We start from the raw sequence: 68,954 nt of genomic DNA on the forward strand, positions 1-68,954 counted from the left end.
AGAGCAGAATTTTCTCCCTTGGGGGATGGAGAAATGGGAGTTTGAGAGGCACTAGGGGAAATTCTCCTGCTTTCAAGTTGAGCTCACAATGCAGAGCTGGCTCTATTCCCTCTTCACAGTTGTGACTGTGGATACAAAGACTTAACTAGGATATTGTTTATCCCATGTTTTGGCAACCTGGCACCTGAGTGCCTAGCATGGGAAGAGACTGATTCCCTAAAATCAGTGCAAGGAAAATTATGAAAAGGGATATTTAGAGAGACTTCAGGAAATCAACTATCCTCTGGTTTTAATCTACAGCACAATGCTATCACTAGTCAAGGTCACACAGATGCTCGTGACTAAGTAGCAAACAAATACCAAATTGTCTGAGTCTAAACTCAACATTTTTCCCCCTGAAACTCCTGCCCATCACCTACACACCAACACATGCCCTACCCTTTCCGGAAACACCATACAATTGCACACTCAAAATAAAGCCAATTGGGTCCTGTCTCCCTATTGTATTTGTCCCTCCCTGATGTTCTGAGTAGTAGATCAGAGTACTTTTTCCCTTTTGGGCAGTGGGGTTAGTGAAAGAAACCTGATAAAATCCTGGAGAGGAACTTGATCATTCTCTGAAGGACTTACAAATTGTTTGGCCACCCCTGAGGGGGTCGGGGGATACTGCGTACTGTGGTTGTGCTACACCCTACCTTTCCAACCTGCACAAGCAAGAAATTCTCAGGAGTGATCCCAGACCTTTCTCTCAGCTCTCCCTTTGCTTCAGTTGAGTTTCCAGAAAGTTAGCGCCCTGAGTGAGCCTGAAAGGCTGCGAGCTGCCAAGAAGACCAGCTGGGTGCTCAGAGCTCATCTACTAGGACGAATCCCTGGGCCTTAAGTGGCCTTAAGTGCCAGGGTCTGGCGACCCAGTGGGTCCACGCGCACCGAACAATTGCTCCCAGGCCTCCGATGGTTCAGGTCGGGTTGGTTGAGGACCCTAAAGGGCAAGGTTGGCCCAGGGAGGAAGAGGTGCAGAGGGCAGAGGTTAGTGCCTTGAGCACGGCTCCACTCCAGCGAGGCCCGGCGCCCTCTCCCTAGAGCGCAGATTTGGAAACCCGGCGGCCTCGCCTGGCCGCCGCCTCCCAGGCTCGGGTCCCCATATATAGTCATATCCACCGTCAACTGAGAGGCCGGCGGGAGGTAGCGAATGGGCGAGCGGCCCCCGCGGGAGGAACGGGGAGGGGGCACGGGGCGGAGGCAGGAGAAGGGGAAAGGGGGCAGGAGAAAAAAGCTTTTCCAAAAAAGTATTGGCTGTCTTGAGGAATGCGGTCGTCCCCTTGGGAAAGTACATATCTGGGAGCAGCAGGAGGCTCCGCGATCGCACTCAGGATCCGCCGGCTCACCGCGCTCCTGCTCGCCTCTCAGCTCCCGCCGCAGCCCAAGGGCCCCTAGCCACCGCCACCATGGACGCCATCAAGAAGAAGATGCAGATGCTGAAGCTCGACAAGGAGAACGCCTTGGATCGAGCAGAGCAGGCAGAGGCCGACAAGAAGGCGGCAGAAGACAGGAGCAAACAGGTCTGCGCCTCCCCGGACCGCGTCCGCTAGTCGCCCGCGCTACGCTTGCCCGCACAACCCCGGGGCCGGGGGATCAGAGCCTAGGATCCCTTCCTGCCCCCACCCCGAGGATTCTATCCCCATTCCACCCCAGGCCAAGGCGGCCGGGGCAAGCGTCTGGAAAAGAGGGAGGGCTAGCGCAAGACTGAGGCTTATTCTAACTTTTCAGTCTCGCTGGAGTGGGCTTATTTCCCTTCTTGGTTCCCATAGCTATCCGAGTCCTAAAGGCACTTAATTCTCTAGGCTGGGAATCAATATTGTTAAGATCGGAGGGCGGGGTGGGGGCGTCTTTTGAAGACGTTTGAAGAAAGGGCAGGAGAGAGGGAGCTTCAAATTCCAGAAAGTGCTTGCAGTTCTTTGGACTTTTGACTGGGGAGAAAGGAACCTCAACCTGGGATGGAGACTTTAGGGGAGGAGAACGGAGTCACGGGGATGTTTCCTAAGAACAAAGATGGGACAGAAGGTAGGATGCGGCCGGAAAGTCAGGCAAACAGGGTCATTTTTCTGCGCCCCCAAGTTGTGGACTTGAGCCAGCTGGGACCTCGGCTGGAGGCTTGTCCAGGGCGCGCGGAGTGGGGGTGGGGGTGGGGGTTGTTGAGACACCAGAGAATGGCTACAGCTTCTGGTGACAGGAGGTTACCTAGGGTCCCTTGAGCCCCAACTTGTTGGCGCCCCAAGCCCAGGGATTCCCCAGCCAATGTGGCGCCCATGTGTTGTGTGTATGTCTAACACCCGGTCCGTGCCGGTCGCCCGCGCCCGCCCGCCGCTGCCCCCTAGCTTGAGGAGGACATCGCGGCGAAGGAGAAGCTGCTGCGGGTGTCGGAGGACGAGCGGGACCGGGTGCTGGAGGAGCTGCACAAGGCGGAGGACAGCCTCCTGGCCGCCGACGAGGCCGCCGCCAAGGTACCTGGGGCGCGCGGCGCGGTGCGGCACGAATGGCTAACTCTTTCTTTCTCTTTTTCTCTCCCTCCCTGTCTTTCCCTCTTTCTTTCCCTCTGTCCCTGTCTGAACATCTGTGCACCCACCCCACCCCCCACCCCCGCCTTGCGGGATCACGCTGCCTGCTGCACCCTCCCCCACCCCCCACCCCCACCCCATACCGCGCCACCGCCAACTCCCAGCTGGAAGATGAGCTGGTGTCGCTGCAAAAGAAACTCAAGGGCACTGAAGATGAACTGGACAAATACTCTGAGGCTCTCAAAGATGCCCAGGAGAAACTGGAGCTGGCGGAGAAAAAGGCCACTGATGTAAGTGCACGCTCACACTGCTTCCCTCACCTCCTGCCGCATAGCCACTCTGGAGTCACCACAGGGGCTAAAAAGTAATGGAGGAAGGTAACCTCCTGCTGGATGCCAGTACACAGCCCTACTATAGCCCAGAGCACTGGATGCTACCTCTGACTGCTACTGCACACGTTCATTTATATTTCATCCGTTCCTCTCTTTTTCTCCTCTTCTTTACCCCTCGGGTTGGATGTGGGTGGGTGAGAAGCTGGGAGAGCAGAGCCGCTGGATTGGACTCTGGAGGTGAAACTTCGCTACTAGTGGCAGAAAACCCAAGGTGGGTGTCATCATCAGGTTTAATTTTCTTCTATTTCTTTCCTTTTGCCATCCCCAGTGTGTGGGACAATCTAATCTGTCTTTTCATGGTGGTCCCAGTCAGGGTACAGAGAGGCTGGCCTCCAAACATAGTAATACTTTGGGCTGAGCTTGATGGTGGGGCACAGGAACACTCTGAGGCTTCCTTTCTCAGTAGCAAAGTCTTAACCCTGCCTTTAAGATCTGCCTGGGAAGATGATACTTGCTTGGGTAGGCAGTCTGAGGCCACTGGAGCCAGAAAATAAGTGGGAAGTTATATATAGCTCAGTGCTTTATATGGTATAGTGAGCTAGCTGCCCCCTGCCCCTCCTGCTTGCCCCACCCCCACCTGTCAGCCCTTTGACAACCACTGCATACTTTCAGGGGTGATACACACTAGCTAAATCTTACTAGCACTTTGTCCATTGCCCTTTGGAATCTTAATTGTAGAACTTGCCTCTTCTGCCTCCAAAAGTCAAGACAAGGATTAGATTTCCAAAGAACCGACTTCTTTTCACATTGTTGAATTCTATTCTAGAAGCCAATTAAGCCTAGTGGCCCAATTAGAAAAGAATTCCTTGGGAAGTTGGTAACTATTCCAAGAATGCATGAGCACCAGGGAAAGCTATGCCCAGAAGTTAACCTCCAAGTGCAAGAGCAGAATTTTTTGTATGGGATTAAAATGTGCATTACTGAAGGGTCTCAGGTCTTGAAATCTCTACAGGCTTTTGTAGCATAAAAAGCTTGCAATACATATGTGTTCTATAAATGAGAAATCCAGATGTACAACACTTAGAATCTTACAAAAAGAAATTTTCGGTGAATATCAAGATTCCTAGATAGGGGGTTTAGGAAAGCACTGACATTTAAGCTAAAACATTTAAGTTAGAAACTACCTGGCTTAGAAAAAGAGTCATAAACAAACAAAAACAACCCACATGTAACTTCAAGCCTGTTTTTAAGGATCAAATGTCTGCTCTGTATATGGCTAAATGGAGGATGCCTGTCTCCCCCAAATTCTCCAACAGGACATTTCTTTAACTTTTTCAAAAGAGCCGCTGATAGATCAAGAAAGAGATATTCCTTATAAGGAAAAGAATGCAAAGAATTTGAAAATAGCCCAGTAAGACTGAAAGCAAGAGAAGGAGAAAAATGCTACTACAATTCTTAAGGGGAAAAAAAAGATGATAATTATTGTAACTATGTAGTGTTATCATGTCTTTATTGAAAAGTCTTGTTTAGAGGGGCTTGGAATAAGGTGGGGCAGAAATGGAAAGAGACTACTCTAAACTCAGCTGTAGGGGCAGGATCAGCAGGGGAGAAGGTTATTTAATCCTGTTTTGGTTCTTTATCCTTCAGAAAACCCTAAATATGGTGTGTGTGTGTGGGGGGGGTGTCTCCTTTTGGTGACATTTTAGGTTGTTTGGAGACTGTAGGGATGTTGAAGAAGTTTGTGAAGAAATGCTATATTTAGAATAATTCCTGAACTAGTAAAAATAGTTAAAATTTGAGGAGAAAAAGAGAATGTCACTAGAGAAAAAGAGAGCTGGGAGAGAAATCAGTGTCCTAAGGAAGTGGGATTAAAAAATTTCACTGTCATTACTTCCCCACATAAAAACAATTTTTATATTTTTCGATTACTATTACTAAAAATGTTTTTCCAGTTTACCAACATGCTTTACAAATTCAATTCCAGAAGTGGGTTTTTCCTAGATTATAAGGGTCTCATTCAGGAGGTAGCACCCCTGATGATGATTTTGTTTTGAATTTTTGATTGGCTAAGTGAGCCTAAGGGAGTGTCAGGGCTCCATTGTCTCTGGCCCAGCTTTTTCCCCAATAATTGTGATCTAATATTTCCAGTGGGTCTTTATCCCTACTTAGGTCTTTATTGATTCTCAACCTTATTTAAGTAAAGCTTTACAACCCAGGGAAGTTGTAAAAATCAAGACAGGTTGCACCTAGTCAATTAAGTCAGAATTGTTGGGGTTGGAACCCAGGAGGCAGAATCAAAAAAATTTTTTTTTAATACTCAGGTTATTCCAACTTGCAGCCAAGGCTGAGAACAATTGTCCCAAACTCTTGTATAATGACATCAGTTTGAAAATGAACTCACCTGAAACTGAATTCCTCAGGTGTTTGAAAAGCAGGATATTAAGTCATTAGTTGGCTTAGAGCATCTGCAAGTGTCCAGCAGTTTCCCTGTCTGCCCCTGAAGGTTCTTAAATGCCCTCTTTCCCCATCCCCAATATCAGAGGCCCTCAGTCTGTGTTCTTAGAGGAGGAGCTGTAACCACTGGGCCTGTCCAGTTGAACTGTGTGGAAACAAAGCCAGAGGCTCCACCTACAGGCTGAGAGGACCCAAGCTGGGATTTGTGAGCATCTCAGTAAATACTGAGGAACTCCACAGGAAGTGTTAGGAAAGCAAAGGAAGCTCACTGTTAGGACTTTGGAGGATGAGGATGTTGACAGGCATGTTTTCTTTTTCTTACTGTCTCTTCCTATCCTCCCCATCCCGGGCACTTTATCATTCTTTTTTTTTTAAGAGAGAGAGAAATTTTTTTTTAATATTTATTTTTTAGTTTTCGGGGGACACAACATCTTTATTTTATGTGGTGCTGAGGATCGAACCCAGCTCCCCGCGCATTCCAGGCGAGCGCGTTACCCCTTGAGCCACATCCCCAGCCCCAACACTTTATCATTCTTAAAACATGTCAGAAATTGACTTCAATGGCCCTGTGACAAAGGTGAAGGGAAAAAGCCAAAAATGCAGCCCAAGAGGGGAACCTACAAAAGTCAGTCCCCAGAAATTGTGTTCCAGAATGGTTTTCTAGGTGGTAGACAGAGGTTCTTTCCTAGGGTTCTGTGACCTTCTTTGGGGTGCCTTTTAAAGGCATCCTAGTCCAGCCCAGAATCCATCTAATTCCAGCAGATTTCAGACCCTGGCTGGTCTAAAACTAGGGACGGTTGAAATTAGAAGCGACTCTTGGGTTGTCTGAGATTGCACAGCTAGTTATGGGTCCCAACCTGACTCTCAAAGCAGTGCTTGCATATTTATTAATTATAGCTATCATTCGAGTTTTTAACTACATATATGGTATTGTGAAAAGTGTTTTAATTATATCATAATTCTCATAACAACCCTATGAATACTATTACCTTTATTTTTACAGCTGAAGACCAGACAAGTCAAGAGAAATAGGAGCCAGATTCAAATATAGGAATACTGCATTTAGAACAGGAGGGCCAACCACACTATGCTTTATTAGTGGGTTTCGCTCGAGACTGGGGGTGAGATTGTGATTAGGAGGTTGTGTGTCTAGGGTTCTAAACATTTTCTTTAGGCCCCATTCAGGCTCAACCCTCGCTCTCAGCGTCTCTTCCTTCTAGACGTGGTAATCTGGATTCCATCGCCCTTAGCGGCCTGGTCCGTTACCCTAGTTACCACCTCCCGGGTGCTAGAGAGGGGCACTGCCAGTCCAAGTAAAATACTTAGCGCTGTGGCCTCCTTCCCGCCTCCTTCTAGATCTCAGTGGGCTGCTAGCCACAAGCCGAGTCTCTGCGGCCGCGAGCATGCGCAATGCCTCCGGCGGGCCCCAAGTTCCCGGGGTCCGCGGCGCGCACCCAGCCCCGCCCTGCTCGTTGGTGGTGCCCGCCCCCGGCGCTCGCGCACCCGCCCGCGGTTCGTCGGCGCCGCCGGGGAGGCCGTGACTTCCGGGCTGCTCCTGGGCGGCTGGGGGCGCCGCCGTCGCGCGGGGCGGCCTGGGCGGGGCGGTCGGGCGCTTGGCTGCAGCTACACCCGCGGTGGCCTTAGCGCAGCAGCCGGCCTCTCCACCGCAACCCGCCGGCCGCCGCCGCCCTTGCGATGGCGGCGAGCAGCTCGCTGGAGGCGGTGCGTAGAAAGATCCGGAGCCTACAGGAGCAGGCGGACGCAGCGGAGGAGCGGGCGGGCAGCCTGCAGCACGAGCTGGACCTTGAAAGGAAGCTGAGGGAGACCGTAAGGCACCCACCATCACCCCGCAATCCCCTAGAGGCGCTACCTCTCCAGTCGATCCCGCAGCGCCCCCCAGGTCCCTCCGGGAGCTGGCGGACGCACGCCTCCGCTGCGCACCTGGCGCACCTGGGCCAGCTGGCGTCCGGCTCCGGGGAGGAGTCCTGCCCTTTCTCCTCAGCCCTTTCTATTTCGCTGGTTTAAAAGCCCACAGGGCAAGCCTAAACGGTGTTGTGAACGTTCTGGAAGCAGCACTTTCTCAGGAAGGGGTTCCATTTCTGGGGTGGTCGCGCTGTGTCCGGGTCTTTCGGGAGCCCGGGAACGTGCACTTTGCATTGCTGGCATTATTTACTCTTAACAATGGGGAAGAGGGAGATCCCTCCTTTGGAGAAGGGGTTAAGTTCTTGAAGCTCTGTCAGACGTTGGGGCCTGGATGCTAAACTCTGCTGTCCCCATCGATCCTGTGGTTTTTCTGGAGGCGGTTTCTATGTGGTGGTTAAGACATTGACAGCTCTGGATTCTGATGGAAGAACCAACTTAGATAGTATGCAGCCCTTTTATCTTTCCCTTAACCATCGCTCCTCCCAAGTTGTCTATACAAATAGATATTCCTTTGTTATCAAGTCTTGAAAGGGTTGGGTAAATGTCAAGGGTTGTTGGATGTATATTCTTTTGGCTGGCTTCCCCTCTTGTTGAATGTAATACCTGGCTTCCTTTCTTCTCCTAAGGCAAATGTATCAAACAGGAGCAGGATTTCATAGGGAGTTTAGTTTGGGGTATTTGTCCATTTTGAGAGTATGTTTTAAATCAAAATATTCAAAACACCTTGGGAATTTTATGACAAGAGATAATATGGTGACCAGCTGTTCGTCATATACTCGGGGACTTTTCTGAACTGAATAAATCCTTTAGGTTAAATGTTTGTATTGACTGTAGCTTACAACAGAAACTTGAAGACACGTTTTGCAGAAAGTACAGAAAAAAAAAAAAAAAAAACAAGTCCTTTTCAAGTCCTAATTAGAGAAGTTTCCAGATGAAATACAGAAATAAGGAAATCAATAGGCAAGAGATAATTTTCAGTATTTGCTTTGAGGACAAGTCAACAGGGTGCCCCCACCCCACGAATGCCTCTGAACTTGGCTGGGTGATAGATTAATTCCAGCTCCCTCTCTGTTTTGCAGCTGTCCTTGAACCATTAGACCTAATAGAACATGATGAATAAGAACAAGAACTCTGGACCTAGATTGCAAGAATTGAATCCTGACTTTACTACATACTAACTGAAGACAGTTAATCTTTTAGTTTTTGGGTTTCCTAAGTGTAAAATGTGGGTAACAATAACACCTGCTGGTTAAAGGGGTTGGTATGTAAAGAGATCACAGTGGGACTCAGCATAACAGAGGTTGTGCTATTTCCCCTGTTATTAACTCTGCACAATACTGCCTAACCCAGTGTTCCTTACCTGCATTTCACCACCTTGCAAGGGCTATTACAAATGGCCTGCTCATTTCACTACATCGTAAAACTTTTCATTTAATGCTTTTAATCAAACCTCAACCCCACCCCTGCCTTTTGGAATTTGAATAGAGAGGGGAAGTGAGCAGACTGGAATGAATTTTGGTGTGTTAATATATTGGTGATGTGAGTTGAACTACTCTCATCCTAACAAGAAAGGGAATATGTGATCATATGCAAGAGAGCCTTGATCAACTCCAGGCCTAGTGACTGGTATTAGACACCAAAAAACCACCAGATCTTATGAAGGCTATGTTATGATTTTTATATTCACCTTCTGTTTTATGCATCATTTTTATAGCAGCATTCCTCCTTTGCTAGTTGACTGAGGACAAGGCTTTCTTTTTAAGACTTTATGTCAAAAGTGGCATAAATTGTTTTGAAAGATTTTTAAGACTTTTTTTCAAAAAACAGTCTATCTGGATGAGTAGACACAACACCTTATAAAACAGTAACTTAAACACTGGTTGAGGATTGTTCCTAACAGTTGGAGAATTTCCGATAGAGAGTTGTTCCTAACTTCTAAAACTAGAACTTCAGTGTAGCTAATTTAGGTATCCATGAATCAAGCTAGCAGCAAGAGTTTCTCTTGGCAGCAAAGATAAAGGTTTAGCGACAAAATCATGAACCACTGCAAAAAATATTTGACTGGAGAGTTGGCTGAAGTTCAGATACTCAGAGGTTCAGACAGGCTCTCATTAATTGGCCCTACTAAACCAACACTTACCTTGGAAAAAGCAGCCATCCCTTATTTCCTCCTAGTTTGTTTTTCCAAGGTGTGTGGGCCCTTCAAAATGTTGGAATGAGGCTACTTTGCTTGATGTAATGGTTGACTGTAGGTCTTGTGATCTACAAGGGTTTTGTTTGTTATTATTATTTTTTAAAAAAAGATAACAAGAAAAAGATTTTCCTCCTTTCTGGATAGTACCCAGCAAATGAGGAGGCTTATAGTTGCAGCCAGTAAGTTCTTAGTTGGTAACTTTATTAAGTCATGGGAAATAACCAGTTTTCAAAAATGCCCGGCCCTTTCCCTCTGAAGAGTTGGTAAATAGTTCTGGGACCAGGAAACTGAGCGTGCTTTTTGTGCTTGCATTGGCACTCCCAGAGTGGCTGTAATTGGAATGTATACAGTACCCTCCATTTCCACTCTCTGTAGCACAGCAGAGGCACCACAATGCCTTGTTCAAGTCTGTTTTCCCTCATTATACAAATATGCCTCATAAATTACAGGCTTTGGCACAAATAGAAGAGGTTGTGTTTATCTGCTATCCATGGGAGTGGCCACTAATGTCATCAGTGTTTTGGGTCTCCCTCCCCCTTTTCCTTACCATATAAGGGCAGAAGTTTAACTTGGCTGTAGTCACTTGATCTTACACAGCAAGTTGGGAGAAACCTCTGTATAACTACAGTTGACATGAATAAAAAGATATGAACTTTGGTCATCCCATGCTCCACTCTGGTTCAGGCAGGACTTTGAAAATATATTCCAGAGGATTGATTTTAAGGATACAATATTATTCTCCTACCTCTATTTCTTGTGACTAGCCCTAACTGGGGCATTGTTTTTAAAGTAAAAATCATTGCAATTTTAAATTGTTGGTTTTGTATTGACGAAAACATCTGGATCTCTTCAAAATCCCAGGCCTTATAAAGATATTTTATTTTTTTGATTTTTTCAAATCCTATTTGGAATAACATTTTGCTATATTGGGTGGGCATGCACTGATTTCTGTACTTTGTTGAGGTGGGATAACGGTATGTGTGCCTTTGTTTTCTGTGTAGGTGGACACAGAAGAGTGGGAATAGTGAGCAGGCGCTTGACTTCTGTATAGGTAGTTAGTACCTGCTGGGGTGAGGGGCATGTGCAACCCTAAGGACCTCACAAGTTCAGAGTGCTAGGTGGTAGTTAAACAATAGATCTGCAAGAAGACATTGGTAGCCTTACTAATGCAGCAGTCTGTTTCTGAGAAGTTTATCACATGTTGGGACACAATAGCACTTTTGAAATAAAAGAAACTAGCAACCCAAACTGAAAGTCGTCACTTGCAGTGTGGACACATAGGCCCTTGTTGGAAGAAAGCTAACTCAGTACTCTAAGGGTAACTTACATGCCTTGGGGAAAAAAATTGTATCTAGGGTTTTGACCCTCCCCAGTGCCTTGTTATTTGACTGCTTTTAAATAGCAAATGATCATGTCTGTGAAATAGTATTAACAGGTAGCAGCAGATCCTTAAAACTACCCAGGCTATGATAAAAAGAACCTGAGAAAATATCTAGAGGAGACTCAAAATTCAGGGGAAAAAAAATACCAGAAATGAGAGAATAAGCCTTTGAACACAAAGCATAGTAAATAAGGGGAGGAAAAGTAAAAAGAAAGAAAGTACCTTGATTAAATTATGAAATTAAACTTTTCCTGAATTCCAAGGAACTGTACAAAATTTGTTGGATCAGTATTATAGAGAGTTTAGTCCTGTCTTCCACTGAGGGCTATATAGGAGCTTGCTTCAGCACTCTAGGTCAGAGGTCCCTCTCTTCTTTTAAGCTGAGAGGTAGATGAATAGTCCTATTTGATCCACTGAATTTGACAGCTTCTTGGGGTGGTGCTGGAGGAGTGGAGGGGATTGCCTATTTACAGTGCAAATTCCTGCCCTGCCCCTCTGATCTCCTAAATCAGAATCTCTAGGGATGGGGAAGGGATGGGAAACTCTCTGGAAGTTTATATTTTTAATACACATTTTCTAGTTGATTCTGGCACCTAGCCAGTTGTGGGAGCTAGATGATGCTCATGGATTCTTCCAGCTAAAGAAAAAAAAAATGAGATCCCCATTTTGTTTACTTATATCAGTTTCTCAGGAAGAGCCAGCTGTCCATAGGTAGGTTCTCTGTGTGTGCACCAGTCCCATCTTTGTGTCAAACTGGCTTCTACAGACAGGTCTCCATTCCATGCCATTGTGTGGACACCCTATGTAAGTCCCTGAAGACTAGTTTTGGAGGACATACCCTACTGTCAGAGAATCAGGGTTCTACAAAATGCTCCTGGGGCAGAAGTGTAAGTGATATTTTCAAAATAATATTCTTCTAAACAGAGTCAAGGGCTAAGGAAAAGAAAGGATAGAGCTGGTGGGGGCAGTAGGAAGTAGAGATTGATTGAGGTGAGCCTTTCATGTGGGGTAGTCTTGCATACCAGAGGCAAGCATGAACTCAGGGTGCCCGCTCCTTCCTCTCTGGGACTTCAACTGTGTGAGGAGCTGGGGCCATAGACCCAGTAGTCACCCAGAAGGTTCTTTCCCCAAAGAATAAACAGTCACCTTTTTGTGAGCACCAAGTCCTCAAGGTTTGGACCCAGATCTAAAGCAGATCAGGAAACTCAGACTTTGGTGTCTACAAAAATGTTTTTGAAAATCTTGTTGCCATTTATCTGATAAGCCACAGCATCTGTAATGGGGATATTTACCCTTATTATTTCAACATTCAGGATTGACTGCTTGTCCCTGTTCCCCACCTCTAGTCATAAAAGGAATAGAATTTTATTGGAAAAGGAAAATATAAAACAGTGAAGAAATTTAACTTGGCCCAAAATTGCACCTTTAATGTATATACATTCTTACAATTAAAAAAAAAAAAAAGGACTATGACTTTAAAAGGCAGTTCCCTGTACTTTGAAAATTCCCTACCTTATTGCCCTCACCCTTCAAAAACAAGCAGAAATCAAGGGTTACCTGCCAGTCATTCCTAGCTGTACCTAGTTGCTAGTTGAACAATGATAAGGATTGACTTTATGAGCCAGTTCAGTTGTAAATGTTCCTTTTAGGATTCATTTCACATTTGCTCTGCTCCCTGCCTCCATCTGTCAATTACCATATAGTTTTTTGTTGAGATAAAAGTATATTTAAATGTGTTTATGGTTGGAAGTGCCTTTTTCACCTCTCTTCCCAGATAAAACTTGGCATTTAAAATCTTACAAATCTAAATGAGCAAAAAGCTGAATGTTCTTTCATATTCCTTTGACTCAAGGCCATGACCACAACCTCTCTCTAACTACATGTGCATTTCAAACTCTGTCATGGGGCCATGAGCTAAGAAAATTGCTATTGTTTAAATTAGAATGGTTTTACGTATTTGATTGAGTAGACATTTGTTGAGTCTATACTCTGCAGAGAATTGCGTATTTACATATATGTGTGTGTGTGCGTGTGCGCATGTGTATTTATATATATAAATAAAATATGAGTAGCTTATAGTTCAATAAAGACAGAGATGTATATAAAGAACTACTGTGGGTCCTGAGGTGTATATTGTAATATTTAGAAATCTACATGTCCTGAAAACCCATCACCCCTTGATAGATGTATATTCAAAGTGGATAAAGATGAATAAATAGTACCTAATTAGTAAGTTCCATCTTCACTTCCATGCAGTAAAAATTTGAATGGCCACCTTTACAACATTTCTAGTATTCTCAAATATAGTAACAAATGTGTATGACAGGAGGTAGTCTCTGTATCCAGGAAGGAAATTTTTATTTAAAATATAGATTTCAGCTAGGCAGGTGGCACATGCCTATAATCCCAGCGGCTCCGGAGGCTGAGGCCGGAGGATCGAGAGTTCAAAGCCAGCCTCAGCAAATAAGTGAGAAGCTAAGCAACTCAGTGAGACCTTGTCTCTAAATAAAATACAAAATAGGGCTGGGGATGTGGCTCAGTGGTCGAGTGCCCCAGAGTTCAGTCCCCAGTACCCAAAAAGAAGCATAGATTCCAAGTAAAAACATTATCTGTATTCCTTTTCTCCATAAGAGTTTGAAACCTTTTTTGTAGCAATCTTGAATTGTAAGAATATCCAGTAGGCTTAGGACAAAAACTCTTGGGAGATTTGTCTTGGCCTCGTTCTGGTGTGACCACTTACTTTGAAGGAGTTCCTGAAAAGGCGGGGGTGAGAGGAGGAAGCTTTCTAAAATTGTGTTAGGTCTCCATGTGGTATGTATTTTTAAACTACTGGATTTTTGAGTATTTAGTTCCTTTGTAAGGCTTCTTTGAGAAAGTGGTTTCAGAAAAAAAGAGAATTTAATGAAACTGCTGGTTCCAATTTCTGTGGTACTGCTGTTGTCTTAAGTGGCTGAATCTCTGGGTAAGTCTTGTTGTCTTTATCTACACCTCAGGCCCCTAGTGAATGAGGTGGCTGTGATAAAACTCTCCTTCAATGGACAAGTAATGCTAGGGTAAGAAATGGGCCATGTGAGTCTTTGCTAATGGAACATTTTATTTGATAAAAATTGTGTGTAAATATGGATGCTCACTTTGTAATTCAACATGTGTACATTTCTGAGAACTCCAGAGTTGATGAGGGCTTGTAATGCACTTTTAATTGACCACTAGGACCACACGTCCTGTCTAAAATCAGCCACTTTCTGTAAGTGCCACCTTCACTTTCTCTCCAGCTCTGAAAGGCCTTCCACTCTCTCTGCCTAGGCTGAAGCTGATGTAGCTTCTCTGAACAGACGCATCCAGCTGGTTGAGGAAGAGTTGGATCGTGCTCAGGAGCGTCTGGCAACAGCTTTGCAGAAGCTGGAGGAGGCTGAAAAAGCAGCAGATGAAAGCGAGAGGTGAGAACGTCTCATCCAGCCATTTTAGCACAAGCCTTTCCTCCTGGCAGGATGAACAGGAAGCTCCTCTGATCTTTGAGGTTTAACAATTTTACAGCCCTCAGTGGAGTCATCTCTTCAGTTGATCACATGTGTAGTTTGATTTTGTTTCTTTAAAATAAGTAGAAAAGGGCTAGAGCTGGAGCTCAATGGTAGAGGTCTTGTCCAGCATGCAGAAGGCCCTGGGTTCAATTCCCAGCACCACCAAAAACAATAATAATAATAAAATAAATGGAATACTGAATGTGTGCAAAGCACTATTCTAAGCTCTAGAGTTATAGAGAAGAAACAGATACTGTTCTGGTCCTCACAGAGCACCACCCAACAAGGGAGACAGACTTGGAAATGAAAAGTTCCAGGGATATGCACTGGTTCTTTCATTCCAACTGACCACAGAGCAATTGTGCATTTAAAAAAAATAATAATAACTACTTTATTTTAAAATACACCAAGGAGTCTTGGGACTGGGTCAGAAACTGTGGGCTCTTAGTTGTCAAATAGGTGGAAGAAAAAAGCCCAGATAAAACAGAAATGTGATCTGCAGAAGTAAATTGTTTTGGACTAGGATTAATTGCAGACAAGACACTGCCAAACATACAAATATAATCAGGAACTTGTGTGCTCTGAGCCCACCTCCATTGTAACATGACTCTACCTGGCTTATTACTGTAAGATGCCACCTGTGGTAGGAAAGGGAAACCATGGTTCATATACAGCAACACAACTAACCTCATGCATCCCAGAAGGTTTTTTCTTCTGTGCTCAACTGTTCAAGTTAATGTATTTGCCACATTGCAAAGAAGAACTTCAGGAAAGACTCAATGAGGTAAGAGAGTTCTGCTTGAGGGATGATATGTTAGAACACTACAGGTGTGACTGCCTGTGTTGTAACCTGGGCAGGAGAATGTAGTCAGTCATTTGTCCATTTCTGCATCTTTACAGCAAGCCTCTGCTCCCTGCTACCATGTATAAAAGTGATTTCAGACTTTAGGGTTCAAGAAGGTTTTTAACTTCAGTTGTCACCTCATTATTCACTACTACTTAGTGTTTTTTCACTGGCCAAGAGTTTTGAAATTCTTCATGATGACTAATTATCTCTTACAGTGTATATATAACAGTAATGTTGTAGCTAACTTCCTCCTGAAATATACCTGTTAGTGAACTGTAAATATGGTCTAATAATGTTAGACTGTGGAGTAAAAGGAACTTAGAGATCATTTACTCCAATCCCCTGGAGGAAAAATAAGAAAACTAAGGCTCAGAGACTGTCACTGCCCAAAGGCTGATAGCATATTTGCGTCTAAGCCAAAGCTGGACCTTGGGTCTCCTCAAGTATATTCTAGTACTAGATCAAAAAATAGTGGTTTATTTATTGCCTACTTAAATTTTGTAAATGAGTCCCATTTTAACATGACTCATTATTCCATAAATCTTTAATATATCATAGATCAGTTAACATTTTCTGAAATGTAACACCATGCCATAGGACCCTAATATATACATCGATGTAGAAGCCAGTATCAATCCCTCCCAACCTCCCTATTTAGAGAGGGTTCCATTAGAAGTAAAACTTGGTTTCTTATCTAAAGAATTCAGTTGACTCTACTAAAACTGCTACTTTTATAAGTCCAAAATGCTCAAACATCAGCAGTTTCTTATGGGCTAGTCTACTGTTTTTGTTTGTGGTTGATGGGTTAAGACCCTTTTTTTGTAGAAAGAGGTACACAAAAATAAATTTGCTTTGATTGTAGCTTTTGTTCATTTTCAAACAGACTTCCCTCAGGAAAGGAAAGAAATTCCTTTATTTATTTAACAAATAAAGAATCTTGGCTTTTCTTGTTTCCATGCCTTCCAGATTCAAATGGGACCCTAATATTATTCCTTTGATTTAACACAAAGTGCCTGGACAGGTTCTGCAGTACCCAAAGTATAAGCACAATGAGCAGAGAGAAATGTGTCTTTTTTTCTGCCTTTAGCACTAGAAGGTCTTGCTTCATGGTTTTGGGGGAAAAAAAATAAAAAGTAGATCTGTGCTCTATTTTGATCTAAACCTCTCAGACCACAGCAGGACAGTATGATTCTAGGAAGGTCAAAGAAATTTGAGTCTAGGAAGGTCAACTCTAAATCTTGGGTTTTGTACTTGTCTTTCTTTCCAGAGGTATGAAAGTCATTGAAAGTAGAGCCCAAAAGGATGAAGAAAAAATGGAAATTCAGGAGATCCAACTGAAAGAGGCCAAGCACATTGCTGAAGATGCCGACCGAAAATATGAAGAGGTCAGATCCTAGCGCCCAAAGCCTCATTGATTCCTAGCAGTGGTCTTCTGGGGTTCAGGGAGCATACATAGCCTTGATTCCTGAGGGAAGCAGTCTGCTTCCTTGGTAGAAATGGGTAGTTTTGAGAAGCAAATTTCTTTGACTCCAGAAAATGGTTCTTATTTTGATCCAGCTAGGGGATCCCAGCCTTTATCAGGAAGCTAGTCAATGGCACTGGGAAGAAGAATTAAAACTCCCTTCCCTAATGACCAGGATAAAAGGTCTTTGGCCAGGAAATGGGAAAGGTGAACCCTTGGGAAAGGATGCTCAGGCTGTCCTTATGCAAGTATTTCTTTCAGTGTGATCCACCTAGCAGTCCAGTTCAGGCAACTGAGTAGCATCTACTTAATAGATTCATGAAGGCCTCTCCTCCCAGGTCTTGGAAATCCTCTGTTAGCACAGGTTCTCAGGAGAATCAGCTCCTGGTCATATTACCATGACAGAGTCAACATGACTGTCAAAGTTTTAGTTTTTTCCTCATTGTATCACATCATGACTGCCTGAAACAGCACTGACCTTTCTCCAGATTATACTGTGCTTGCTAATTTTGAATTGCTTCAGAGGATCCCTTCTCTCAGGTTCTTTCTTCCACTGAATACAGATTTGACCTTGTTAGTCATCTCACCACCTCATCTCATGTTAATTTCTTTTGCCTTCTTAAATTGCCTCCACAAAAAGGAGGCTGTGGCACAGAACTCTGTATTGGTGGAATTCCTAGGTTTATTTTCATGGTTTCTTGGCAGTCCCTACTTTTTCAGTATTAAATGGGTTTCTTAATGAGAAGTATGGTGAGCAGTATGTCTGCATACTAATAGCAGTTTGTTATTTTTTGAGACTGGATTTTATATTTCTCTCTCATTCCACACTCTGGTCTGGCTGCTATGTAATTATGTAGTTTCACCTGGGTCAGACTTCAGATTGATATTGCAAAATTGTAGCTGTCCATTCTGGGTCTTGGTGAGCAAAGACTCTGGCCTCCTGTCTGTCAGCACTCCTGAGGGAAAGTTGCTTCTCTTCAGTCTCCCCAAATGGGGAGGATCCTATACGTAGACAGGAATCTGTAGGGGCTGATGCAGCCTGATTCCCACCCAAACAACCCTTATACAAAATACACAAGCCCCACAATGTGTGTGTGTACTGTGTTTGTCCTGCTGCAGGTAGCCCGTAAGCTGGTCATCATTGAAAGTGACCTGGAACGTGCAGAGGAGCGGGCTGAGCTCTCAGAAGGGTAAGTGGGCCCAGCAACAGGAGCGTGTGGGGTGCTGCAGAGCAGTGACTAAACAGCATGACCTTCTGGCAGCTGCACATTTACCTATTTCAGCTCCGGGCTCCTTTTGTGCTCATTTGTTGTGGATGAGCCACGAGTATGGAACACGGAGGACTCGTGTGGGGTGTCTATGTATGAATGCGTGTATCACTGCATGCCTTACCTGCACACTGATTTTGTGAATGGCCTTGTGCATTTCCTGTGTCCACTAACAGCCAAGTTCGACAGCTGGAAGAACAATTAAGAATAATGGATCAGACCTTGAAAGCATTAATGGCTGCAGAGGATAAGGTACTGATGGCTCATGTGTGGTTTTTAGGTTTAACTGAAACCCAGGCGTCTTTCAGCTTCCAATGCCTACTGGTTGGTTTGATGTAACGACTGCACCTTCACTACACCCTCTGCTATTTATATCTTGCTTTAAGTGCTTTCTCTTGGTCCTTTATGCTCCTTTGTTTTTCCCTTTATAAATGCTCTTAGAGGCAGCCAAATAAGAAGCCAAATTATCACACTTCAGTTGCTCAATTTTGTGATCCTGCCTTTCCACTGTTGCAAAGTTGGGAGGCAATGTCCATGGCAAAATTGAGCATTTTCATACCTGATAGTTTGGCTACTTTAAGGCAGTCCTTCATCTCTAGGACTTGGTTTTCATTTTTTCCCATTCCTCTCCTTTTTCTCTCTTCCTTCCTTTGGCTTGTCTCCCACCCTTTCTGCCTCTGATCGAAAACATTAGCAAATGTGCCGAGCTTGAAGAAGAATTGAAAACTGTGACCAACAACTTGAAGTCACTGGAGGCTCAGGCTGAGAAGGTAGGCCAGGAGCATGGTGTGGGGAAGGCATCTTTTAAGAGCTGCTCAAAAGAGGCCCTGCTGATGAAAGCACTGGCACAGTAGACCTTTTAATAAATGGCAAATTTTTTAGATGATTTCTAGTGGTTATTGGATACAGGGGATATTTTTATAATTTTTTTCATAGAGAATATTTTATGTTGAGTATGTGAGTCATCAATTTAATTTAAACAGAGTGCCAGGTGGATAAGTTATCTTCTTCTTATCCCATGTAAAACAATAGGCTAGAAAGCAGAGAATGTATTATAGTATGCCATTTGATATTGGAGGTTCTGTTACTGCCTCAGAGATCCTTAACATCTGTTGGTTGAGCTGGCGAGTTCTTTTTGTTAGAAGGGATGAAAACAGCTACAGCTTGACATCTGGAATGCTCTTTCTAATTACAGTACTCTCAGAAGGAAGACAAATATGAGGAAGAGATCAAGGTCCTTTCTGACAAGCTGAAGGAGGTAATAATAACATGAGAATTTTGGATGAAGTCAACCGGATTTTAATCACATTTATGTCCATGAAGCTGGTCAGGAATTTTTTGCTTTTAAAGTTACTGATTCAAGCCAGAGTTATTCAGAGGTAGTCTTGGAATTAACATACTATGCTAGTTCCCATTGCTCACAGTAGTGACTAAAACTGACAGATAGTTTTAAATCCATTTCATGGGTGAGATGCCTCATGTCCATTCTCTAGTTTTCCCTGTATTTGTGGCTACTAGAACTGTGAAACTTCTTAAACTTTGACTTAGATAAATTAAATCATTACAGGCTGAGACTCGAGCTGAGTTTGCGGAGAGGTCAGTAACTAAATTGGAGAAAAGCATTGATGACTTAGAAGGTAAGATCTTAAATATTGTTTTTCATTTAATCCTCATGGTTGAATACTGACCTGGCATACAATTGTCCAATCCAGGTGCATCTACCTGGATAAACTTCTTTGCTCCTGCACTTTTTTCTAACTTCCTCTGGGATTTTCATCTGTGGCTCTTAAACTCTTGGACCTGAGTCCTTAGTTCTTCAGGTGACTGGTTAGCCACCAGGCAGCACATGTCTCTTTTTGAAATGGCAAATGCCCCCCAGCATTTTACACTCCTCAGAAGGTAGTGGGTTTAATTTTCATCGTGAGATGCTTATAGATCAGAGAGACTCTGGTATATTTTATTTCTTTAGTGAGACCTCCTAATTGTCAGAATGATGTGCATTGGTTTTAGACACAACCCATCTTCTCCCAAGTATGAATTCAGTGGAAGGGCTTGGGTATTGTCAGTCATTCATTGGTACAATAATCTGTATCCTAAAAGGAAGATAGGAACCAATAGGGCATAATATTTTGAGATTATGCTTAAGCATTTCTCACCCAAGGCATGTAGGTTTTATTTGAGTGACACTGACTCTATCTCACAGAAATCCTAAATGTTGAACTCTGAGGCTTGTGAAGAAAAAAAATGTTTATTGTGGGCAGAAGGAGTTGGAGAAGGGACTGGAGGCTGGTACAGATAATAATAACCATAGTGGAGAAAAAGAATGACATATGGTCGCAAACAGTCTGCTGGTGTACAATTGAAAGTGTGGCTTTCTTTGCTTTTCAAGGCTCCTGGACTAAGGTACAAGCAGCTCTGGAGGGAAGACCACAGGAGTAGTTTAAATGACACTAAAAAATTAATATCCCATGGTCTAGTTTGGTCAGGAAGTCAGTGGTTTGAAGGTGGAGCTAGATAAGGATTATAGGCTTTAATCGCAAGTTGTTCTTCCAAAACACTGCCTTTGGATATTTTTTCCATTGTTTATAGCGACAGGTGGCTGACTACTCTGGTATAATTAAAATATAGCTCTATAAAAAGAAAGATGTTCCATTTCCCACCAGGAGAGACAGCCTTCTGTAGTTTTGTTTAGGATTTAGCATGGTTTACTGATGTGCCTACAGTATTTATGATTTTCATATCGAGTCTTTCTCATTTTAATTTCTAATGGGTTTTGTTCTCTTTGTTTTTGTTTCAATTTATTTAAAAACAAAACGCACGCCTCCTGCGTTGGCACCTGCTGCGGCACCAACCCCTTCATGCATTGCCCTTTCCTTGCTGCTGTGTTGGGATGGCGCCTGCGCCACCCTCGCTCACCCTCCATCTCTTGATCACTCTCCATGTCCTTGCACCTCTGCCTTCCACTTCCTGGTCCTAGACGAGCTGTATGCTCAGAAACTGAAGTACAAGGCCATCAGCGAGGAGCTGGACCACGCTCTCAACGATATGACTTCCATGTAAATGCTCATGCATCCGCCTGCTCGCACCTGTGCCCTCATGCTTATGTGATAGCCTCACCACCGCTCCCTTCCTGCTCCATGACCTCCATCTTTGCACTCTTCTGTTTGCTCTCTTGTATAACCATCGTACTAATAGAAAGGCCAAGAAGATTCATTTTGTGGAAACCATTCTCCTTTTAGAATCCTTTTCTTTGGTAAACACTGAATTAGATTGTCCCCATCAAGTGATGAACTGGAATATGAATGACCTTGAATACTATCCTTTCAAGAAATTAAACTAGATTTGAGTAAAACTAGGTAATTGTGCGGGGATTTTTCAAGAAATATCAAATTTAGTTTCCTGAGATTCCATGAAGTACAATATGATCATTTTCATAAAAGAAAAGTAAATTTAAGAAAACCCCAAAATATCAGATTATTGAGGATCTGAGGAAAAGGAAATGACCCAGTATAGCCTAAGGAGTGATTCTGAAAATGATCTTCTCTTCCTCACTTATAAAAGTTCTAGAGCAATGTGATTGCTCCAATATGTGACCACACCTTTAATTTCTATGTTTATGTGAAAAGGAATTAAAATGCCCACAGTAAACATTTGCTACAAGCTGTGACCTAAAAGGGGGGAGGTGGTAAATAAAACACAGCTTACACATTATGAATTTGGGGGTTAATGGCCCAGATTTTACTCTTGAGAGGCTATAAAAGTTGGAGTAGGTAGCTTGTTCTCAGGAGAACCATAAGCATACACAACTGATTTGCATATCACTAACCAAACTTAAACATTAAACTTATCTGCCTCTTTAAATTCTAACCTGGAATGTTTCACAGAGGGCTCTTCATTCTAATATCACACTATTTTCCAGTAAAGCTGGACAAGTTGCTCTCTAGGCCCACCTGTCATTTCTTTACCCATGCAGAAAAGCAGTAACTTTAGGAGTGTGGCATGTGCCTGCTGCCTTAGAGGTATAGAATCTCCACACTGGGGTGGGGTTGGGGGGCAGGGGCACATCCCCCCCCCCCCTTATAGAATGGCTGTCACCATGGAAACTAGAAAGAAAACCTCCTCCCTCATTTGCAAATGAGGGGATGAGGCAGATCATTTTTCTCTGGGGTGCTCTCTAGTGCTAAAATGTGATTCTATGGGACAAACTTTAAATGTTAAAAATGAAGAAAAGTCCTGACAATAGGATTTAAATTCTGTTCATGGGTCTTCCCCAAAAGTTGACCCGAGATAGCCCCTAGTCTAGACTAGGGCCAGTACAGACTCCCACAGGGTGCAGCTGGCAGTGGGTTTTGCAAGCATGTCTGCCTCTTGCCTGTGATTCAAGTGCTGCTCTCCTCTGTAAGTTTTGTCTTCCTTTTTTCCATTATGCCACTTTTTTTTTCTCTTTCTCCCACCTTTTTTCTTCATGCAGATAAATTTCTTTGCTTCACTTCTCCCAAGACTCCTTCATCAAGCTGGATATCCCACCTCTCAGCTCTGCACTTATCTGTTCTCCAGCTGACCTGGTTCTTTCTCTTAGCACCTGCCTTAGGGCCAGGCACATACTGTGCTTTCTATTGTATAGAAGCTCTTCGTTCCAGTGTAAAATAAACACTGTGTAAGCTATTGCTGTTTGCTATTCTTTTTACTTCTTATTTATTGACGTTTTGGTTTCAACACTGAATAAAACTACAATTCTGCTTCATTCATAATGAGGGTTGATTTTTGGCTGCTGCTTTTCTGTTTTTTGTTTTTTGTTTTTGTTTTCTTTATTCTGAACATTTTTGTGTTAATATCAAGAGTTTCTAAACCAGTTAGTTCCTTCTGGAACTTTTATATTAAAAAAAAAAAAAAATACACGTGCCTGCATCCCTCTGAGGGTTTTGCTTTCCAGAAGTTAGAGTGAGGGCCAGGCCTCTGAGTTTTAGGAACTGAAATAGTTCTGGCATGAAGTGTGGGTTGAGAATCTCTGCACAGGGGACAGTGTTTGTTGGGAGTCAGAAGATCTGGCTTGAGCAGTGTCTTCCTCTGCCAGAGGTCTAGATTGGGCCATGGCAAGATACAGAGGACATGGCTCACTAATGAAAGGCTTATGATGAATGGCTACACAGCTGTCCCACTGAGCTAGGAATTTCCATAGTGGGAAAGTGGAAAGGAACTTGGATTCAAACAATGTAAATTGTGATTATTGTTGATTATCCTTTTATAACACAAAGACAAGTTCAAGGTTTTCTTAGTTTATTCCTTACTGAATCCTTCATTTTGATCATGAAATGACATGATAGGTTTTCTAAATATGGCAGCTGTGGTTGAGTCAAGGTTTATTTTTGTGTTCTTAAGCATATCATGTATTTCTTAGGGGATGTACTATATAATCTTCCTGTTTAGTAGCTGAGCTTTTTCTTCATTTATGAACATTTTTAAATTGTAGCCATTAGTTGATTATTATTATTCTTTTTAATCCCAAAAAAAGTAGTTGGTGGGAATTATTGAGAACACAGTTGTATTTTATTTGGGCTTCACTATTTTAATTCACAAACAGCAGTTAAGTGAATTTTTTTTTTAATTACAAAATTAGAACTTTAAACAGATGGGAGACTTTGGCTCCTAAATGTTCAACATTTCTCCTTCCTTAACAGTCTGGCTCTATTTCTTCTGTGTTTTAAACATGGGTCATCTTCATCTATTTTTTGTATACTGTTTGGTAGCATTCAAGGACTCATATACCACTGTACTTAAAAATTTTTGGAAAACTCTGAAAATGGTGTCAGTCCCTTTACAAAGTCTTCAGAGCAAAGAGAGAGTACTTTTTTTTTAAGACTCCGAATTAAAGTATTTTAGTAATGGTACAGTAGACATTTTTAAATTTAGAATCTGGACAACGTCTTTCCCTTGGGAATACAAATGCCTCTGAATTTTTTTTTCTTTTGCTAAGGCTTCTTAGACCTGTTTTTGCCATGATTCCTGCCTTGTTCTTTTTTTAAATTCAGAATAATGAAAGTGACCCATCTCTGAGTAATCCTGCTATAGACAAAATGACAAGTCTGAAAGTTCTGCTGAGCAGATGTTCACTAAAGCCTGGAGGCACAACTCTTTATTGAAAAACCTACCAGAGATTTCACCCACATTTTTCAAGTATTGTCTACAAAAGAAATAGGAAGGCAATGGATCAAGAGAGCAGATCTTGTAGCCTAAGAAGGTGAGCAGAAGAAAGTTAAACCACAAGTTGAGTTAATCAAGAAATTGTTGAGGCCAGGCTTCTAGTTCAGAGGGTTAGGCCAAAGCTGCAGCTGCTGCAAGAGCCTCTATTGGACCAAAACAAAAGCATTACTGAGTCTGGGCATTGAAGTCCTCAGACATCTGGGAGTCCAATAGACAGGAGGGAAAGTACTTCCAAATGCATATGCCCTCAGGTCAGATAGGCACAAGAGCTCCATGATAGATAAGTGGAGCAAGCCCAAAAGAGGCTGAAACAGGGACCACTGTCATTGAAACTGAATTTACATTGGCTCTCCGGAATCTTCGGGGGTTTCTCTAAAGTTCTTCATTCCTGCTGGATCAAACATTTGGTTGGGCTCAGCAGCCTGTCTGCCTGTGGCATCAGTTTCCCATAAAGATAGTGTGAACATAGTAATGGGGTTACACTTTGCAACCCCCCACTGGGTGTGGTGGCCCATCTCTGTAATCCCAGTGACTTGGGAGACTGAGGCAGAATTGCAAGTTTGAGGCTAACCTTGGCAACTTGGTGAGATTCTGTCTCAAAATATAAATAATGTCTGGGGATATAGTTCAGTGGTAGAGTGCCTCTGGGTTCAATCCCCAATACTGAGGGGGGTGCGGGGGATTGTACATTTTCGTAACTCGGAAGCACATGCTACATGCAGGACACTGGAAGGTAGTAGGGGTATGGAAAAAGATGAGCTGAAAGTGTTCTTTGCCCTCCATGAGCTAGCCATCTTGTGCAGAGATAGATGAGTGAGGTGAGTCCAATAGACTTTTTGTGTTTTGAGTCAGCAAGGAACAGTAAATGATTGTAACTGGGAGCTACCTGGAGGAGGTGACAATTAACTGTAAATATTCGGAAAATTTGAATTGGCAAAGAGAAAAAAAGCAACAGATGTTGGGCATAGCATCTCACAGTGAGCTAGTAAACAATGAGCATAACATCTTACCCATCTCCTGCTGTTTAGGAAAGAAAGTTAACAGGAAATCTGCTCAATTTCCCCATAGGCCCGGGGGCTATAGTCAGCACGTTTTCCCCAAGGAGTAAAACTATTAGCTTACAAGATGATTAAGTAGAATTTTTAGGTCCAGGTGATCGCCATCACTCTAATCATGTTTCTCAGTTTTAGACTGGTGGATACCAGTCTCTTGGTTGTCTTTGGGTATCCCTTATATCACCAGGTAACGGATTGTTATGCCACCTGAGCAGATTGCATCTCAGTATATAGAAATGGTATCACACAGGTCTCTGTGGCGATGTTTGAGGTTTTGTTCATTTTATACACGTACATTAGCACCAAACATAAATGCCATCCTCTTAAACATAACTCCTAAATCAATGTTGATTAGAGATAAATGCTTGTTATTTTGCTACTTGAATAGAGGAACACATTACCAAAGAGTTGAGAATGTGTACTCTGTATCCTGGTGATTGACCGAAAAACAGGAGCTCAGTTGTGCATTTCAAAAAGTTTCAATGCAGCAGAAGTAGTGGCACCTGCTTGCTATTACCTGAGGGAAAAGCCTGCACTGTGAGCAGAGAGGAAGGGGTCCTGGAAGAGTGGGCAGAAATGGGTAGGTCACAGTTCCGCCTAGGATCTCTGCTGAGCCCTAGCAAGGGGTGGATGACATGTGGACTTGCCTCCAGCCTGGTTTCAGTTCCCAAATCTGTTGCCAGAAGCTGCACATGGATCAGTTCATAAGATGATTTTAGTAAGGTACAAGGGGAATATAACTCTTTTCTCCTCATTTCCTGTGCCTCCCTTTCCCTTCTCCCCACAAGAGAGAAATTCTGACCCTTCTGCCAGGCCTTTTACCAACCTGGACAGATGACAATGGGGTGAGGGTAGACTGCTCAGCAAGTGACCAGTTGCTGTCCTGCCTGAGGTATCTCTGTGTTCTCTATTAACTGTCTCTCACTAAGTCTGCCTAACCTCTCTTCTGCCTCTTCTTTTCTGCTAATCTACTTGCTGACCTGTACAGACCAGCTCTACCAGCAACTTGAGCAAAACCGCCGCCTAACTAATGAACTAAAGCTGGCCCTGAATGAGGATTAAAAAGTGTGAAAAAATCTTGGGCTGAATTCTAGGAATGGAGCCCATGTGCAGGAAATCTAAGACTGTCCAACCCTCAGCTAATAGGGTGGAAAACGGTACTTTCTTCTGCAGAAATGCAAATGAAAGGAATCGGCTGAAAGGCGCTGGCTTGGCCTGTCTTTTCCTCTATATATCAGGAATAATTGAGTTCTCTTTAATCCCAAAACAATTTTTTATGGTAAAATAAAATACATATATTATATATGTGGATAAATATTTATAACAATCAAGTCGGCACTCTTTTTGCAACAGCAGGTCCTCCTCTTTCAATAATGAGGACCAAAAAATTTTTGTTTTCTATTTCACAGAGACAACTGTGAGTCCTACTTTAAGTATATATATAATTACATGTTTGTATTCCTAACTTATTCATATATGGTATAGTGTTTGAAATATAATTAAATGTACCTATGCTTGGGCAAAATAGCTTTTGAAAACAGGAGCTTATATCAGAAGTCCCTGGTTGTCTGAAAGGTATGCTTTATTCAGTTTAATAGTGTTGTTGGAATCTGATGAGAATGTCTTGCTACTACTAAATAGAATACTATAAAATATTAAGAGAATGTCCTAATGAAGTGTGCATGAAACATGTTGATAACTTTATGAGCAACAGAAATAAATCATTTTAAAAGTTGTCCAAAACCTATTATGTCATCTTTGTTTTCTGTGAGGCCGTGTTACAACACGTCTCTCAGACCTTTAACTGCCTGTAACTCAGAAGCATCTGCTGATATTAACTTCTCCAGTTTGTATAATAATGCTGCAAGCTGTATTTGGTTTTTGCCTCTCTGTGTTCCCACAGCATACAATCGGTGAACCTTCACCAAACCCACCCTGCATTTTATTCTCAGGGTGGATTGTTGGTGCTGGTATCTCTGACCACACTAAGACTCTGCTGTGCCTGTGGTTCCTTTGGGTTAAAGATGTCTTCCCCATCTTAGGTTCTTGTCTAGAAATGAGTAATGTCTTAAAAGCATGCCTAGTTCTAATCATCTCATTCTGTGTTTGTGATTGATGTTTGCCTGCCTGAATGTACAAAGCACCACTGTGTCCAAAGTGCAGCTATTCATGACTTAATTTTCTAATCCCACCACAGAGAAAGTGGCTCATGCCAAAGAAGAAAACCTTAGTATGCATCAGATGCTGGATCAGACTTTACTGGAGTTAAACAACATGTGAAAACCTCCTTAGCTGCGGCCACATTCTTTTATTTTATTTTTTGTTGTTTTGTTTCTAAACACCTGCTTACCATGATACCCCTTAAATGCATTTTTATTTACTTTTACCACCATCACAGAAACATCCACAAAACACCAGCTAGGGCAGGAGGTAGGGAGAAAACACCAAAAAAGGCAAGCCCATGTTAGGGCAATAATGGTTTAAATGTGCCATTTCCCAGGTTGACATTGCCACACTTTACGTAGAGTTTAGCCACACAGTTTGCTTAGTCAGTGGAACACTCCTCACTGAAGCAGAAAGATTTCCACTCAAAGTGCCAATGATAGGGGCAACAGGAAGATTGATGTCAGAGACAATCAGTTGTGGATTGGTGCTACTTTAAACAAAATGTCCTCTGTGGTCTTTTGTTCAATATTGTACAATTTAGAATTTTGAACAACACTATTTTGTCTTGAGTTTTACTGCAAGATAAGACTATGATCCAGTATGCCTGTGTTCACTGAAGCCAAGGGTTTGAAAGCCACACTGCTCTTCTAAGGCTTCCATTCCTTTCTGATTGGCACACTTGCAGCCCATTACAACTACTGTAGAATAGCATTCAGTGTGGATTTCCACTCTTTCCCATTGTCCATGTTAAAGTGAAAGGTTTAGGCACTACATACAATTGGTAAAGAAAATACATTTTCTTGAGAGTTATAACTATATGTAAACATTGTATAATGATATGAAATAAAATGCACATTGTAGGACATTTTCTAAATTTGGTGGTCCTGTCATTTGTATGTTCTTACTTTGTGAAGTTTAGACTTCATGATTGACCTTCAAGATTTCTTAAAATGATAAGCCAGAGGGAAGTGGGGTCTCATGTGTTATACTCTCAGAAGCAGTAAAGGCAGCATGATTTTGGTCTCTTAAAAGTTATAGCAAGCAGGCAGGGCTCTTTCCAGAAGTTGTTTTTCCATATTACTGGTATGTATCTGCATGGACATAGAGATCTTTTGCAGTGCTTTTACTGCTTTGGGAATTTCTTGCTCAAATATCAGCTAAGTCTTTAGCCCTAATATGTACACATCAACTAGTGGTGGGTTAATATACCAAACCTGCTATTGGCCCACACCCCTGTGATTCTACTTAATAGTTCTGCTTTCATGAGTCTTTATGATTTTCTGCTTTCTAGATTGAATGGGTTGCAAATTCCATTGCATCTTCCTTTCTTAGACTTGGAAACTGAAAATATCATTGGTTGTTTCCATAGCTTTTGTAGACACTAAGCCAATACACCCAGGTGATAAACAATAATACTTGGCTTAAGTTGTGCTATAGGAGAAAAAAAGAATGTTCTCACCAAAAGCAAACAGTCAAATGGAAATAAATGAAAACTCACTTGCATGTAAGTATAATATTTTCATTCAAAAGTACAAATATCTCTTTAGCGTCCTTCGTGATCTTTAATCAAGTAGCTCCTCTCTGCAGAAAGACATAGACTATAAAGCGAAAAAAAAAAGGCCTGGAGGTCTGGAGGTCTGGCTTCTAAGTCCCACTTCCAAAAAGCTATCTTCTGGTCCACAGTTTCACTCTGCCAGTCCTTAGCTACAAAAAAAAAAAAAAAAAAGCTTCTACTTTACTATAGTCATGGAAACCTCTCTTAAACCTGGCACTCTTTCACTTTGGGAGCCAGCTCAGACTTCAGATCAGGATTTACTGTTACTAGCTGTCTACCTGTCAGGGACCTCAATCTAAAGTGCTCTCTGTGTAAAATGGAGGTGACATTAACACTTAGCACACAGGTTTCTTTTGTAATGTGTAACCTAAGGAATGGTGGAGCACAGGTCTTGGCACTTAGGCAGGTTCATACTACTACTGCCCTCTACTTGCTATGTGTGCTCTAAAGACCACCTCAGGGACTTATACTACCTTTACCCTAAATGAAGGTGATAGTTAATATTCTCAGATAGCATTTATATATGCAAGAGCATATATAAATATTTAAATTATTTCATTTCATATATATTTAAATTATTTCATTTAAACTTCACATCAGTCCTTATTTTACTAACAGGGGCTCCAGGAGGCCAAGTCAACTTTCTCAGTTCCATAGCTCACAGGTTGTGAGCTACTTGGTCTTTCAGACTCTAAAGTTCTATTTGGTTTGTACCACTTGTTGGAAACATTCAGTAGAAGAAAAGCAATGACTAGATACAGGTGAAGACAGTTGAAGCAGAATAGTTAGGAGAGGAGGCTCGGAAGATGTAGATAGTCTATTGTTTAGCAGCTGTTGTGACCACAACTGGTTTAACATCAAACTTCCTCTATGGGTTTTATGTATCAGATGAGATCAATTAATTATGCATCATACCAATTCCAAGAATGATTACCTAATCTGCAAAATTAAACTTTAAAAACAGCCCTGTTTTTATATGGCACACGCCTTCACTGACTCAGTGTGATAACTTCTGAGCAGGCTGCCCTGTGCAGTCAGGTTCAGGAGATTAGGAGTCCATCATGGAAGGACCAAGGCTAACGTTGCTGATAGGGCCACCAGGTATAGAGACCCGTGAAGTATATAGAGAGATTTCAAGGTTCAACTCTGAATCTGAATTGCTGAAACTTACCAGGCCTAATTCCAGAATGAGTGGCTGTAGCAGTTGCCCTGTTCAGCGCAAAACAATAGAACCCACAGAGAAAAGGGTATAGGGGAGGATATAAACATCTTCAAAAAACATAAATTCCTTATGAGACTTCTATAATCCATTAGTAAGAGGAAATTAAAGCATTGGTGAATACATTCTGAACTTTTTTGCAATTAGCAGTGAAGAGAACAGTTCCCCTACTTTTCCTAGAGATTCATTAACAGAAACAAAATTCACCTTTTGTGTATGCTGGTATTTATACTCCATAATTTAACATTTTGGGCCTGAATTTTTTTTTCTTCTCCAGGAAAAAAAAATCATTTTTTCTTAAACAAATATTTGAGTGTATCTTAACCATTTTCTCAACTTGTCAACAATATTTATAGATGTAATTTTAAAAAGTCTACAATCAGATGTGTATACAGGAAAAGAATATTCTGAATCCTCACTTCAAAACAAAAACCATTAGTTTTTGTCATCATTTCCCAAATTAGCAGGTGTTTAGAAAGAAATCAGAAATGTCAGGCAGTATGAGAAATGTTCCCTCCACTATATATACTTTTTGACATTGAGGGTTTTCAGAGCTACATTCCTCCAACAGATGTCATAAATTTTGTGTGTCACACAATGAATGAAGCTATGTTGAGAGTTCACTAATAAGAATGTAACTTTGCCAAATTTATGACAAATGGGCATCAACCCAGAGGATAAGGCTGGTTCTGGCTGCCTGTGAGAATTTTATTTCCATCTGTTTCCAAGGCCATGGAGAACAAAGAGTTGAGTCAGGGCCTTATCAGAGCCTGCCAATGCTGATGCCCTGAATGAAATGCTGATTCAGCAAAACATTGCCCCTTCTGACCACAAAGGCCAGAGGAAAAGGAGGCCTGGAGAGATTAAGTGGCTTGCTCCAAGACATTCAGCTGGTTGAGTTCAGCTCAGCAGCAGGGCTAGCTGAGAACTAGATGTGGCAATGTGTTCCTCAGCCCTGGGCTTTCTTCCCTTCTGCATTGTGCCCTTAGCCAAGCTGAAACTACTTTTTTCTTTTGAAATGAAAATCCCCAGTACCATTGACCTGGAGGCTATTCATTGTATGGCCAGGATGCCCCATACATGAAAGATATAATGTTTGTTGATTGGAAAAATGACCCAGAAACAAGCGCCAGTAATAGCTTCAAAGTTGTTCATTTGTGCACAGGAGGTGAACGTCATAGGTTCATATTTCACTTTTAATCAAAACGCCTACCCTTGAGAATAGGTTTCTGTGACACCATTCTCAAACTATATTTGGATTTGCTGCTGATTGCAAGTAGTCAGAACACAGGATACTGCGCCAAGGTCTGGCTTTGATGTAAAGGAAGGCAGTGCAGCCTTAATTCTTTCTGGAGGAGTCATCAGGGGACCACTGTGGAATCCATGCCCCTGTTCAGAGGAAAGCTGATGGCACAAAAGGTAAGGTGTCTTTTGTATGTGTGACAGAGGAGCAGCTCTCCCTCCATTTTCCCAGGGGCCTGCTGGGCATGGGTGGGCCAGAGGAATGAAAAGCCACCTCCTCTTAGTGGATGCTGCATGGGGAAGGGTACAGAGACACCAGCATACTGCATGATGGTGAGTCTCAATCTATTTCCAACTCTAAGGATTTGGAATACTGCCTTTCCAGTGGAACTCTCTTTTACACTCAAAAATTGAAAATCCACTCCCAGGTGCCTGGGGATGATAATGCCCTTCAGTGTTCCAGTGAGCTGAGTTTCAGTGGGTTTACTAGATCCTGCACCAGAACCCACACTCCATACCCGTCTCAAGTTCAGTTCCTCCGTGAAAACCATGGTTTGCATAAAACAATTGTCAAGGAACTACTTAAAAGATCATGCTTTGGTCAAGAGCATAATGTGAACGTCTTCACTATCTATCCCCCAAAAGGACTGAGTATTGCTAAAAGCTCAGTGATCCACACAAAAATTGGAACAATGCAATGGGATTGGTGGGGGAGAGGCAGGGCAGGGGGCGGGGTTAGGGAGGTGCTGGCATATCTGCCTCTTAGGAGACCAGGCAGTTCGAAAATGAGAACTGCTAGCTTGTTCTGCTTGAAGGCTCACTGCCATGTTTTGTTTTCCTGCTGTAGTCCACCAACACTCCTTTCCAGAACAACTCAGGACTGTCCAGCCCCTTCTCAACAAATTAGGGCCAGGTACGATGGCACACACCTGCAATCCCAGTGGCTCAGGAGGTTGAGGCAGGAGGATTGTGAATTCAAAGCCAGCCTCAGCAACTTGGTGAGGCCCTAAGCAACTCAGTGAGACCCTGTCTCTAAAGTATTTAAAAGAGCTGGAGATGTGGTTCAGTGGTTAAGCACCCTTAGGTTTAAACCTCAGTGCCTCCCCTGCCCCCCAAATTAAGAAGAAACAAAGGCAGAGTAATTTGTCTAGTAATAAGAATATAATAAAGTAAAAAAAAAATGAGTCCCAATGAATTTTTTCTGGTGTCAAATCTTGGCAAAGTTGCTTACCTCTCTTGAGTTGCTAACCCCCTTCTTAAAAACTATCTGGAACATCTTCATTCCCCTACCATTTCCTGAAATTTTTTATTACTCTAACCTCTTATTCTACTCACTATCAGATGCAAAAGAGCTTCCATGTTGTCATTTATTAATTAGGGAATATATGGAAAGTAAGCTTTATAATTTGGTCTAAAAGACTAAGAATTAAATTCCATTTCTATTTTTAAAAGACATTATTTGAGGAACTGTACATTGGGAGTTGCAGGATGATACAGAAAAGGTATAAAATCCAGAGGAAGCAACTAAATATATGCACACACACTTAAAAAAATGATGACATGGCAAATTGAAAGTAGATGATACAGGAGTACAAGGGAAACGGACATACTCCCTTCTGGGAAGGTTTTTATACCCCTAAAACAAGACCCCTGGGGCATGCTGTATGATTTCCTCAAAGGCACTCCAGTCCCAGGCAAATCATGACTCACCCTGGCCTCTAAAATCTTAGAAATGAGCTCTACTGGCTTAGAAAGGCTTTGGTTTTTACTAGTTACTTTGTCCACTAGGTTTTTGTTCATTGTTGTAGCTTTCTTCTCCCATAGCCTCATTTTAACACTCCCTCTTGCCTATTTCCCATTATTTGGTCTTACCTATCAAACCTTTTCTTTTGTCCTAAGGCAACTTTTAATCTTTAGGGGAAAGAATAGAATATAAACAAACAGTTGCATAAACTGTCCGAGACCATAAAATCAGCTTTCTACACCACTAGTTAGCCTTGGGTCTCTGGAAAAACCAAAAACAGAATGTTCACTAACATCCTCTTCCATGGGATATGTCCTGGCTCTATTTCTTGGAATAATGAAGATCTGATCCTCTTGGGTTGCCTGACTTTAGAAGCCTCAGCCAAGTTCAGAGCCTCCCTAACAGGTTAGGAGTGCTGGGTGTCTCCAGATAACCCATTTCCCAGTCTTTCAAGAGAGATGAAAAGTAGGGCAGTGTGCTGGGTTTCACTGCTGCCTTAGCAGGAACTGCTGGGCTGGGGTGGGAGCTCACCATTTGCTTTTCTAATTTTGATTATTCCTATCCAAAAAAGAAAAGAAAAGAAAATTTTACTGATAAACATGGATAATTAAATTTGATTGGAAAAGATGCCAACCTAAAGAATTAATCCCAATTTGTATAACAGGAATAGATGTGTGTTGCTTATTTAAAGGAATATGTAAATTTCATGCAATACTTTGCAAGTTCAAATGAAAAGCTATTTGGTTACAGAGTTGCAAGGTAAATAAGCAAAATGTGAGCCTAAAGTAAAAGCTACCATATACTATACCATATGTATACATTTTGAGTTTTTTATTTGCTATAAATCATACAATAGAGAAAATCTACAAAGCAAAAAAGATTACCTGTAATCTTAACACTTTTAAAAAGAAGGATTTTCTGTTTTCCATGTAGTTTGCTAGTGTGTGTATGTCTTTTTATTCAAATTTTTGTATTCAAAAATATTTGCATAAGTACTTTCCTATATTGCTAAGCTAGTCTTCATGATATCATTATATGATATTCATCTAGCTAATGTGCCATAATTTGTTCTCTCATATTTGATCGTTTGGGTCGTTTCTAATTTTTCATAACTAGGGCTGATTAGAGATTCTTTGTAATGCGGATATTTTATGATTTGTGGGAAATAAACATGCACTTTGAAAAAAAAACTTTCTTTTAAGTTGCAGACATAATGTAAAATATAGAATTAAGCTGCTTCTCAACTGTGTGTGATTTCTGCTTCAACCTGGACTAGACAGCCTTTTCTTGAGCCGCGCCCCGGCCCCCCCAACTTTGGGTTCTTAAGAAAGAAACAAAACACTGTTCTCAAACTGGTTGGGGTAGAGAAATCTAGCTCCACAGGTTATTCTCTGTTTCTCTCTTCATCTCTGTGAAATACAAATATGAAAAATGGAACTTTAAGCCACGTGTTCACCACAGCTACCTATTCTTCTTGCCTGTAACCTTGTCTAGACCCATAACTGATATGAGTAAATAATGGGTATGTGCTATGTGGACTCAGAAGCACTGCCCAGGTACTCAGTTTGGGGAGAACCCTCAAGTGCTAGGTAATAAACATTGATAGTGGGAGGAAGCAGTCATAAAGGAAGCCAGTACCTAGGCTGAGGAGGCAGCCTAGGTACTGGGTAAAATCCAGGCTTTGAAAAAGACCAGAATTTGAAAGCCACCTCTACTGTATACTGGTTTTGTGACTTTAAGTAAGCTACTTAATTTCTCTGTGATTGATTCCCCATCTGGCAAATGGAAAGATAATAGTATCTGCATCATAAAATTTGGGACACGGTTAAATATGTTATTGCATATGAAGTTTTTAGTATAATCCCCGACACAGCAAACTCAACAAGGAACAACTCCCATTGGTGTGTTGTTATTGAAACACACCTGAATCTTACATCCCTACAATCATCCTGTATAGTCCCTCCCCGGGCTTCAAAGGAAAGGCTGCCCTTTGCCTCTTCCCTACTCACTGTGAGGCTGCGATATTTTGCTCTCATCTTCAGGACCACCATTGACATTCATTTCCTCAGGAAAATCATGATGGGTCAGGGCAGTGGCCAGATAGCTTCATAGATCTTTCCCCTGAAATCACAAGGAAGCAAGGCTTCTAAAATCCAGCACAGGTAAACAGCATTAAGAGCCCCCCTCCAGGAAAGAGAGGAGGAGCCTGAATAGACCCTGAATGAGCAACCATCAGCATCTGTCCAGGGAGTTATCTCCCCTTGTGGCATCCAGAACAGAGTGCCCAGGTCCAGTGTCTCCTCCAGGTGATAGGGGTTTGCTTTCCAGGTTAGGTTTCCTGGGGACTTCTCAATGACACTATGAAAACCCAGCTCACCTGCTTGTTGATTCTACTCTCTGACTCTAAAGCACTTGAAAGCTGACATCAGATAGCAACATCCTGGTCCTCCTCTGGTGAAATCCTCAGCATATAAGATGCTGCTTCATGGTCCCCTATCTTGGACTTACAGCTCCTACCTCCATATCTTTAGCCTTTAAACAGGAGGGTTAGCAGGAGGAGGCAAGCTGTTCTCACTGGATCAGATTGTGGCATTCTGGAGGAGGCAGGAGCTTGAAGTCCTTAGTTGGCTATGACTTTTGCCTAGAGAGTAGTTCTGGTATGGGGCAGGACATAGGGACCCAGCCAGCACCAGGAATAAAGCCAAGCATCTGCTCTGTGCTTTTAGGTTTGGCTGGCCAAGGTATTTGACACCAGGGGACATCTTTCCTTTCACACTCTATTGTCATAGGGCTTCAATTACATTCTTGACTGGGAGCCCAGGAATGGGGATAATGGACACTCCAGAAATCCTTAGAGCAGTGACTACATAAGTTTGTACCCTATCTGCCACCCTAACAATGGTGCACATCCCTGGTCTTCTAGATGGAGGGGTCACTGCAACCTCCAGATAGCAGAAGGAGCCAGTTGCCACCTCAGATTTGACATTAAAGAGAAGTGGGAGGTCAGTTTGCGCACCTCAGAGCTGGGTTATCCTATAGGACTGGGTACTGAGTGAGCTGGCACAATCAGGGCACCCAAAAGAATGAGAAAAAAGTATGATAGAATTTAATAGTTAATGCAAATTAATATTTATATTTTATATTTCAAAATGATGTATTAACAAAGCCATCATTGAAAAATAGAAATTTGCTGTCTTATAAATATTTTCTAGTTTAGTGATAGTGTATCTGGAATTATGAATGCCTTTCATGAAAATGCTGTCTTGAACTGACTGCATATCTCATCAGTGTCACAGTTCACCATCAAGAAGTGCTGGGCTCTTCCACAAGCTTCTCACCCAGGCCCTAACTCTCCCGAGGACCCACCTCATTTCCCCTCAACATATGGCCACATATCTATACACAGAGTCATTGTCATCACTGCCACCACTAATCACCTACAGGAAACACCGACCACATTTATACATTATGTGTCTGTTTTTTGAATCTGTAATAGTAGGCTTCAATCCCTAATGCTTCCCAGTTAACCACTGGGGAATGTAAGGCAAGTTACTTGGCTCTGACTTTTGGTTTTCTCCTCTATAAAAGCATGCCTCAGTAGGGCTGGTGGTGCACGCCTGTAATCCCAGCTATTCTGGAGACTGAAGCAGAAGAATCACAAGTTCAAGGTCAGCCTGTTCAATGACCCTATCTCAACATTTTTAAAAAGGGCTGGGGATGTGGCTCAGAGATAGAGCACCCCTGGGCTTCATCCCCAGTACCAGGGAAAAGAAAGACTGCACCTGCCTCTTATGGTTATATTAAAGAATAAAAGATAAATCATGAACAGGGCCTATATGGTGAAATTTACAAATGTTAGGGTTGTTTCCTGGAGCATGGCTCACACCTGTAATCCCAACAGCTCAGGGGAGTGAGGCAGGAAGATTGCAAGTTCAAAGCCAGGTTCAGTGACCTTAGTGAGGCCCTAAGCAACTCTGTGAAACTGTATCTCTAAATAAAATACAAAAAAGGGCTGAGATATGGCTCAGTGCTTAAGCACCCTTGGGTTCAATCCCTGGTACAAAAAAATAAAAAATAAAAATAAAAATAGGGTTGTCAATGTTCTCTCTTCACTCCTAGCCCCTTATAGAGGAAATAAGCACATAACCATCACATCTTAGCCTGATGGACTTTGTGGGGAAACTTTATCTTCATAAGTTTCAGCCTTCATTGTTTCAAATATTTGAAGTAGAGGGGCTTCTCTGGAGAGAGGTTTGCTTAAAGGTAATTCTCTGAAATAATTTTGGGTTTTTTTGAGTCAGCCATCAATGGGGCATCAGATGATTGTGTCTAAGAAGCACTTAGCTGAGGATTCCTGAACAAGCAGGGCCAGCCTTGAGCCTCCCTGAGTTTCAGTGAGTTGTGCATTTCAGGGCAGGCCCCTGTCCAAGATCCCATGATACCCAGAAACTGTGATCAGTGAGAAGGAAGCACTTCCTCAATTCCTCTTTCTCTCTTTTGCTTCCTGGCAATGAGGTTTGCTCTCTCACGTGCTCCCACCATGGTGTGATGCCTTGCCACAGGCCCAAAATCAACAGCACCAACAGGTCATGGACTGGAACCTCCAAAAATGTAAGTCAAATGAAACCTGTCTGTTTATAATTATCTCAGAAAGCTGGTTACCACAGGATCCTTCATTATTTAACAGCAGTTGCCCTCTCAGAGGGCAGAGGTTGTTTTTTCATCACTTTTACAATTAGTGTATCCCTGAAATATAATAGAAATCAACAGAAGTCTGCTAGATTTGATAGAGGTGAAACTCATTCTGCCTGAAGGTGAAGTTGGTAGTTAATTACAATGTATCAATTGAGGGACCTTCTTCAAAATGCCCTTTCCCTCACTCTTCTTGAAATTCCTTTATTAATAAATTTTCTACAGGTGCAGTGGTGCATTCCTATAATCCTGGAGACTAGGGAGGCTGATGCAGTAGAATCACAAGTTTGAGGCCAGTCTCAGCAATTTAGCAAGACCCTCAGCAATTAAGCAAGAACCTGTCTGCAAATAAAAAAATAAAATAAAAAAGGATTGGGGATGTACTCATCCCCAGTGGTAAAGTACCCCTGGTTCCACCTCTAGCACAGATGATGATGATGATGATGATGATGATGATGATGATGATACTTTTTATTTTACTTTAACTTTTCTTACCCAGTTGTTTTATTTTAAACATCAGTGCCATTAGGGAAATGGGATACTAATAAAAACAAAATATTAACTTCTTCATGTTTTTGCCCTGGAAACCCTGTAAACCAGAGTTTGGCAAACTATGGTCAATAGGTCAAATTCAGCCTACCATGTACAACCTAAGAGTAAAGAATGGTTTTTCAATTTTTAAATGGCTGAAAAAAAACTCAAAATAAAAAAACTCAAAATAGTTTATAATATATGAAAATTATCTTTCTTTTAGCTGTAGATGGACACAATATTTTTATTTTTTATTTATTTATTTATTTATTTATTTTTATGTGGTGCTGAGGATGAAACCCAGTGCCTCACGCTTTCAAGGCTAGCACTCTACCACTGAGCTACAACCCCACCCCTTATTTGTGTTCTTGATAATTGCCATTCTGACTGGAGTGTGAGGAAATTTCAGTGTAATTTTGATTTACATTTCCCTGATTGCTAGAGATGCTGAATATTTTTTCATGTATTTGGCCATTTGTGTTTCTTCTTTTGATAAATGACATTTAGTTCTTTTGCCCATTTATTAATTGGGTTATTTGGATTGGTTTCTTTGTCTATGGGGTATGAATCATGGTGTTAAGTTTTTTGAGTTCTTTATATATTTGGATATCAATCCCCTCTCTGAGGAGCAGGTGGCAAAGATCTCTCATTCTGTAGACTTTCTCTTCATACTCTTAATTGTTTCCTTTGCTGTGCAGAAACCTTTTAATTTGATGCTATTCTACTTTTTGATTCTTGACTTTATTTCTTGTGCTTTAGGAGTCTTGTTAAGGAAGTCAGTGTCTGTGCCAGCATGTTGGAGTGTTGGCTTATATTTTCTTCTAGTAGTTGCAGAGTGTGTGGTCTAATTCCTAGGGTTTTTATCTACTTTGAGTTGACTTTTGTGTATAATCTCTTTTTAGTGGGGAAATGGTTCTTTAAGAGGTACATGGATTTCCAGAAATTCTATGTAAATAGAAGTCTTATTAATAAAATAGTATTTTAAAAATAGTTTTATACTTCTATTTAAAAATAATTACTTAGGTTTAGAGGATAAAAACATTAGCTTGAATTTTGGGAGACAGGTTGGTCAGAAGCAGTGACTATGCTAGCCCAGGATACCTCCTCTTCATCTTGTCTTTTCACTGCTCCTAATTCTTGGAGACCAGGTCCATTAGTGATGGTGCACTTCTTACTCAATCTCTGAGTCTCAGCTCAGTGGAAGCAGACTGTTTGAATTATGACCCAAGCAAAGAGAGATTTTTCCCAGGAGTAGAAAAGGAAGTGATTTACTCTGGGTAGTCCCGACTACATGCCTGGGAAATCATCGCTCTGCAGCTAAATGGTTTCCATACTGCAAAGAGCAGGGGAAAAGAACAGGCAAGGATAGGAATTCCAGAAGTGGGTTTTCTTCCATCCTCCCCACCCCAAGTTTATTGGTAAATGTGTGGTTGTTGTGTTAGTCACCCCATTTCCCCACATGAACTCTTTCCCCAAACTCCTGCTTTTGCAGCTGGTCAACTTCAAGGACAGTAAATTTGGGCTGAGTTGCCAGCTCAAGGATTTTCAAGTCAGACATCACCTCTCAGTGAGGAAAGCTGATGAAGTCTGATCCAGTGTGATTTCCCCAGGCTCCATGGAATTGTAGATTTTCGTGGATTTGCCAGAGGAATTTTATTGGTCTCACCGGGAAGATGAAGCTCCATTTTCCCTTCTCACATTAGACTGTCCCAGCAGAAGAATGTAAGAGAATTCTTGGGTCTGTAACAGCATGTGAGCCTTCTAGCGGTACACAGAATTGCTGGTGGGCAATTTAAAAATCAATTCCACCTTCAACTGTGAGATGCAGAGAATTCATGGAAGGCAGCAAATGTCCATTCTTTCTGCCCCATCTAGTTTGGTGGAATACAGGGTACAATCTCTGCTTTCAAAGCATGATAGAACATATGCATGAAATACCTTTAGACAAAGAATCTTTTCCTAACATGAAGAAACTTCAAATTTGCCCAGAGTCAAAAAAAAAAAAAAAAAAAAAAAAAGTTCAAGATGTCAGAACTGGAAGGGAGAAGTAATTTTACAGATATGGAGGAGGAGACCAAATTGTTGAGGCAGGTCATTCAAAATCCCATAGCTAAGGGACAGCAGGGTGCACATTATGATCTAGGGTGCCTGACAAGATACCCAGAGCATTTCCCATGAGGCTGCACTGTCTTCCCTTCCTGGCTGATGGAGATGGGTTGTGGATAGAATGGTAGAACTAGGAAGGCAGATAACTGGTGAATGGAGAAATAGAAAAAGAAGACAGGAGCTACCTACATGCCAGGAAATACTAATGTCAATCCCTTCCCATCTTTGATATAAGCTATTGCTATTTCTTTATATTATATAAAGCATGAAAACCCAGCTCCAAGAAGCATGCCCTGGACCCTGCTTTCAGACTGCCAGTCCTAAACTCCCACTGGTTCTATGGGCTTTGTATAGCTTCTTATTTAATACAACAATGATATGAGTAGGCAATTTACCCCCATTTTAATTGATAACAATATTAAAGCTCAAAAAGAACACAGAGCTGGGGGATGGTAGAGCTGGGGGTGCAAAGCTCACATCCTTTTTGCTATTTAGTGCTCTTCTCTTCTGAGAATGCAGGTGAGCTGCAAGGAAGAGTGAGGGGAAGGGCCCAGTGGGGGTGGCCAGTATGAGGATGAGCTATGCCTTGGATGGACTGCCAGTCTATTCTTCAGAGAGCCCTGGGCTGAGCAGTCACTGTGTAGAATTCGAAGGACAAAGTAAACTGCCCAGAGCAAAGATGCCAGTTCCTGCAGAGCATGGCCTCTGGTTTCACTTCTGTCACCTGTGATGCTTAGAGCACAACATTGTACCCATACCTGCTTCCTTGATATGAGATGAGGAACCAATTTGATCCCAAACTACAACAAAGCTTTATGCTATTTTCCTTTTATAGGAAGAAAAACAACTTCTATATACTCTGTATGGTATCTCTTTTAAGGAAAATTCCCTGAGAGCATTGGACATCTAGACCCAATGCATGCAGATCATACTGGCAGAACTGGCCTTATAATTAGTTCATCTACTAGAGGATATTTGTCACTCATAGACCAGGAGGTGCCAGCTCTGTCACCTCCATAGCATAACTATCCATTAAATAGACCCTCACATGAAAAATACATAGAGAAGACACTTGCTCACTAAGATCATATTATGACATTATAGACCATGGGTACTTTTTTCCTTTGTGGGTCCCTTCCTTCATAAAATATACCTCCCTCCCCACACACATACATATATAAATTATATTTTATACTGCATTGGTAAGAAAACAAATAAATCAATATCATATAGTAGAACATTTTTAAACTTTTTCTTTAACCTAAAAGGTTTTTTTCCTCCTGACTTTAAAAGAACCTAAAATATTTCCAAGAGTATGATAGGCCCCGGACACAGTGCTTCCTGGAGCAAATGGAGAAGCTGCCCTGCTCCCTTCCCTTTTGCTTCCTCCTGCACTCATGGCACTATTGACTTCAACAAGTAAAGAGCCTGTGTTGGCTGAAGGAAATTCACAATGCAGTGTGTTCCCAAAGAAAGCCCAGTAATAAAAGGAGTGGGGTGGGGCTGCGGTTAGGGAGAACCTGAGAGAGCCCAGGCCTGGGGACCAGAGGCCTGAATCTCAGTGGGCTTTACCACTTGACTCTTCAGCTGCCCCACAGGGACACAGCTCTGGCTCACAGGGTAGGATGAACATCAAAGGAGCCCAGAGACCAGATTAGGAGCAGACGAAAATGAAGCCAGAATTCAGATTTATCTTACTTTCTATCAGTGAGAACAGGCCAGAGGGCAAGTAAAATCCTTGTCCTGATAGATGATGAGGTCTCCATTCTGGGAAGTGTCCAGATGCAGCTCCTACCCTGGAGATAAGATGTATCAGCAAATTCTTATGAAAGGAGATGGAGACAATGTCATTCTGCAGGTTCAAGAGAGGGAGGCAATGCAGGTGTTCCTGGAAGGTCTGCTGTTTGAGAAAGAAGCAGCCAAAAAATGGAAGAGGACACTGTGGTGCAGGCTCCCTGCAGAGCTGCCCTGGGCAGGGTGGCCATGCTGCAGGCAGAGGCAGTTTGGAGGGTGCAGAATGAGAGAAGGTGGACACTGGTTGGAAAGGATGGAGCCAACAAGATGGTAGAAGGTCACAAGGTACCTAAGTGACTGCCCTCCATGGCCCTCAGAATTTGCTATTAACCTTATAATACAATGTAACAATGGTTATTACAGTTTTACCAGCTGCAACAAAATACAGGCAGGTAATCAGGAGCAAGGAATTAGAAAAGGTGCTGCAAGGGAGGTAAGGGACAGTCCAAAATCTTGGCAAGGGCTCTCAATTAACCACAAGCAGAGTCATCTGGTCAATAGACCTCCCTGGCACAGAGCTCCCAGCTGACAAGCATTATTCAAAGGCCTGTGAGAACATGTGAGACATGTGCAAAAAAAGGTTTTGGGCTCCAAAACACAAAAATAATAAAAAAATGAATCAATACATTTTAATTAAATGTCTATAAAACATAATCATGTCAATCTTGTTCATTTGTAAATTCAGCATTTCTAAATTCTATGTTTGGAAATAAGGCTAAGGTTTGATTTTCTCACTGTATAAACTTTCCAGTGCATGTACAATGGTAACCCAGAGTAGCTAAATAATTCCAAAAGCAGGAATAGTGAAAATCCTTTGGATTCTCTCCAAAACACAAACACACACACACAAACACACACACACTATATTTAATGTGAAATATGTGTATTTGCTGGTGTGTTAATGTGCTATGAAATGTGGAGTTTATAATTAGAAGACTCTGGGGCCTATAATGGTCTCAAGACATTTGATCTTAGCCAAAAAGCTAAGAAACACTTGTAGAAGTCTTAATAAATCAGCCCTGGTCACAGACCCTGGAATTGGGGTTCAGTCTAAATTGAACCAGATCTCTGAGGGGTGAGATGGGGACCCTATATCTGTGTAATAACTGGATTAGATGAACCTCAGAACATTCCAACTCAGAGTCTGAACACAGCTTTCCCCCATGAAGAGCATTCAGAGGGATAAGCAGCAGATGTGAAATTCTCCGGAAGGAAGAAATGCCTTTCAGGTATAATGAAAAGTTATGTTAAGTCCCCTCTGGGGCTGATGTACCCATAAAAGAGAGTGAACCAGAATGAGTGAATAGTGCTTCACTGCGTGGCTGGTGGCAAGTGACCTGGGTGTGAGGTCAGGCACCAGCGCGCTGGCTGGCAGCGACCCCTAGCGATGATAGGTCCCTGACTGCAGCTGGAATGTCTGCTACCCATTCAAGTCTGACACTGATGCTAGTTTTCCTTTGAAGGGCTTCTTTTTCTTCCTTTAATGATTTCACTCTTATATTTGAGAAAAGGGAAAAGGAAAAAAAAAACAGTGTTCTCCAAGCATCTCTCTTCCAACCTCACTTTTTGTCTTTGATGTGGTTCTAGGCTTATACCATCACCTGCCCTCCCTGTCACGCCCAACTGTGTTCTCTTCCCCTGCCCTCACCAGCCAGGTTTCCTCAGGGTGTCAAGAAACTTCTTTCTGTGCAGCATGGAAGGTGACATGCAGATGGCCCTTCAGCCCCCCTCAAAGGCTGGGTACAGAGCTTTGAGGGGTAGCGAGGACAGGCCAGATGAAAGAAGCTGCCCCCTAACCTGGCTGCCACAGAAACCAGATTTCCTTCCTCCCATCAACCCCAAATGGCTCCTGGCCTGACCTCACCGATGAAATGGCCAGTGAGGAGGTGTTTGTAGGGCCACTGGTGTTGGCCTGCTCCTCACTGGCAGAAGTTGGGGCAGGGATAGTTTATGGCTATGTTTGTCTCTGTGTTATGGATGTCAATGACCAGAAAGGTAGAGACTGAAGAGCAAAGGTGGTGACAAGTAACCCTCTCCCAGGGAACAGGCCCAGCTGTTCTTCCTGAGGAACCCCCTCCCTCCACTGCACAAAGCATACAGGTCACTTTGGTTTTCACAATAATGAACTAACATTCATCTAGCACTTTCCTGATCACTGAGAACATTTGCATATTTTATTTGGCATTTGTAGCAATGCTGGAAATAAAATAGGGCAGACACCAGAATTGTAAGTGTGGCGAGCCAGCCATGGGCTGTGTGTGTGAGCTGTGAGCATTTTGAGCACACAAAGCAGACTGGACTGATGATGTTGCTCTGTCTGGGCTGTGCACATATGTGTCCTTTTTGCTGGCTCTGCCTTTGATCCCCATACAGCACATGAGATGGGCGTGGCCTTCCAAGATGTCAGTCAACCTGTTGACCCACAAGACATCACAAAGCTAGACTCAACGCCCTGAAACCTAATCTCTTGCCTCATTTGAATGGCTTCTCCCCAATAAAAGGGTTCAGAACATGCTCCTGGCTCTCCTTCTTGCCTGCCTTGCCTCGCTTGTGGGAGTTGTGGCTGAGGAGCGTTCACTGAACCCAAAGAAAAGTATTTTCTGTGTCTGTGTCTTTATTTAGTCAGCCCAGATTCACATGGAGTGACCCTGACTGGTCGTGTGTCATGACGTATGAGCTCAAAGATGAACTGACCATGCTCTGGGGCCAGTGAGCATATAAGCCAAGCTTGGGTCCTCTGACTCCAAGCCCTGCTGGGAATGGACTTCAATCCTGAGAAGCAACAAGGAAGCACCACTCTAAGTGTAGCTGAGTGAGCAATGAGTGGATTTGGAGTAGGGGTTCACATGCAGTGAGTATTCATGAACCTAAACCAGAATAACTGTCTCAGGAAGTTTTCAGGGTTCTTAAAATGCTGACGTCATATAGCAACTTGGGAGGCTGAGGCAGAAGGATTGCAAGTTTGAGGCCAGCCTCAGTAACTGAATGAAACCCTGTTTCAAAAAATAAAAAGGGCTGGGATGTAGCTTAGTGGTAAAGCACCTATGGGTTTAATCCCCAGTTTAAAAAAGAAAAGTGCTGACATCATGTAAAGTCATTGATTTTTTTTTAAAGAGAGAGAGAGAGAGAATTTTTAATATTTATTTTTTAGTTTTCGGTGGACACAACATCTTTATTTTATTTTATTTTTATGTGGTGCTGAGGATGGAATCCAGCACCGCGCATGCCAGGTGAGCGCGCTACCGCTTGAACCACATCCCCAGCCCCAAAGACATTGATTTTTAGATGGAAAGATGATTCTGTTTATGGCAAGATTCCACAAATCCATCCATTCTTCTATAAATTTAACAAATGTATAAGCATATTGAGCACCATTTCATGTCCAATAAATATAAGCCAATTCGCTAAAAAAATCAGTATAACTAAACACCCAATCCACTGAATTGTCAATTTAATAAAATTGTCAACTGATTAATTCACCCGGATTTTTACAAGATTTACCCATTGTAGTTGTAAATGCTTGAACAGTAATGTTTTAACAATTAAAATGTTGGCTAAATAAATATATATAGAAATTAAAAATATTTTTCCACTCAAAACACTATTTTCTGGACAAAATTCCAGCCTTTAACTATATAGCTACTTCTGGTTTCTTTACATGCTTTTGAAGTGTGTATTCTCACATTTTAAAGACCAAGTATTTTTTTTATCAATTTCTCAAAAGGCATTTAAGCTTAACTTAATCGAGGCATCATATAGCAGGAAGAGCCTAGTCCTGGAGACAGCTATCCTGATTGGTAAGCCCAGATCTGCCACTTGCACAGCTGCAACACCTTGGTCAATTTACCTGATCATGTGTGTTGCAATCTCAGCCACGTCACTTACAAATTCCAGGTGAGGAGTGGGGACACACCACAATAATGACAAGGTTATTTCTGGGTGATAGGATTGTAAGTAATTTTACTTGCCTTCCTTATAAATTTTGTTTTAAGACATTCTTGTAGCAATTTTAAGTGATCATTATATGAAAGGAACAACACCAGATGGCTTCGCATATGTGGTTTTATTTAATCCTTGTAATAAACTCACAAGATAACTAATAGTATTGCTATTTTACAGATGAAGAAACTGAGGCTCCAAAGCATTAAGTAATTTGTATAAACACCTCAAAGGAGGCTGACTTCCAGTCTGCCTGACTTCAAAGATGGTACTTATTTTTACTTCCTCTGGCCCAACCTAAGTGTCATTCTCTTTTAATGGGTATAATAATTGCATCTCAAAATATGGTGGGAGAATGGAATGAAATGATAAGAATGAAATTCCACTGCAAATAATAAAGCCTCTATAAAGAAGAAGAACAACAAGTAATGTGTATTGTGTGCAGAGTGTGTGCCAGACACTGTGCTATTTCTAGAACTTTGGTTTATCATCTCAATGACCCTTTGAGTCAGGTAGCCATTATTATCCCCATTTTACATTAAAGAATATGAAGGAATAGAGAAGGTACATACCATGCCAAGGTCACAAAACTGTGTATTACGTAAGTATCTAGAGGAGACTTTCCATTGTACATGTCAACTGAATCATCTTTCCCAGTCTTCTTCCCTGAACTGCAGAGGGTACACTGCAGAGAATGAAAAACACCTTTCTAGAATGAAGCTAGTCCACCTGGTTCAGCCGGTGAATGAGGGGTGAGAGGTCAAGTATTATTCATGCCTTCACTGGTGCATACATATTGACCTTGCTTTCCAAGGACTGTGGGGGACAACCCTGAATTCCAAAGACACTGCTGCCACCTACTGTTCACACATTCTCCATCCAACCACTTCTCTCCAACACTTTCACACATGATCCTCTCAAGATCTTCACACTCTTTTTCCCAGATCTGTTCTGCAGCCTAAGTACAAGAATTTCAAGGCCAGGTGGGGTGGCACACGGCTGTAAGTGGGAGGCTGCAACAGGAGGATCACGAGTTCAAAGCCAGCCTTAGCAAAAGCAAGGCGCTAAGCAACTCAATGAGACCCTGTCTCTAAATAAAATACAAAATAGGGCTGGGGATGTGGCTCGGTGGTCAAGTGCCCCTGAGTTCAATTCCCAGTACCCCCCACCCCCACAAAAAAAAAAAAAAGAATTCTGACCTTTGCTCAAATTCAAAAGCAGAAAGGGTAAACCTTTAGCCAAAAAAGGGCTTGAATAAGAGTCAAGATATACCTTCTGACCAGGCGACCTTGGCCTTCAGTCTCTCTGTTGGTTTCTTCATTTGTAAGATGAAAACCACGGTAATAATCTCGACCTCATACTACTATTAAGATGAAATGAACACAGTTTCCCACCTATATCCACATTTCTACCAAAAACAAAGAGTTAAATATGAAAAGGACAAGCCAGGATGGGGCACAAATCTCCCTGAATGCCAAAATGTTGACTTCTGCTTACATGACCATTTTTTTAGCAATTTTTACCAATTTTTCTCTCAATAAATTATTTCCTTTTGTATTTTTCCACTGACTTTACATTTATCAAAATTAAGTCTCTTTCATTTTCTTTGCATTTAATTAAGAGTATCTGAACCAGAATATGAAATAGTGGAAAGGGGATCTGATTTTTCTTTTTAAGGAAGAAAGCTTCCCCAATTATAGTTGTCCCCTCCACCTGAGACTATCAGAATATGTTCAAGATTCAGATTTTCAAAATTCACATCACTTCTTTCAGGCAAATGGGCAACCTAAAACTGAGAAAACTGGAGTGGGCTGTTGCCACTCAAGTTCCCTAGGGAACTGATGCAAATGGTAATGCTAAGAGACCTGGCTCCCTCTAAGCAGCTCTAAACATCACACCAGATTGTTTGCCTGAAAATTCCTTCTGACTGAGACTAGATGCCAGTCGTTGGATGGTAATCAATTTGCATGTTGCCAATCTTATATTCCTTCCTGGATTCTTAACTTATGTTGGTGGTCTAAAAGTTCAACACTCAAACTCTCTATCAGTGAGTTGCAGCAAGTATATGTATAAATTATGTATCATATTATATATATATAATATGTATATATATTATATATATAAACATATAATATATATATATATATATATATGTATATATAAACATTCAATACTATCCACTCTACTAGATATTTCAGGCCTCCATGTGAGGGAGATGAGAGAGTCAACCTGCTTGTTCTTACCCTCTAAAAAGAGGTTGAATACCAACCTGCTTTCCCCCCTCCTTGGTCAAGACAAAAAAGCTAAGTAAAGATATTTTTCTGCTACCTGGATTTATCTTTGTGTTACCAAAGTTTGCTCCCTAAAAAGTAGCCCTTGAAGATTTTCTATCCTTTGTGGAAATAAAAATAGCATTTTTTTAAAGATAGCATTTTATACCTATTAAATTAGTAAAATTTCATTATAAATCACTCATCGCTGGAATGTTTGTAGTGAAATCAAATATGTCTGATGGTATTATAATTTATAAGATCCTTTTGGAAAACAGTTGAAACATTTGTGAGAACATTAAAAAATTTTCAGACCCTTTCATGGTAAAGGGTCTAATATCAAACTAAAAAGCTTCTTCACTGCAAAGGAAACAATCAAGAACATGAGAGAGGGCTGTGGCTGTGGCTCAGCAGTACAGCACTCGTCTAGCATGTGTGAGGCCCTGGGTTCGATCCTCAGTACCACATAAATAAAAAATAAAGGTATTGTGTCCACCTACAACTAAAAAAAAAAAAGAACAGAGAACCTACAGAATGGGAGAAAATCTTTACCACACATAACTCAGAGCATTAATCTCCAGGATATATAAAGACCTCAAAACAACCTACCATCAATAAAACAAATAACCCAATTAATAAATGGGCAAAGGAACCGAACAGACACTTCACATAAGAAATACAAATGGTCAACAAATATATGAAAAAATGTTCAAAAACTCTAGCAATTAGAGAAATGCAAACCAGAATGGCAATCATCAAAAATACAGGAAACAATAAATGTTGGTGAGGATGTGGGGGAAAGGTACACTCATATATTGCTGTTGGGACTGCAGATTAGTGCAACCACACTGGAAAGCAGGATAGAGATTCCTCAGAAATTTTGGAATGGAACCACCATTTGATCCAGTTATTCCACTTCTCGGTATATACCCATAGGATTTTTTATAATTATTTTTTTATTTGTAGTTGGACACAATACCTTTATTTTATTTATCTTTATGTGGTGCTGAGGATCAAACCCAGGGCTTCCCATGTGCTAGGCGAGCGCTCTACCACTGAGCCACAACCCCAGCCCCTACCCATAGGATTTCAAATCAGCATACTAAGGTGATGCAGCCACATCAGTATTTATAGCAGCTCAATTCAGAATAGCCATGCTATGGAACCAACCTAGGTACCCTTCAACAGATGAATGAATAAAGAAAATGTGGTATATATACACAATGGAATATTACTTGGCCATAATAAATGAAATTAAGGCATTTTCCAGTAAATGGATGGAACTGGAGACTATTGTGCTAAATGAAATAAGCTAATTCCAAAAAACCAAAGGCCGAATGTTCTCTCGACCAAATGTGGTTGCAAACACACGATAAAGCTGGGGAGGGGAATGAATAGAAGTTCACTGGATTAGACAAAGAGTAATGAAGAGAAGGGAAGAGAGATGGGAATAGGAAAGACAGTAGAATGCATTGAACTTAATTTTCCTATGTTCATATATGAATACACAATCAGGGTAACTCGACACCATGTACAATCACAAGAATGGGATCCTAATTTGAATAAGTTATACTCCATGTATGTATAATATGTCAAAATATACTCTGCTGTCATGTATATCTTAAAAAACAAATAATTTTTTTTCAAACCCTTTGAGCTAATGAATCCACCATTGAGAATTTATCATTCAACAAAGGCAAAAAAAAAATTGTATATAAGAAACTGTCACAACAGAATTAATACCATAGTAGCAAAAGGAAAACCTGGAGACAACCTAAATCCTGACCCAAAGGGAATCATGATTAAGTTCAAGGAATATTAATTTTCCATTAAGATGATAAACATGGAGGCCATATGGAAATGTGGAGCAATGTTTGCTATAATATTAAATTTTAAAAAAGGGTAGAAAATCAAATGATAAGTCCATTGGCATCACAGTCATCTTAAGCTATCTATGCCCAATTCTAACAATTTAATAAGAGAAAGCATCACATGTCAGAATGGGAAGTTATGTTCTTTCAGAGAGAAGCTAAGTCTTGAATCCACTGATGTAAAATAACAACTCTGTTTTCAAGAAAACAGTTTAATTCTGAACCAAATATGAGCAATCATGACTTGGAAACAAGATTCAAGTTACCTGGACAAAAGAAAGTCATGAATTGATATATTTACCAATTACATTGGTGGAAGCATTAGGTTGAAGGCTACCACAAGGTAGGGAAATCAGTTCTATAGGTTTCAGATGTTGTAATATTCTTAGAATGAGGGTTGGCAGAGGCTAGAGGTCTGCTAAGCTTAGTGATACATTCCTAGAAATTTACATAATAGTCATGAGAATGTTAGGCCAGATACAAAAGTTAAGGTAAATATCTACTAAAGACCCTAAGATAACATAAGATAAGGTTGGCTCTCAACCTATAACATTGTATCTCTCTATGATCATGATGTTTTAGTCAGTCAAGGTCAAGCAGTCTGCAGGATCTTCAATATAGTTCCACCTTCTTCAGAGAACTTCACAAACCTCAAACTGTGGAGGATGCATTTGGAGATCGTTACTATCACTGGGATGAATCTTACAAGCCTTTACTTGGAATCTTTTTTCCAACATCCTCTTCACCTATAGCTCTGGGAATAAGAAAACCTGCCTTGCAATTTGGTTTTTCCCTTTTCTTAAGGTGACAAGATTGGCTAAGCCAAGAGAGGTTTTATTCGTGAGTGGAAACCACTATCTTTAGAATTGGGGATTTGGGGAGAGGAATCCCTGAATCATTTTCATGTGTGTGAGAAACCAAACCAACCTGAAGAGAACTTTGAAAGGAATAATTGAAGCTGTTTTGGATAGCCTTTCCTGGGGCCCAAGTGCAGATTCTAGACACAAAGGTGGCTCTGCCCTCCCACCCACTTTGGACCATCTTCAGGAAAGAGGCTGAGCAGAGATATAGTTACTGGGGAGGAATGTGCAAATAAAATGATGATCTTTGTGTTCTTTTTCAATTCTGAGATTTAGTGATTTCTCTAGAAATGTGCTATTGGATTTACAGGACTTGTGTCATGTAAAATTCATGTGCTGAAGTGATAATCTCCAGTATGCCTATATGTAGAGATAAAGCCTATAAGAAGGCAATTAAGGATTAAAGCTAAATGAGGTTACTAGGGAAGGGCCTGATGTGAGAGGATGAGAGTTTTTATCAGAAGAAATATGCAGAGCTCCAACAAGCTCTCTCTCCTCCTCCCTTCCCTCTGCCATGGTGAGGATACAGAGAGATGGTGGTTGTCTGGAAGCTCAGAAAAGGGCCCTCACCAGAACCTGACCATGCTGGCACCCTGATCTCAGACTACCAGCCTCTGCAACTGTGAGAAAGTAACTGGTTTTTGTTCAAGCCATCCAATCTGTGGTGTTTCCTTAGGGCAGCCCAAGGTGATGAATAAAAACCTTTGGGGAAGTATCTGATACCCCCTATTTACTTCATTGACTCACAATAACTCCAGCCATATTTATTGTAATCTCATTAATTTTGCATCCATTGGTTTTTTTTGGGGGGAGAAGCGTACCAGGGATTGAACTCAGGGGCACTCAACCACTGAGCCACATCCCCAGCCCTATTTTGTATTTTATTTAGAGACAGGGTCTCACTGAGTTGCTTTGCACCTCGCTTTTGCTGAGGCTGGCTTTGAACTCATGATCCTCCTGCTTTAGCCTCCGTAGCCACTGGGATTATAAGTGTGTGCCACCAGGCCACACATCTATGTTTCTTTAATCCTTACCACCCAAGTAAATTGATGACAAATTTTGCTGGTTTTTGCTAAAATTAGAATAATGGATTCTCCAGATAACAAGATCAAAAGCAGTAAACTCCCGAGTCTTCTAAGAATCACTTAATCTTTCTGGGCATTGATGACCTCAACTAAAAAACAGGAATAGTATTTGTTCTATTTCACAGATTGCTTATAAGGATCAACATCTACCCACGGTCCCCTATGGGAAGTGTAGGTGCTGAGCAAGCATTGCAGAGCCCAGATCTTATTCCTGGAGCCCAGAATTAGGGGAGGCCAGAAAGGAAAGAGCAGAGGGTAAGGGTCCATAATTTTTATGTAATTTTTTAATTTAATTATGACAGTGGAATGCATTATAATTCTTAGTACATATATAGAGCACAATTTTTCATATCTCTGGTTGTATGCATAGTATATTCGCACCAATTCATATCTTCATACCTGTACTTTGGATAGTAATGATCATCACATTCCACCATCAGTAATTACCCCATACCCCCTCCCTTCCCTTCCAACCCTTCTGCCCTATCTAGAGTTCCTCTATTCCTCCCATACTCCTGCTCCCTATCCTGCTATGAGTCAGCCTCCTTCTATCAAAGAAAACATTCAGTAAACAAACACAAAGGTTCAGGGTTCCAGTGCTAACATGTAGGCACTGACCTCGAATACTGCCAGTGTCTTGTGGTGGAGGTATGTACTGGGCAAGCTGAACAAATGACAAAATGGAGCAGAAGTCGCCACAACTTGCCTTATAGACAGACCACCAGGTAAAGTGCAAATGGAGTTAAGTTGGGGTGACTCAAATAGCATGGTATTAAATAAAGTCATTACCATGGGAATTTGTTATTTTTAAAAACAAATCTCCCAACTCCACTCCTTCAGTGAATCAAGGTGCAGACAAGCCTGAGAATCATAGACATTAATGATGAAGTAGGGGGAGTGGTATCAGGACTTGGGTATGAGGTTCTGGAAACTTCCTTGGATGTGCATTGGATAAAATAGTTATCAAGCATTGATTTGTTTTCTTCATCCTTTCCCCTTCCCATAATCCACAGCTGAATGAAAATAACCAGCAGGTTCAGCACCCACTGGTCAGGCTCCCTGGTTGTGGACCTTCAGCCTTTTCCCAAGGCACATTTATACTCCAATGTCGCCACCCAATGCCCCTCTACTGAGCTGGGAGGACAGGTCTCTGACCCTTGGGTAGCAGAATCTGACTGGACATTCCACAGGGCCCACTTGCTTTAACAAGTCACTTTAATTAGGACATCGAAGTAGTGTCACCAGGATGCTTAGAATCAGAGACTCAAATTTGAGATCATAGAAATTTTACACCCTCAGGGTTATACAAAATTACATACAAGAGGAAGTGAGGGGAAAGGGAAAAATAATACAAGGGGGAGAAATGAATGACAGTAGAGTGGGTAGAGAGAGAAGAGGGGAGGGGAGGGGAGGGGAGGGGGGATAGCAGAGGATAGGAAAGGCAGCAGAATACAACAGACACTAGTATGGCAATATGTAAATCAATGGATGTGTAACTGATGTGATTCTGCAATCTGTATACGGGGTAAAAATGGGAGTTCATAACCCACTTGAATCAAAGTGTGAAATATGATATATCAAGAACTATGTAATGTTTTGAACAACCAACAATAAAAATTAAAAATAAAATAAAAAATAAATAAAATAAATTTTCTCCTAATAAAGCAACTAAACATTTAGTTATAGTAAAGTATGTTGAAAAAACAAAAATATCTGTGTAGATTCTCATTTTACCAAAGAATCTGTTCCAACTGAAAATGGAAAAGGACAAGAATTCCAAGACCAGCCCATTAGAGACACCTAGTCTGAAGCAGGGAGGCAGATTGTTCTGAACTCCATTGACCCTTGCACTCAGAGTTATTTGGTTTGACTGACTGCCAAATTCTGAAATTCAAAAGAGTATCACAAGTTGGGAAAAGGGGCCAGCATTCCTGGGGTTGAATTCCCAGAATTCTCTAATTTATTGTAAGCCTCTCTCTATAAGGTCAGCTCCTCTCCATGGTGGTTTGGTTTTAGAGACAGTTCCTCTTCTTGCTACAAAGAATGTTAGGGGGATTCTGATGATAGAGGCATCAACAATGTTGACCACCCACAGACTTGAATTTGGAAATATAAACTTCTCCCAGAAGTCACCACCACAGTCATGTCTGAAGCTTCCAGGATGGAGCAACCCCCACATGCCAGAAGCAGCTTTGCTCATAGGCCTGTTGTGAAATACATGAGAGCTGGCATTTCCTTCTTTTAAAAATGTTTCATTGCAATCCAGTGTAAACATCAATCTGGTTAACAGTAACTTACAACGCCATGAAGCTGGATTTCATCTTTAAAACTTCCACTTTTTTTTACCCCATATTCAAACTTTTACCATGTCCTGTTATATTTTTACTTCTAAATTACCCACCAAGAAACAAACTACTTCTCTCCTCCACTGCCACCACCATGGCCAAGTCAACTTCATGTCTCTTTTCTGTAGCCACCAGAACCTCCCTACTGTTCTTTCTCTCTCTCTACCTGTTTTGCCCTCTCCTCCCCACAAAATCTGTTTTTCAGGTTATCATCAGAAAGATGGTTTCAGCACACAAATCTGATCACATATCACCACCCTCCCCTTGCTGAAAACGTTCTGCTCTAAGGCTAAAGCTCAAAGCCCTTCCCTTGGCCCCTCATGCCTCCACAGCCTCACCTGGACCACTCCTCATCTGTCCTCCTAGCTCCCCTCACTCTCTCCATCCCCTCCCTGTCTGATGATCACAGTTCACATGGTACTTAGCAAAGTTTCTCTTGAGGACCCCCAATCTAGGGCAGTTCTCTTTGTTTTAAGCTTTCATTAATCATGTTTTCCCCCTTAGGAGCAATTATGTCCATTTATAATTACACATTTATGAGTGTGATTAGTTGATGAAGATCTGCCTCCCTTACTGGTCCCTAGGCTCCCTGAGCACAGGGCCAAGTGCCTTCACCATTGAACCTCTGGGGCTTTACCTGGCACCTGGCACATAACTGGGTTTCTCACAGAACATTTATTGAGTGATTTTCAGAGAAGAAGAAATTGTGTGGGAAACACAGAAAACTGAGAATCCAAGTTTTGTGAGGTTTTGTTTTGTTTTGTTTTGTTTTCTTGTTAACAATTCTGGGGATTAAATCCAGGGACACTCTATCACTGAATTACACCCCAAAGCCCTTTGTAGTCTTTTTATTTTGAGACAAGATCTTACTAAATGGCCCCAGCTCAATCCTCTTGCTTTAGCCTCCTGGAGTAGCTGCAATTACAGGTGTGTGCCACCTCACCCAGCCACAAGTTCTTTTTCTTTTTCTTTTTATATAGTTTTTTTTTTAGTTACAGTTGGACACAATACCTTTATTTATTTATTTTTATGTGGTACTGAGGATCAAACCCAGTGCCTTTCACATGCTAGATGAGTACTGAACCGCTGAGCCACAACCCCAGCTGTCCACAAGTTCTTTAAAAAAAAAAAATTGCACAAATGAAAGACTGAAGGCAAGTGTTCCCAAACTTCAAGACAAATAAAACTCAACACATAATGGATGAGATTATCTGTGCATAAAATCCAGAGGGGAAAGTCCTAACAGGCTTCCAAATCTACAGGGAAAAGGCTGAGCAGTTGTTAGAAACTAGAATGTTTGGCCAAAAGTCAGAGAGGTGGGAGAGAAGGGCAAAGAGCAGTGAGGTCCTGGGCACAAACCTGTGTCACATTCTGTCACCAGAGACTACTTTGCAAAGTCTGTCAGAGAGGTTAATGGGCACAATTAAAAGGAACCCAGGGCGGGACAATTTTTATCAAGCAACCAAAACAGATGATTTATAAATGTGTCAGAAATGGAGAGTTGGAAGTAAGTAATGCAGCAACCTGACAATTCAACCAGAGTCTATCTGACAAAAACGCATGTTTTCTACAAGAAAGGAAGGAAACCCAAGAGTCAGAACTTTCCACTCCCTGTTGGCTGAAGGCAGATTAGAGCTAATTTTATTGACAATCAGTTGATGACCCTGTCCACCAAAGTCATCCACACCCCTATGCTCTAGTTTCAGGTCTCCCAGGCAGCCTTGATCATAGACTGCCTTTTCTACTCTAGGGCAGAGAAAAAAATGACAAACTGTGGAGGTTGAAGAATGGCTTCCTCAAATGCCCACATCTTCATCCACCTGGAACCTGTGAATATTTTACTTTATGTGGCAAAACAGATTTTGCAGATATAATTAAACTAAGGATCTTTAAATAAAAGAGATTATATTGGATTATCCAGATGAGACAGATGTCACAAAAAAAAGGAAAAGGGTCACCAGAATTGGAGAAAGAAAGAAACTGGAAGACATGTGCTGCTGGCATGAAAATAAGTAAAGATAATGGAATATTACTCAGCCATAAAAAGAATGACTTTACGACTTTTGCCCATAAATGGATGGATCTGGAAACTTTATGCTAAGTGAAATAAGCCAATCCCATAAAAACCAAAGGCCAAATGTTTTCTCTGATATACGGGTGCTAACAGACAACCAGGGGGTAGAGGGGAAGAATGGAAGTTCAGTGGATTAGACGAAGTGGAATGAAGGGAAAGGAGGGGGTTTAGGAAAGACAGTAGAAAGAATCTGACAAAACTTCCTTATGTTCACATATGAATACACCACCAGGGAAACTCCACATCATGTACAACTACAAGAATGGGATCCTAATTACATACATATATGTATAATTTGTCAAAATGCACTCTACTGTCATGTATATCTAAAAAGAATGAATTTAAAAAATTAAATGTGACTACGATAAAAGGAGTGGGGGAGAAGATAGGTGAAGCGCCAAGGAACAAGGGTGGTCTCTGGATACAGGAAAAGGCAAGGAAATCAATTCTTCCCTTGAGCTAGCAGATGGAATGCAGACCTGTCCACACCTTGATTTTGGACCAGTAAGACTGATTTCAGACTTCTGACCTCCAGAACTGTAAGAAAATAAAAGTGTTTTTGAAGCCACAGTTTGTGGTAATTTGCTACAGCTGTAATAAGAAACAAATAGGCCAAAGAACACGAATACAGTATCTGGTCAACAGATTAGTACCTAGATCATACAGGAGAATTAGGCCAGTGTCATTTAGTTGCGCTGAGCTAGAATACCCTCGGAGGGTTGAGAAACCATGTTTCTGGATCTGGTAAACCAAGAACCAGTATGACTGATCTCAACCTTTGTAAGCTTCCCAGGCCAGGGAAGCCTAGCCTGGCCTGAGGAACTGCTAGCTCTTCCTTACAAAGACCATGCTGACTGGTCCCTGATAGTTACTCATCACATGAGGGCTGTTGGTTGAGCCCTTGGGGATAGAGCATTGACTATGGTTCCAGGGAAGCCTGAGTTCAAATCCTCTCTCTGCTCCACTTAATTGTCACATGATCATAAGTGGATTATTTAGCTTCCTTTAATCATAGTGTCCTAACCTGTAATGGAGATGACATCTTTCTGTTCACAGTGTTGTTGTAAAGATTGATAGAAATAAGCTATAATGTTTAACACCAAACACAGAGAGGCATCCAATCAAGGTTGCCTCTGCCTGCCCCGTCCCAGGGATTCTCTCCTGTGCTCACCTCTTTCTATGCTGGACTCCTCAGCTACTTGCTCTTCAATCTTGTAAGACCCTTAGTGGCCCTGTCTTCTGTTTGATCCATGGCTTTAAGTCAGTGACCTTATTTATCACAATCCTAGTGGTCCGATGTTTTGGTTGGTGTTCCCCTGAAGTGGAACTTGAAACAGGGATTCCAGTACAGGTGGTTTGCCTGAGAGATGATCCCAGGAAACACCAGTGGGTAAGTGAGGCAGGGGGAAGAATAAATGATGTGTGATTGTGCAGGTTACCACTGGGGCTGGAGCTCTGGGGAACAGTATTATCCCACCTGAGGGGCAAGGGTACAAAGCATTTTACTACTCCCATCAGTCCTTTCAAGGAGAAAGCCATTCTGCCCTTAGTTCCATCCATTAGTTGTTTTGTTTTGTTTTTGAGACAGGATTGTGCTATGTTGCAAGGCTGAACCTGGACTCTGGGCTCAAGTGGTCCCCCCATCTCAGCCTCCCAAGTAACTGGAGCTAAAGGCTTATACCCCATGTCCAGCTCCGGAAGTCTATTTTGAAGGGGTAGCAGTTATTCGCCAACATTTCCTGCCTGCTATGCTCATGGGCAGGACATGCTCTAGTACCAGAGTTTTCAGGCAGGTGCTGGCAATTGGAAGGGGTTTGGGGGAGATGTGAGACAGCTTCTGCCTCAACTGGGGAGTGTCACTTTGATCACAGCTTCCACTCTAGTTTTGCCCATTTCTTAACCAATAATGAGCTCAATGTGCTTATTACATTATTCTGGCCTAACTGCATCCTACACTCAGGCTCCAATTCACAAACTGATAAATGAAAATTTTAGATATTATTGTATGTATTATCCAATATGATGTTTTGATATACATATAGATAGGGTTATGATGAGAAGAAAGACCATTTACCCAGCAAAAATCAGAGGATGCTTCCCTGATCTGTGCTTTCTCTTTCTCTTTCATATGACACTCACCACGACCTCCATTTGGCAAGTTTTAAAGGCTACTGACTGTTTACATCAAAAGCTGTACAGTACTAAGAAAAACTTTTCATCACCTTTAAGATCCCTAATTTCCCCCCGACCCCACAACTACCTCAGTTATTATTATGGCCTAGTTGTATTCCTTAGTATACTGAAAAACACCCAGATCATTGAGAACTCTAATTGACAGAAATCTGGAAAATAGACAAGTCTCCGCATTAAATGATTGCTTATCACTTATGGGCCAGGCTATATGGGCAATGACCAAACAGACTCCATTTCCCCTGAGACTCCTGAGCTTCTCCCATAAGAAAACTCCTTATCCTGCTTAGCACACCCTACTTAGAAATGCAAATGTTTCTGTTCTTCTTATACAGTGTATAAAAATGTTCTCTTTTTGGTTCCCATTTTTCTTGGACAATGTATCCTGTCAGAGTTTGATTGTCTAGATGTTAGTAACCATTATTTAATTTGTATCAACTAGGGTTGTTTTGACCCACTTCCCCTTCTGCTTATGATTTTAGATCTCATGACATTTGTTTATGGTTTTGAATCATAACAACAGTCACTTATGAATAATGTAATTTTGGACTACAAAGGTATACCCTAATCCTTGGAGGGGGTCAAGGGTGTAGACTTGCAGCCTGCCCATTTGCCCAGCCAGCTGGTGGATCTGGACTGTCAGCTGGTGAAAAAAGATGGTTCTGTTTCTTGCTTTAAGACTGACTCAGTGATTTACTGCAATCTTGCCATAACAAAAGTACTGACAAAGGAGTTTAACAGAAATGTCCAGATCTGAAGATCTTACTCTGACTCCCTGGTAAAAATAAATAAATAAATAAATTTAAATGTGTTGAGTGCCTATTGAGTATAGAGCACTGTGCTGGGGTCTGTAGGGCACAGACAGAGGCTCCAAAAGCTTCCAGAAAGAACTTCCCTTCTCCAAAACAACTCTGAAACTATCCCAACTTCCAATGTCAGAGTTTGATTGTTTTGCTTATTTTCTGCCTTTTCCATTACTGCCTTCTCTAATGAACCTTGTGGTAGGAGATTAAGATTTTTTTGCACCATATGACTGCAAGGAACCTGAGTGTGTATGTTGGTTAACAGATACAGACTGAGATTTAGGGGGGAGATAATTAGCCTGCAACAAGCTACCCCATTTTGTAGAGCTGGGCCTGAAAATTCTTGTTTCTTGTCACTGCCATCTGCTTTCTTTACACTTTAAGCTATTATTAGACTTGCTCACTTATAGAGGTGGTATGTTAGCCTTTCATCACTGTTACAAAATACCTGGGGGAAATCAACTTAGAGGAAAAAAGATTTATTTTGATCCAGTTTTAAAGGATCTGGTCCATGATCAGTGGGTTCCATTGCTTTGAGTCTGAGGCTAGGCAGACCCTTGTGACAGAAGGGAGTGATGGAGACAAGCTGCTCACCTTGTAGTAATAGTGAAGCAAAGAGAGAAGGAAGAAGGAGTTATCCCTTCCAGAACATGCCCCCAACGGCCTATTTCCTCCATCAGAGCCCCACCTCCTACAGTTTCCACTATTTCTTAATAATTCTATCAAATTATGAACCCATCCATGCATGAAGTCAGAGCAGTCACAACCCAATCGTTTGCCAAGAGCCCTACTTTTACAACACTGCCACGTTGGGTCCAAGCCTTTAACCTATGAGCTTTTGGAGGACATTCCATATACAAACTCTAACAAGTGCATTAAAAGTAGGGCTGGACTCTGAGGTAGCTTACCAGGAGAACTGACCAATTGAATTCTACCAGCTGTTTTTCAACCTCTACCTTGCAGATAGCTGGTGATCTTTGTTCTGTGAGCCCACGAGATACTCTGCCCCTTAAACATCTCTGTTGCTCTGAACAGTTTCTCCCCCTGACCACTATATCAAAACCCTGCAGAAAAATCATTCAAAGTGCTCATTCTTTGCCCCTCCCCAGACTGGCTGATTCAAAACCCATCTCTATGGCTTGATCACAAGACTTCTATGTGTTTCAGATCACACCAAAGTTCGAGAACCAACAGCTTACAGGGTAAAGCCCAGGATTTCAGTATGGCTTATGGGGCATGTGTCATCTGCCTCTGCCTTCCTCTGCCTCACTTCTGTCAACCAGGGGAAGCCACATTCTACCCCAGAAACAAGCCTTATATTGTCAAGCCTCTGCAGCTATCGTCACTGTTTCTCCCATCTTGTTTGCCTTTCTCTGACCAGTTCTACTGGGTGAATTTCTGTTCCCCTTCCAAAGCCCTTCTGAAATGTTCCTGTCTCTCTGTTACTCTCTTAACAACTCCTTTCCCTAGACAGGTTCAAGTCTGTCTCTTCCCTTTCCATAGCTATTCATATTTACTTCTTTTTATTTATTTATTTTTTATTCCAATTTGTTACACATGACAGCAGAATGCATTACAATTCACATTATACATATAGAGCACAATTTTTCATATCTCTGGTTGTATATAAAGTATGTTCACACCAATTCGTGTCTTCATACATATACTTAGGGTAATTATATCCATCACATTCCACCATTTTTTTTACCCCATGTCCCCTCCCTTGCCCTCCCACCCCTTTTCCCTATCTAGAGTTCATCTAATCCTCCCATTCTCCCCCTCCCAAACCCACTATGAATCAGCCTCCTTATATCAGAGAAAACATTCAGCATTTGGGTTTTGGGATTGGCTAACTTCACTTAGCTATTCATATTTGCTTCTATTATAGTCCTTGTATTAAATAAGTCCTAAATCTGTACATTAGTCCAGGGCTTCCAGTAGCAAACATTGTGAATGTTTGAAAAATGTGCCTCTTCCTCCAGAGTCAGAATATGACTTGCCAATTGGAGCCCTGGCAGGACTGCAGCCCACTCACACCATGCCAGGTTCCTTTGTGCAGGGCACCACCTGCTTGACTATGTGGGGGGCCCTCCACCTGTCTACCCTGCTGACCTTGTTTGTGTTTATATGTTCCCAGCTTGGAAGCCAGATGCCACAGGGACTCTGTACAAAATCTTATAAGTTGCAGAGATTTGAATGCATCTTGTAAACTGCAGGTAGGGGTGGCTTCTTACACAATCAGTATATCAAATGCTGTGAATTGAAGAAGACCCTCAGGGCAATGTGAACAGGATGAAGAAGGTATCTGTTCTCCATGGATTCTGGATTTTTAACATCTGCCTTGTTTACAGCTGTGAGAATAAAATAGACATAGGTTAACTCATTCTTTGCTTTTGGATGGAAAAAAAAAATCCTTTCCCACTTACCCAGGAGGTAAAAGTCATTCATTACACAGCTTGCTACTCAGTGAAATGGGGACATTCCCCCAAACCCATGCCTAAGGCAGAGAACAGTCAGCTGAAGGGACATACCTATGAGAGGTGCTTCAGATTCTGTTGACCTGCACGGATAGAACCTGGAAAGGTCTGCAAGGTTTGGCCTGGTTCCCAAGAGTTTAAAATCCCCGTGATTATGGTGAGAATGCATTCATGTATGACTCGATTACTTTCTTTGTTTTTTATTTTCACTAAATTATTTCACAAATTAGAAGGGAATAAACAGTTTTGATCTCTCCTTCTATCCAGTCTATTCACTAAAGTTCATGCTTTATTTAGAGGAGGAATGAAGCTCTTAACCTTCATAACAAACCTTAAATGTAGTTATTATTAGCCCTAATTTGTAGAGAAAGAAACCAAGGTTCAGAGTTTCTCACCCCATTTCAGACCCATGAGACACAAAATGAGTCTTGTGTTCTGTAAGTGAAGGACACAAATATATATAAGACAAAGCTAAGCCTTCAGTAGTTGCAATTTAAATCAGAACATCAACAGGTACAATTTTGAAAGCAAAGATCAAAATAAAGAAAAGAATAGGTAGGGCTGATATTCATCAAAGAAGTCTACAGAAGACAGAGTTTGAGTTGTTTTTGAGAGTAGTACAATAGTTACATGCAAGAAGGGACATGCAAACCTTCTGAGGTCAAATAGGTTTCTTTTAATTACATTTCGAATATTAGCCTTCTCATTTTGAGATAATTATACATTCATATGTACTGATAAATAATATAGAGAAGGGACAGGGAGTTTCATTCTGTGGTAGAGCATTTGCCTACAATGCACTAGGTCTTAGATTCAATTCTCAGCATTGCAAAACAAAAACAAAGTTTTTTGGCTTGGGATGTAGCTTAATGCTCAGTGGTAGAGCACTTGCTTAGTATGCATGAGGCCCTGGGCTCTATCCCCAGAAACACACACACACACACACACACACACACACACAAAGAAAGCAAACAATAATACAGAGAGATCCTATGTACCCTTTACCCCTTTGCCCAGTTCCTCCAATGATAACATTTTACAAAACTGTAAAATGCATCACAACCAAGATATTAACATAAATACAATTTATCAATTAAATTCAGATTGCCCTAATTCTTTTTTTCACTCATGTGTGTGTGTGCTTATTTCTATGATATTTAATGACATGTAGAGTCATGTGTTTGCCAACACAGTCAAGTTAAACAGTGCTATCACTAGGATTCTTCATGCTACCCTTTTACAACCACACCTACCTCCCTTTTCCCTTTCCCTCACCTCAGTAGGCAACCTCTTGTCACTCACTAATTTCTTCTTTTATCCACAATTTTGTAATCTCAAGAATATTATATAAATGGGCAAAAGATCTGAATAGATAGATGTAGAAGAAGTACAAATGGCCAATAAGCTCAACACCATTAGTCATCAGAGAAATGTAAATCAAAACTATAATTAGATACCACTTCCCACCTGTGAGGACGCTAGTATCAAAAAGACAGTGCTAGGAAGGATGTGGAGGAATTGGAAGCTTCTTATGGTGCTTGAGGGAAGGTAAGATGATGTAGCTGCTTTGGAATACAATCTGGCAGATTCTCAAAAGATTAAACATAAAGCTATGAAATGACCCTGGAATTTCACTCCTAGTTATGTTCCCAAGAGAAATGAAAACATGTTCACACAAAAATTTGTATATGAATGTTAATAGCAGATTTATGTGCTTATCCTTAAATTGGAAGTAACCCAAATGCCAATTAGCAGGTATGCAGATAAACACATTGTACTATACCTATACTATGAAATGCTACTCATCAGTAAAAAGGAATGAACAATGGATACATATATTAACATGCATTAACCTCAAACAAATTACACTGAGTGGAAGAAGTTAGATTTTAAAAGGTATAGGATATGATTTTAATATCTTATAGAAAATACAAACTAATCTACAAAAACAAAAAACAGATCAATGGTAGCTTTGGGGAAAGTGAATGGGAGCAAGAGGGAGGAAAGGATTACAGGAGAATGATGGGTATCTTAATTATTTTGATTGTGGTTACAGTTTCACAGGTGTATACAAATATCAAAACTTATCATGTTGTACACCTCAAATTTATGCACTGTTATATTTCAACTACATATTAATGAAGGTTTTTAAATACATCATTTAAAATTTTTTTAAACACCACCTGTTTAATCATACCAAATTCCTAGTCCTCCATGTTCTTAATTTCTTCATATGTATGTTTTGCTAATGCAAATCAGAATGTCTTGTTTTTCTACTTAACATTTCAGTATTTCTTAAATTATTTCTCCTTATCATTTCCTCAGATTTTTATTTTATTATATATGAACTTTTACATTAAACTATAATATACAGACTGAAAAGAACAGAAGTCATAAGTGTACATATAGCTCAATGAATTATCTCAAAGTAAACACACCCATGAGAACTTGTTTTGAAAACAAGGCTCTCTTTCTCAAGGGCCATGTTTTGGACAGGAAATTTTAATTTAAACATAGCTGGAGCTTAGTTAGAGTGCTGGTTTTATTCAGTAACTACCTACAATAGGGAAAGAGGTGAGCTCCACTGGGTTTTGGCAGAAGTGACTGGGTAAGTTTTACAGAAAGAAGAAAGAGTGAAGTGAGGACTTGAGTGGAGACAGGGAAGTGAAAAATTACAAAAAGTGGTTAAAGGGGTTGGTCCTCATGAAACACATCTGGTTTACTAACTGGCACTTATTGGAATTCAGCTCCTACTGTCCCACAGAGACTGAGACAGACACTATCTTCAGGTGTTGGTTGGAACAAATGGTAAATTTTTTGGGCAGCCTTCAGTTTTCTCAGTCAGGCACTTTAAAGGAAGATGGGGTTTTCCTAGGGAGGTGGCCTTGAGTTGTTAGAGATATCAGTGTTTGTTAAAGTCTTTATAGGCCAAGGCTGAGGCCTAGTCAAGAAGAGGGCTCAGAGGAGTCTAGCTAGAGTTTGGTCAAGGAGAGAATCTTTGCAGTGCAACTGACCCACAGATTTCAGGACTGTCAAAATAATTCTGGGTCCACTTCTACTCAATGTCAGGACCCCCAGTCTCCATTATGTTGAGCAAAAAGTAGCCCAATGTATTTCCAAATGCCCCATCTCACAAAACCCACCATGCTAGATAATGCCTAAGGTTATCTCCCAGCTTTGAAATCCTATGTGATATCATCAACTATTTTGTCTCCATTTAAAAACACTGTCAAAGATACAGGCTGAAAAGACAGTGTGCAGAAGTGTAAATAGTGGAGGACAAAGGAGATTGTGGTCTTTCCTCCTCTGGAAATCAACATGGAATACACAATCCCTTGCCTAAATCCCTTTGTACAGATTCCCAGGAAAGCCAAGCAAGTAAATGGTCAACCCCTAAAGCAGACCCCAATTCAAATCTATATTCTGCCATTTAACTATATGCAACTTGGCCATTCTCAGCCTCAGGAGCTAATACCTACTACTAAATATATATAATGTATCTAAGTCAGCCAGCATATAGTAATAGTCTAATACAGTGAAATCTCCTCCCATCGTGTATGGCCTAGTGCTACTTAAGTTCCCCTCCTGGCTTGAATTCCATTTTCCAGGACTCCAATAGGATTCTCTCAAGCTAAAAGTCAAGACCTACAAACAAAATTCTTCAGAGAATTAAACTTTAGTAGAAGACTACTCAAACCACTCTGTAAATCAGTAATCATATCAATGTAACCATTTTTCTATGAAAAGTACAATTTTACACTCATTCCTATAGAGTTTTCAGTATCACTTGTTGAAGCTTACCATGTGTCAGGCAGTTAGCTAAACCCAGATGAAACTAAAACTTGACTGAAGAAACTCACAAATCACAGAAAGATCTCAAAGAACAACCCAAAAGCTAAATAAAATTTGTGACATAGAGCTAAGTTCTGCAACAGGGAAATGTAGGGCATGATGGTGGAAGGAAATGGACACTGGAGAAAATAAAATTTTAAAAACAAAGAAAAGCCTATGCAAAGGGCTGAAAGCACTTAAGAATCTCCTGTTTTCAGAGAACTAAGATAAAATCACAGGTGAGAGGTGGAAGATGAGCAAGGTAGGAAAGGAAGATCTGATTCTGAGGATCCTTTTGTATCACCATACCCTTAGCTGCAAATTCAAAGACCAATTCAAGAAAAAAATTAATTTATTAAAACATATTGGGTGGGGGCTGGGGTTGTGGCTCAAAGGCCGAGCGCTCACCTAGCATATGCAAGGCCCTGGGTTCGATCCTCAGCACCATATAAAAATAAATAAAATAAAGGTGTTGTGTTCAACTATAACTAAAAATTAAATATTAAAAAAACATATTGGGTGGGATGGCTACATATTTTATGCCCTGGTTTGAGAGAGAAAGGGGGCATTTAAAATTATTCTGATAGGTGTATAGGAGACATTACATGGATGGAATCTTTCAATCTTTGTTCCCTGAGAATGCTATAGGGAACAGCATGGGGCATGGTAAGGCAGCCTTGTCAGTGTGGTGGTCATGGGTCATGCTGTGAAAACATTGCTACCTGAGGAGCTGCAGCTCTAAGTCACCACTCTTGATAAATAAGAGAAAGCCCAGACTCTTGGGGTTAGACATGTGGTAGAAATGATAATCTATGAGAAAAAAATGTTTGTTTCCAGAATTGAGTTTGCCACAAAGGAATGAACTTGACTTCCTCTTTTGCCAAAGAGCAGCCAGGCCTCTGAATCCTGAAGATCTGGGCTTTCATTATCCCCAAGAGGTCTCAACCCCCTGAAATAGAAGCATAGAGGTTTTGGGTTTTTTAGTAACTGCTACCTGCTTTGCTTGGCCAAATCCCTCCCCAACAGGGTAAAGGAGAACTTTAGTGATAGCTTCATCTGTTTTAATCCCTTTTTAGTCACATCCAGCTATCAAAACAGGGTAAATTTCAAAGATATGTATCTCTGATTGGAAGAGCTTACTACACACATGCTGCCAAGAGAAGGCAGACTGGAAATGTCAATTCCTGGGATACTATCTACCAACTGCCTTATCTTTTTATTTATATAAATCAAATCAAACACAACTAGAACCACTCCCCCACATCAAAGTTACCAAAAGCACCTATCAACATTTTCTAAGGGAAGGGGCTCCATCTAGTATTAAACTAAAGAGCCTCACATGTTCTGTGAGGGTGCCTAGGCCTGTGAACTATTTGAAGGTGGGGATCTTCTCTGGAGGTTTAACCCCTCAGTGTCCAGCTGAGCCTAGAGAGGACTTCACTAACTTTTGCAAAGCCAAGGTCTTTGGTGGTTCCTGCTGGATGCACACAGGAAGCAATGCCCCCTGAGGGCAGCCACACCAGGCTTTGCAGCTTTGTGATCCAGACCCAAAGCCACACTCTTGGAATCTGCAGCAACCATCAGTTTCCATGTACTCCCTTTCTTCACATCTGTCTCCTGAGAGTGAATACAGGCATTGGGGGGGAGGGCAGGTAGAAAGAAGGGAAAGTGAGGTGAAGGAAGGATGGCAAACCCTCCCACTGCACTCCTCCCACTCAATTTCTTCCAGGACCTCTCTACACCTTCAAGAGGCACCCTGCTTAGCTTTTGGAAAGAGAGTATTCCCCTGGACTTGACAGAGGAAACAGTTACAACTAAATATTCACTTGAAATTTACCCTGTTTTGATAGCTGGATGTGATTAAAAAGGGATTAAAACAGATGAAGCTATCACTAAAGTTCTCCTTTACCCAGTTGGGGAGCGATTTGGCCAAGCCAAGCAGGTAGCAGTTATACTTCAGGGGATTGAGATCTCTTAGGGATAATGAAAGCCCAGATCTTCAGGACTCAGAGGCCTGGCTATTCTTGGCAAAAGAGAAAATCAAGTTCATTCCTTTGTGGCAAACTCAATTCTGGAAACATTTTTTTTTTCCTCAATAGATTATCATTTCTACCACATGTCTTAACCCCAGGAGTTTGGGCTTTCTCTTATTAATAAACAGGATTTTAAGCAGTATAGATTCATATTTGAATTTCAGAATAGTCATCCTGGTTCATAGTATATTATCTTGTTTTCAAATTAAACGTTTTGTTTTGAGATTATTTTAGATTCACATGTAATTCTAAGACATAAGACAAAGAGATCCTGTGGAGACTTTACCTAGTTTCACCCATGGTAACATCTTGTAAAACTGCCCAGTATCACAAGTAGGATATTGATAATGATACAGTCAAAATGGACAACATTTCTATAATCACAAGGATCCCTCAGGTGGCTCTTTTAAAGCAATCCCCACTCTGGTCCTGCCCTTCTACTTCTTAACCCAAGCCAACCACTAATATACCTCATATGTTTGATGCGGTGTGGCACTAGTTCTCCAAAAGTACGAGATTTTAAGAGAAACTTAGGCCAATGGGAGGAGATGAAATGAGACATAAAGGGAGAATGCAAGAGAAAAGAAGAAACCTGGCCAGGTGGTGTATGCCTGTAATTCCCTCAACTCCGGAGGCTTAGGCAGGAGGAGGCCAGCTTGAGCAATGTAGAGAGACCCTGTCACAAAAAATTTTAAACCCCCCCCCCACGGGGGGGGAGTCAAATAGATCAATGGTAGAGAGCCCCTGTGTCCAACCCTCAGTATAAGAGAGAGAGAGAGAGAGAGAGAGAGAGAGAGAGAGAGAGAGAGAGTGTCTTGCTGTGTGTCTGCAGGTTTGCTGTGTGCTAGGTGCTGTTCCAGAAGCTAAGGATGCAAAAATAAGTCACAGTGTGGTAAAGCCACTTCAATGATGCATTCAATTACAGGTATCACAAGCA

The 68,954-nt window shown here is 41.4% G+C and overlaps 1 protein-coding gene and 2 long non-coding RNA genes across 30 annotated transcripts; 2 read left to right on the plus strand and 1 right to left on the minus strand.

Annotated features, from left to right (window-relative positions):
• The first annotated feature begins 1,332 nt into the window (after positions 1-1,332).
• Positions 1,333-28,221, plus strand: Tpm1 (tropomyosin 1). Of its 28 annotated transcripts, none has more exons than XM_071608357.1 (10): positions 1,333-1,559; positions 2,376-2,501; positions 2,720-2,845; positions 14,143-14,276; positions 16,472-16,589; positions 17,786-17,856; positions 18,629-18,704; positions 19,130-19,192; positions 19,502-19,571; positions 20,912-21,286. In XM_071608357.1, the coding sequence occupies exons 1-10, from the start codon at positions 1,446-1,448 to the stop codon at positions 20,992-20,994; spliced, it is 981 nt and encodes a 326-aa protein (XP_071464458.1). In that variant the 5' UTR covers positions 1,333-1,445; the 3' UTR covers positions 20,995-21,286. The 28 variants fall into 28 exon arrangements, with proteins under 28 accessions (XP_071464458.1, XP_071464457.1, XP_027780384.1 ...); XM_071608356.1 differs by lacking the exon at positions 18,629-18,704 and adding an exon at positions 18,111-18,186 and having other exon boundaries at positions 1,334-1,559; XM_071608351.1 differs by lacking the exons at positions 2,720-2,845; positions 18,629-18,704 and adding exons at positions 18,111-18,186; positions 22,406-22,496 and having other exon boundaries at positions 1,343-1,559; positions 20,912-20,990.
• Positions 13,914-35,618, minus strand: LOC114083387 (uncharacterized). The gene is made up of 4 exons (XR_011706676.1): positions 35,494-35,618; positions 35,126-35,237; positions 18,059-18,123; positions 13,914-14,248 (listed from the first exon to the last, which is right to left on the minus strand). It is a non-coding gene; the product is annotated as an uncharacterized lncRNA (long non-coding RNA).
• A 722-nt stretch (positions 35,619-36,340) lies between these two features.
• On the plus strand, positions 36,341-44,835 carry LOC139704727 (uncharacterized). Its single transcript, XR_011706677.1, has 2 exons — positions 36,341-37,727; positions 44,613-44,835. It is a non-coding gene; the product is annotated as an uncharacterized lncRNA (long non-coding RNA).
• Positions 44,836-68,954: the final 24,119 nt, after the last annotated feature.

The sequence above is a fragment of the Marmota flaviventris genome, chromosome 2, assembly GCF_047511675.1.
Source record: "Marmota flaviventris isolate mMarFla1 chromosome 2, mMarFla1.hap1, whole genome shotgun sequence".
NCBI classification, from domain to species: domain Eukaryota; kingdom Metazoa; phylum Chordata; class Mammalia; order Rodentia; family Sciuridae; genus Marmota; species Marmota flaviventris.

What these genes read in the sequence shown, in the direction of transcription:
- Tpm1 (XM_071608357.1), top strand. Translation starts at nt 1,446, where the DNA reads ATGGACGCCATCAAGAAGAAGATGCAGATGCTGAAGCTCGACAAGGAG. An exon ending in CGGAGAAAAAGGCCACTGAT is followed by an intron (nt 2,846 to 14,142) that starts GTAAGTGCACGC and finishes CTCTCTGCCTAG; the next exon opens with GCTGAAGCTGATGTAGCTTC. An exon ending in CCGACCGAAAATATGAAGAG is followed by an intron (nt 16,590 to 17,785) that starts GTCAGATCCTAG and finishes GTCCTGCTGCAG; the next exon opens with GTAGCCCGTAAGCTGGTCAT.